At 36.0% G+C, this 72089-nt stretch overlaps 1 long non-coding RNA gene across 1 annotated transcript; it reads left to right on the forward strand.

Annotated features, from left to right (window-relative positions):
* Positions 1 to 8324: 8324 nt before the first annotated feature.
* LOC145683441 (uncharacterized) lies at positions 8325 to 56955 on the forward strand. The gene is made up of 3 exons (XR_014131097.1): positions 8325 to 8429; positions 47581 to 47655; positions 56860 to 56955. It is a non-coding gene; the product is annotated as an uncharacterized LOC145683441 (long non-coding RNA).
* The last annotated feature ends 15134 nt before the right edge of the window (positions 56956 to 72089 follow it).

A 72089-nucleotide genomic window follows, 5' to 3' on the forward strand; every position in this document is an offset into this window, starting at 1 on the left:
TGAGTAAACCATGAACTTTCTTCGAGGAGTGTGAAGGAATAGTATATATAAATAATCGGAAACAACCTATATTATGGTCAATTTCATAATTTTCAGGCCTCCTGACAAACAGTCACACTACCCCTTAAGCTCATGTGCCAATTCCAGGGGAATAAATTACTCCTACCATTTTTACCGGTTAGAAAGAATCTGACGTTTGAGAATAGTCGATAACGATTGTTCTAGTATCAAATCCAAAGCTTTTGTGATCGTTGAGATGAATAGTCGCACTCTCGATGTGTTTTAAGTCCAAATTGATCCCTTCGGCGTAAGAATATTCTTTCTTAATGTATCTGTGAATATTCAGAAATAAAAGTAATAAATTGAGCTTATAAAACCAATTCTTTTATTTTATTAAAAAAATCTATGATTTAAATAATACATTGTTAGCCATTAAAAATGCCACACCAAGAAGAAGGATCAAAGTTTGCTTCCAGTATTGCCAGTAGCGAATGTAGCGAATGACTAAATCTAGCACTTTGTGTAATGTTTAACTACCTAGCTACAGTCTGGAAGAATTGGCTACAGTCAATATCCTGTGAGACCATCACAAACGATAACAACGGCTGCAGCACTTCAAGACTTCGAAAGAATAAGCGAGGGCATGTCTTCCTTAGAAATACTGCTCATGAACTGCAGCTGGAGGACTGCAAGTTTGAGAAGAGTTGTGCAAGTGTTGACCAGGTACATTTCATAGGCGAGAGATAGTAGGTATGCGCTGACCAAGAAATCTGAGGTAACGTAGATAGTAGTGCAATATGAGGGTTTGAGTTTTACCGTCTAGAATGTAATCCACAGCATATCCTGCAATAAAGAGACCATAATCGGATCGAGTGCCTGCTCAACATACTGTTAACTGATCAAATGTCCGTCAATTCTTAGAAGACGCTAACAGACGAGGAACCATTTCAGATCCCACATCATAACATCCGATGGCAGACTGATGTGACAATACAAAATGCAGACGTTCCCCATCGTATTGCCACCCGATTTAAATTCTCCAATCTTCATACTGGAGAAAAGATTAGTATTTGTCTGGATGGCGGATGTCCTGCAATTGTTTCTTCCTCATTCACGACGTTCACGATATCATTGTAGTCTCTCATATTTCTGCTCTACAATCAGTGGAAGACACAGCAACTGACGTCGTGCAAAAATGCTCCGCTAATCAGGCGTCTTGGAACTTTACATGAAGATATTGAGAGGTAAGAAATACAATCCAGAGTTTGTGCCAGGGATGTATCAATCTGATACGCTAGAACCATGTACACAAGGCATCTGTCCTTTCGGTTCGCGGTATGCCGTTAACATTCGCTGCCTCGCTGCATAGTGGTTTAGTGATACCAGAGAGTCTTATTTGCGTACTGTAACCGCATGAAATTCATTACGGGCATAAACGTTGACGAGGGATAAAAACACGATACGTCGCTTTCCTTCTGGATTAAGGGTCAAAACCTACTGGAAGTACTTCTACATTCGACGATGAGGCACATTTTGACAATATTTACACACTCACGTTACACAAACTTTTGTCTACTAGTGAACTCGAATTCTCTGGACGGATTTCGCTTGCTACATGACATCCGGCACTTCCTCGGTTCCACCTTCTCGTGCAAATCTCTTGTTTATCTGTAGTAAATATTCTTCAATTTTCAAGTTCCTGTAACGTATTACTCCTGATGTTCCATATTAAATGGTGAGGAATGTAGTTTCTACTATAATAATTGTAAATATATAATTTCTAGAATTTCGGAGATTTATATGGGGATGAAAAAGTTGAGGATGACTATGAGCCCCTCGGGTCAGTTAACACCATAAGTCAAAGAGAGGTGCAGTTGTTACCAACGTTTAAAAAATATGACTTAAATTATGCTTTGACATAAATTTGCAGCTCAATGTAGAGACTAAAACAACTATATAATCTGTGTTTATTCTCCCCCGCTCCCTTTGAAATTGCTCTAGCAATAATTTCTAAACCGTTCGTCTGACGAGAATGGTTTACAACCTTTTGTAGCTTAATTGAATATTTTTAAATGGTATATGAAAAGATTGAGATATCTTACCTGTAAGAATTTTTTTGAATTGTTGCAAGTATTGAATTTTCCCTTAAGTAATTGAAGGGGAGTCAGGGAAGAATGATATGCAGGATCAATGATGTATTGAGCTCATTCCTAGAAGCAAGTCTTGCTATTGTTGATTTTGTTGCCTAATATTGCCATCTTGAATTTTGGGCACTTTGTAAAAAAAAAAAAAAAAAAAAAAAAAAAAAAAAAAAAAAAGAACTTACACTCTAAAATCAAGTATTTTTATTTCTCGTCGAATTTGGTTACCGTCTTAGCTTTCATGCTGAGTTGATCCATTTCTGGTTGTCAGATTGTAATTTAGATGTCACGAATAGATTTCTTGACCCCGAAACATATAAATTGAAGTATCATAGGGTAATATTGTAGCTATTAAAAAGTATATATTTGTGTATAATACATGTAACCGTCATTTTGCTGTCGGAACTACGGAACCTAATTTCGACAGAACAATCAATCATGTTATGTTGGGTTTCATTATCATTATATGTGCATGTTGCTCAAATGTTGCAAACATGGCATTGAAATTCGTTCAGAGAACGCTTTTGAGTGAAATATTTACCAATATACATTAGCATGTAATTCCACTTATTACATATGACCTCTAAATCACTCGTGTTAAAAAAAGTTAATGAAACTTTCTTTAGATTAATTCAAATGTTTCAAATGGGGTATTTAAACATCACATTAATATGAATGTTACTTGAGATATGATGATTTAGACACTTCCATGTATCTCGATAGGTTGGCCATTTGGAGGTGTAATCTCAGGAATTCACGGCCTTTGATCAAGTGTATCGCGGTAGTTCTTTTATTCCTCCATACACTACTGCGCAAAATGTCACAGCGGTGTCCAGAAGAGAAATATTTCGGTGATATTTGCACGACTGCATGGACAATTGTAACGGTTCAAAAGAAAGGATAGAAAAATGCTAATGAAGAAAGAGCTAACTATGGCTGTTGTTGGTTCAGAAAAAATTTTTTCAGACAGGTCGCTTTTATTCTCACTTTATCCAAAATATTGTAAATGATAACAAAACATTCTTTTTAGCCTCTTTTTGAGTATGTAAAAATATTTCATGATTTTAGTTTTTTTGTTTGCTTTTCTAGTCCCCACTATCAAGAAATGTATTTTCAGATCAATTAAAATTTTAATCTTAGATGACAAACGAGACAAGAACTGAGACCAACTGAATTTTAAATAGAAATATAGTCTTGTGACATATCCCTTTGTGGTAGGTTTTTACTAGAAACAGACATCTGTCTTTATTTTCAACTCATCTGATCGTGTAATAGTTATTAAATTTGTAGTAGCAGTTTAATATCCACCAATGTTGTCTATTTTCATAGTTTACAGAAGTATTTTAAAAAGGTATATAAAAGTAACAATAAAGCAACTATATATTTATTATATAATAGCACATTCCATCCCAATGCACACTAACGTATCTTGAAATTATTTACATGAAATGCCTAAAATATATAATTAACATAATGAAGGTTTCAAATGATAATAATAATAAAAGCTGAATTCTGTGAATAACTAGCCAAATTTTACCTCCTGATTAAACCAATTTTTGTAGTCGGATACTTTTTCCTGTGTTCACTGATGATCTGCAGTATGTATTGTTTTCCTTTCTCGTTCTTGGTTAGAATGTTCCTGTATTCTTGCATCAACTTCGCCTCTCTGTCTGCGACATTTTCACTAACATAACGCCTTTCAATACCTCCAACCCACGTTGAAAGTTGGCACCATTTTTCCAAGTAGAAGGGCATGATTTTCTTATTAGAAAATTTGTATCTGTAGAGAATCTTGGGAAACTTGTCTTCAAATCTGCGGAAACGAAGTCAAAGAATTCTTTTTCTTTGATACTGTTGACTCGTGCGCTATCTATAGAGTATCGCTTTACTTGGTTTTGTACATCATATACTTCCGTACTCCCCGTTTTATTAGAAATCATTTTCTCGTCACGTGTTTCGGCATTTCACCATCAAAGAATGCGAATGCCACAATTTATGTGGACAGATACCATAAATGGTTAGTGAATTTTTTTCACAGCACAGTTACTAATTTCTAAACATACTTCCTTGAATTCGATTTATTTCTGTAAAACCTTGTAATCGTGATACACAACTTTCACAGCCAATGGTGCAAGGAATCAAGCTTAAGAATAGATTCGGACAAGGGAAATTCATAATTTCTTTTTTGAAATCTTCCGTTTTCTCGTCAATTCAAACTCATCTTGGAACAAATATATTTTGAACGAATATATAGCCTTTGCTATCCATTGAGCGTTGCTGACATCTCCAGAAATGCGAAACTAATTCCTTGTGCAAAGGTGCGGCTTAGGAATATCATATCCACCTCAGAGATCAACAACAGATACACCAGAAACACCAGAAAGAAGCATCACAGCCATCTTTATGGCGTTTCTGATGTACCTGTTGTATACATTTCAGCATACTGACACTGACATCTTCCGTAATATCATCTGTCCCAGTTCCGTAATTGCTTTTACCGATGGACGACCAGGATTGCCTAAATCTTTCAAACAAAAGCACATCAGGAACGTAATTTTACTGACACCTGTAGCATCATCCATTAATGCGTTAAAACTACTTTGAAGAGCTAATTCGAATATGTAATGTCGGCACGGTAAGGGACAGTATCATGATCAAACTACTCAACGTTCATACATGCGCCGTTAAGTCTGCCGGTGTTGCTTGCAGTTGTATCGAAGCATAACGCTTGTATTTTATTTTCTGGCCCAATTTTTCCACTGCTTCGTAAACAGCTGTACCTTGTGCTTCTCCTGTAGGCCTAATAATTGTTCTCTTCAGAATGCCTAATAATTGTTCTTTGCCGTCAAAAGTTACAAATATCGTTAGTCTATCAACTTTCTCTATGCTACTTCCCACTGCTCTGGGATACCCGCACCTTAGAACTTTCGACAAGCACATTCCAGTATCATTACAGAAAATGACCCAAATGTATATTTATATTCCAAAGATGTTAATCATTACATAATCAAAGATAAGTGGAAAATAAAGGATGATATGTGTTTGTGGTAAAAAGCTACCCCAAAACAATATGTCATATTACAACATTTCTATTTCAAATTTTGCGTCCGAATCAAAGACGGCGAACTTCGAAATAGTCGCCATCATGACACTTCTCAGTTTCAGGTGTAGATCTATCTCCATTACCTGTATCCAACATATGCTCCCTTTCCCTTCAGCCGTTTCAACGTTACAAGGATGTATTCCAAACTTTTGCCGTATGCTATATATTGTAAACGTAATCAAAAGTTTAGGTCTCTTGAGGGTCGGTTAAATATTTCGCGATTGAGCCCATTTTTTCATATATATCGGGTATTCTAAAAATGGCGCCTACGGACACAGAGCACTATTTTACAAGTCAAAACAAAGCAAGAAAATATGCATTTGTATACCTTTGTTGTCTTCGTCTGGAGACACAAATTGCATTATGTGGCAAAGACGCAAGAGATCCACAGAGTAGATCTACCAACCTATCAAATAGTTATACCAATTAATTTCAGAAGACAGCTAAAGTCGATATGAATTTACACTAGCATGATTATTAGTGTAATAATCGATTTAATTGTTTGATGTATTTATAGAGTAATGCTAATTGTTACAAGTTAATCTGCGACGCTGGCACATTATAAAATACTGATTCACCGTAGCAGCTGAAGGAGGTCCCGGAGAGCATACCATCATATAACATTGTAGAATAATGCTCTGTGGTATGTGGTAGCCATTTTTGGAACACCCGATATATATTCATTCAAATGTGATAAAATGTAGGCGCTCGTATGTACACATATGTTTGTTATTAAAAAATACGTGATGATGCTAATCAGTTTGCATAATTGTTTTACAATGAAAGAAAACTACTGCATCTGACAATTAATCACATAATAGACATTTCTTAATATTAATTAGTTAAATGTACAGAGATTTTACCTACATGTGATCGTGTCCCTAAACTTTTGAGGGTAGTCCAAATTCTTACTCTGTTGCCATAGCAAGTTCTTGAACCGGAACGAACCTTTGTAGAAGTTCAGGAATTCTTTTCTCACAGCATTAGTAGATTTATTCAATCCATTGTATTACTATACTATATGGTTGCAAGTACAATTGAGAACACGCAAGTGCACAAGTATATTACTTGTCGATTGAGATATAGGAGCCACGGTGGCTCAGTGGTAGAGCGTTCACCTCTGGTGCTAGGGGTCTCGGGTTCAAACCCTGCTCCCGCCAAGTGAACTTTGTGGTGGACAAACACCGTGTGCGTGGGTTTTCTCGGGGTTCTCCCGTTTCCTCCCACTTTCTTCATTCCACCATTTCATTCATCTCTCATCATCATCGTCTCCTTTAGCCTAACCGGCATAATCGTGGGACGTAAAACTCAAAAATTTCATTTTCATTTCGATTGAGATATAGAAGGCCATAGACAACAATGAGTTCCATTGAATTCCAAGGGAAAATTCCAACTGCTATCCTGTTATTGAAACTGGAATTGGTAGATTGAACTGCTTCCGGTTTTCTCACTGAATTTCTATACGTAAAAAGAAAGAAAGAAAGGTCTTTTGCTATTATATCGCTTCTATTTCACATATTGACATATCTTTAAAATCTGGGAAAATGCTTTCACAAACTGGAGATGAAACAAAATTACAAGTGTTTGTATGATTAAAGTACTTTTCTACTAAGTGATCTTTCGTGACGTAAGTCAAGAAGGTAATGCTGTTAACCAGAGCCGCGAAGAGTATAATCTGAAGTAATTTTCAGATCGCCAGTCTTGGTATACAACTGAAGATGAAATCCGAACCAGAGTAAGCGATATAATAATTCCGACCGGCTGCAAAGGGAAGATTCCAAACTCTTTAATTTGATAATGATGAAATGAGAACTAGTACTGATATAAATATTGAAGCTCAGTTATTGATGGCACGCTCACACACACACACAACATAAAACCATGAGTGTTCTTAGTATCCGATTACAAACTGTAGGAAACAATAATTTTAGTTTCAAGTTTTAAATAAGTCGATAGCACCAAATTCTGTAGTAAATTACACAAAGCAATTTTTGGAAATATTATAGATAGTATTGTGCGAACGTTTCTTTTAAAATTTCTTTAATTTATGTCTCCTGTGAAAACTTTTCTTGAAGAATTCAAGTAGCGAACAAGTTTCTTCTGCACTAATAGAAAGAATATCAGATTATGTTTTACATTTCTATACTAAAGAGATTGCTGTAACGGAAGAATGCAAAAACCATGATGGTTCTACAGTCCAATCTAATAACACATTTACTTGATATATTAAAGTTTTATTTAACTTCAAAACAGTGTCAAATCAATTCAATGAATTAAACCATTATACAACGTTGCATGCGATTCAATCTTCAATTCCTATGAAACATATACGCCATTTATAAAACCATCATATTTTATGATATGTAAAGATGAAGAAATAATGTCTCTATAGATGCTGTAATGTTTGTAGCTTCGGTAAACTAGCTAAGAAATCACACCAGAAAACATTGACGTCAAAAAGAGTACCGGTTATATTCCATAAAAATAAGTTATATTGGAATGATTGGACAGATGGTTTAATAATGAAAGGTTGAATAAGAATGAATATAGATAATAATGAAAGTACTTAATATAAATACATTTTAATTTATTTGAAACAAGGAATACTGATATCAGAATTTTAAGTAGGTTATATCAAAGGAAATCATCTTAAATATAACATTTAAATACGTGTATGCATAAAAAGTAGACATTTATTTTAGAAAGTAACAATTGATATTAAAAGTGAAGTCGTAAGAAAACGAGATGTGTTCTCTGGAACTACAATGCTAGATAACTTTCCATTTTATAAGTAATTTTATTAATTTTTTACTTCACTAGTAAATCTCTGTGTTAAACATAAAATGCGAAAAGCATCGTAGGTATAACTGCTAAAACAAACACAGTATTTATATGAACTGCGTAAATTTCATTTACATAGTTATTTTTTAAAACCTTTTTCTCGCAGTTCTATTCTTCAACTTGCCACACTAGTAATATATTCTTTTGTCTGGAAACTTTAAACTGATGGAATAGCTAATAAATATGTTAAATTTTTGTACGCAACCATATCTGTTACATGATGTACATACAGTGTACAACCGTTACTCAGATTTTGCTAAAGCTAAAAACATTTCTGGGGATTATTAGAATACGTACGCTTCTGTAAACCACGTCCATAATTAGTGTTTTCATTAGTTACGCAGGTACATAATAATTATTATATATATGAATATGTGTGTGTCTATCAGACGATTGTTTACTTGATTTCGTGCTTAATTTCTTTCTCAACACCGATGTTACATGTAACGTAGATCTACAGCTTAACGTGGTATTCGAACCACATAAAATACCATCACAATCCAACCTTTATATTCCGTGCTGAAAACGCGTACGTTAACCGTACAGGCTCGAAAGTCGTGTATATTTTTGAGTGATTTGCGTTCTATATACTATTGTCATTTAAATACCCAATTATGCCTACATTGTAGTAATTCATATGTTCGATGTCACATTTTGGTGGAATCAGAGTGCAATCATACAATATACAATTCTTTGAAATCGAAATCATGTGCCGAGGAGAAACAATCAATTCGAAACCTTCCATAATAGTAATTGTTATTCTTAAGGCCCAATCTTATATTAAGAGTAGAATTGTAGTTAGAGATTTGCTGTGTCAATTATGCATAAGAGCGTATTGCTAAAGATCATTCATTTATTTACATTATACTGTATACTTTCTTTTATTTTAAGTAGTCACACATTTTTATTAAGAATTATATGTGCCGAGGTTCATCTTTCTATGACGAAAGGTTCCTGAGATACTCTATTTTTCAGGGCACATTTTCAATCTTTCTTTCCTGCTTATGCATTTTAATGAAAGTAACGTGATGAAAGCCCGGAACGAACTAAGAATAAGTCAGGTATTGCCAGCTGGCAAACTTGAACAATATTTAGTATGCTTAAATTTAATCAGATCAAAGTGCACACGAAGAAAGTTATGAGTGTTGTGAAGCTTAGCAGTGAAAGTCAATAAGAAGCACATTTTGATGCAGTCAAATTGATCACCATCAATTTGGACGCACTAAACAATTTATGTATTTATTTATTTATTTCATAAGGCCAACACAACAGGTTTCATGCCCAGTTATAGTGTCCCTTACTGTACATAATTAGCTAACATACACACAATATTCTACATACATTATACATACTGAAATATACGTTGTTTAATTATGCAGAAGTTATTGCCTTGACAGTTGTTTTGAACTCTTTTTTGGACATACTAAATACATCTGCTACATGAAATCTAATCATTTCGTTATATGAAGCACACAATCTCCACAGATAAGATTTTCGTAATACAGTAGAGCGTCGATTATCCGAAGTAATTGGGGGACATGGGTGTTTCGGAAAACTGGTTTGTTCGGATAATCGAACTGTACATGTTTATTTGCAAAACGAAGTACTGTACAGTAAATTTATTCATAAAAACAGGCATCTCTTTAAGTATTACAAAGTAACGTACAAAGGCAACTTTAGTAGGAATATATAGTATGTGGTACAGTCCCTCATAGAAAGGACAACACGTTTACGTTTAAGCATTTTGTATCGTCAAGTTCACTTCCTCACGCAGCAGCACATAAGTGGTCGTAACAGAGAACAGAAGGTTACTGTTTGCACCGTGAGAAGCTCTTCTTGGGGGCGCGCAATCGTTGAAACTGCGCGGAGCGGCACGTTTCAACTCTAAGCTGGCGCAGCTGTTGCTGTGAACAGCTTTGATACTGCCGCTACTTCTACAGCCAGTGCCAAACCGACAGAAGTGTGCTGAATGTTGAAACACAGCGACTGGCGGCTTGGCCGGTCAGCAACGCCTTATGAAGGCCCCATTAGAAGCAATGTTACGCCAGCGGTGGCTCAGTGCGGCGACTACTGTGGGAAACTTGATTTGGGAGTGAGAGGGATGATGAACGGTAGGGTGGGAGAATAACAGGTGCGAGCGAGTACACAGTTCGGTTAAGCGGTCGTTCGGTTGACCGACGTTCTGATAATCGACGCTCTACTGTATGTTAGTTCTTTCTTTTTTATATAGAATGCCCAGTTTTTACTGTTCTAGTCTTACCTGTCGGGTCACGTAATAGTATTTTTGAAACTAATTATGGACAATGAATTTTACCGTTTAATAATTTATGAAGGAACAACAAATCAGAAATCCATCTCCTTTATTCCATTGTTTGAAAACTAAAATTCGTTACTCAGTCTTCATTGGTGACATGCTTTGGATAGAAACCTGTTTTCTTGTATGCTAGCATTTTTAAGAATTTGAAATGTATATTTTCTACTATATCAGAGAATTTAATGACATTTGATATCAAAGTAATAAAACAGTATTTAATTTTGACCTCACATATGAAAAATATAACCTTATAAATGTTGATTCTTTGTAGAAATCCTGTCCACTTCTATAAATTAAACGCATGTTTCTATATACACATGCTCAATTAGCTATCAAATGTAACTCCTAGATCTTTGGTAATACTTGGGGTAGAGAAGAACGTGCCACTCATTGTATAGGCAAAGTTAATTGGATTTTCATTCCTCGTGAAAGGTACAGATTTACACTTGGACAATTCACAACTAATTTATTATTATCCCATCATATTTGAATTCTCTGTACATCCTGTTCAAATTTCAAGCAGACATCAATTGGACTTATTTATTTATTTAACAGTCACCAGATACAGCTTAAAATCCATTTTACACTGGATGTCTAACAACAATAACAATGGAAAGGATTAGGGAAGGTATCTGCCAGGGCCTATTTAGTAGGTACTATTCCAGCATTTGCCTGTTAGGACTAAGGAAAACCCTGGAAATATCCAGTCAGGACAGTAGGCAACAGGAATCGAACCCACGACCTACCGAATGCGAACCCAACACTAAGACTTGAGCAACTTAACAGTATAATTTGAGATCGTCGGCAAAAACAAGAACTTGAGAAATTTTACTACACAGAGGAATATTGAAAACAAGAAGAAACAAGAGGGGACTTAGATTTGAACCTTTGGGGACTCCCGATAGAGTATTGAACTTTTCAATAACAAATCCTCTGAATGAAACATATTGTTTTCGGTCATGCAAATGAGATACAAGATAGTCCATTGCTTGTTTCGAAAAATTCGGAGTTGCTACTTTTAGTAGCAAGATACCATAATCAACGATGTCAAACGCATTGCTAAAAATCAGTATAAACTGCATATAATTGACCCTCTACATTCACAAAGTAGATCTATTACCTAAGAATTCGTGTTGATAAGGTGAAAGAACGGGTTTTACATGATTTAAAATTCGCGTATATATTATACTTTCAAGAATTTTGGCAAAGGGCGACAGAAGAGCTATTGGCCTGAAATTTTCTATTTCCCTCTTGTTTTATTTCAGCTGAATTATCAGCAATTCACTTCTTTGCTTCTTCCTGTGCTTCTTGCCATATACTCTTTCGTCTTTTGGGAAGTGAGTAAAAAATGAAGATTGATATTTTTTGTGTGTGTGAGAGAAAGAATATAGATTCATCCCTAGCCTGGTAATCACCAAACAAACCAAGTTAATATTTTACATCCTTCTTTGATTTCGCCGTGCTTTCTTCGGCTTCACCAATTGAGTAAATGGGACTGTTGGAATGATTTATACTAAACGAAATCAAAGGGAAAAAAGAAAAATAGTTAAATTATGGAGAGTGTTGCAAAATTATAAATAAATTATTCCATTCTTTTACTGCCAATCGGAGTTCATGAATTTTTTTGTAACTATTTGTTCATTCCAAAGAATTTGTTGTCATTATGCGGCCCATACACTAACGTATTTTTCCGACATAACCATAAAATTTCATACGGTAGTCTTGTTGGCAGCAATCAATATGTTAGTATATGGGATCCAGGGACGGCGTTAAGTGTGGGCGGGGGTGGGCAACCGCCCATCCATCCGCCCACCCCAACAGAAGTAGAATAATGAAGGTGAAATCCTGTGCTTCAAAAGCAATAGGTATTACTTTCGATTGTAATGTAATAGGTTCTAGGACTCTGTTTAACTCTGCAATGAACTATCATTTTAAGACAGATACTTGTAGTAATATAATGATGCCAAAAGTTGTGATAAATGAATTAAAGTTTAACACACACACACACAAAACCGTGCTATTGAAACCCCGATGTTTGTATGTGATGCGCTGAAAAAAAAAAGCAGTGCTTTTTAAAAAGTCGACTAAATAATAGACAGGACTGGGTAGTATTGTCTATTGTCTCATTTCAGAAAGAGAGGGAGGGGAGTAGTGCTTTGTGTCGGTGCGATTGCTTCTTAAAAAGAGGTTGCAACTTGCAATTGTTTACAGCAATGTACCGCATGTCTTACCCGTGTGGCAATTAAACAGGTTTGTAAAAACCCTTATTATAACATTGTTGAGTTGATCTCTGTTGCGTTCAAAAGTCTCTTGCTCAGCTAATGTAAAAAAAAAAAAAAAAAAGAAAAAAAGAAAAAAAAGAAAAGAAAATTCTTCTCACGCTCACTGTCTTCCTCGTGTTCAAAGAAGAATGATTTTCAATCCGTTGACGTGAGTGATAATCCTTCTTCTTCAATGGAGAAACACACAAAAAATACGAATAGATCTACATGTGACACCTAGTGCTGTCGAATTTTTGTGACATTTGAGGCTTTCGGTTTTTGAGGAAACCGTTTTTTTGAAAACCGAAAACGCGGTTTTCAAAACCGACATTTCGGTTTTATGAAATTTCACTTTTTCAAAAACCGGTTTTCGTTTTTTTCAAAAACCGATTTCGACAGCACCAGTGACAACCAGGATTCGCAATTTAAAGTGTTCGATTTCGAAGAAAGTGAAAATGAATTAGATGATGGAGAGAGCGAAGACGACAGCATTGCTTTTAAAGATACTACTAAGGACTTGTGAGTGGAAACAGAGGGATCTTTTTGCAAAACCAAAAGCCCTAGTTGTATTAATCGTGTCAACGATTTGATTTCTTCCTGTTTGACCTACTAGCTTCACAGCAATATTTATCAACATTTCAACGCTATCAAGATTGTAGGCAAAACAGGAATTCCTGTTTTGCCTATTCCTGTTTCACCTACTATTAAGACAAAGGGAAATTTTTGAGATGGAAATTTTAGCTTTAAATGAATCCAGAATATTGATTTAATGCAAGTCACCAAAAGGAATTAAAAACGTTTTAGCATGAAATAAAACTAAGTGTTCAGGATTAAAGGAAATGGAAACTAGAAAAGAACTATGTTATTTACAAATACATTTTTGTACAAATGTACATTTTTCCTGTCGTACACTCATACCCACTTTTCTAAATGTATGCAATAGGATACAGTATTCTGCACTTTTGGCCGCTCCCTATTTCCAGTAAAACATTAGACTTTCATTCTTCTGCTGTCCTTGAGAAAATTTTCTATTCAGTTTTGAATGCTATCCCTCAACACTGTCAGTCGTTTACAATACAATAAAAATTAATGGGTCAGTAGGGCTGCCGTGTCGCGACAAAACGCTGTAACTTTGGCGGAGCAGTTTTGAGAAAAAGAGGCGTAAAGTTTTCATCCGAAAATGTGATTTGTATCGTGTAGAACCAGTGTATCTTGACTTTGGAAACACGTGGTTACATGTAATGTTACGTAAATGCATGTTGTGTGATTAAATTTGGTGAAAATTGATTGGTTGACATTTTTGCCTAGTTACATCGTTTTGTCGCTATAGCGCTGGGCTTGTATTTTGGCTTACATCAGTCTGTGGCTATAGCATCTAATATGTATCTGCAGTTATATCATTTTGTGGCTACAGCGTACACGATTTACCAGTATTATTTGAAATTGAATTCCCTTTAATAGCAAATAGTAACTATCTAATAAATGAAATAACTGAAATACCCAGGCGTTAGGAGTACGTAATTGTAATTTAGGCATAGGGACATGTTAAGAATCCCACTTTTCCAGGCCGGAAAAGTCGTTCGGTATAGAGGCAATTCTGTATTAAATAATAGCGAGCTCACACAGATTCTTTGTTTCGTCTATTGTAATAGGTCTAATCGAATTTGCCCCTGATATATACAACATATTTTCTGTTCAATTGGTTGGTCATTTTCCATCCACCAAGTATAACAAAAGCGGCTTTCTATACACAACTTAAGGTACCCATGAATATCACATATGTTTTCCTTCGTACTTATTGGCAGCTCATGGCATACACAAAATTCACTGTTAAATGGTAATTGAATGTTTATTGCAAAACTGTGGGAAAAACTGATAACAACCAAAGAAAGTCCATAACTAGACACACAAAATAAAAATTGCTGAAGGATTGAGTATGGTATATTTGCTAATACGTAATTTGAACGACCGGGCATGTTGATTTAGTTTTGTACCCCTTTCTAATATTTCGGCCGGTGTGAACGTTTTTTCGTTACATTTCTTTAACATTATTAAAGAAAACATTTAAGGTTCTTCGCTACATCGAAATTTAACTGCCACTAATTTCACATTTTTTTTGTAATGTCTTCAAAACAAATAGCAGTACAGGAAAATGGATCAGCAGTTTACTACACAATATTATTTTACAAGTCATATCGTTGTCGTGGCTTACCTGTCTGCTTTCGCTGTGCAGCTAGTCAGAAAATCGCAATTAAATGACAAATCTATTAATAGCTACAAAACGAAAGCAGAGAGGAGAGTCGCGACAACGGCATCACATGCAAAATAACATTGTCTAGCAAACTGCGGATGCATTTTTTGTACTGTTATTTGTTTTGAAGATATTACAAAAAACTCTGAAATTAGCGCTAGTTAAATTTCGATGTAGTGAAGAACCTTAAGGAGAATATAAAACGAAAACAGAAGCTGTTATTTGAAAAATGTAATTATCGATCACATACTAATCCTTCACATAACAGCGAAAAAGAAATCAAGGGAAAAAGTCATACAAGGGACCAAATTATCTGTCACAAATTAGCCTGTACTTTGAAAAACTTATTTATCAGAACTTACACACTAGACCGTTCTTTGATGCATCAACGTCAAATGTCACTTCAAAAATCGACGTCAACGACCCTGTTGAGACCGAAAACTCCGCTCGTGACAGGAAGCTTCTGAAAAAACCCTCGTCTGGTTTGAGGCATACTCTGTCAGAGCTTGAGAAGATGCTCCTTCTTCTCCGCACTGATACCTCCTGGGGATCCCTGCCTCGGCAGCGCTGACAGCAGTTCTGGGCTCTGTTTTTCCAACTCCTTAACAAGGACTCTTTCCGTAGCTTGCTTAAGAATTGAAATCTCACGAAAATCTTCTGCATCGTAGTCCTTTCTCACATAGATTGCCAAACTACCTCTACGAAATCCCACAACGTAGGAGGCTTTCGATTTCATGTTGGTGTAGGAGGCTTTCGATTTATCCCGGAACAATATCATCTCTCTGTGGGACAGCGTTATTGTCTTGAGGTTCTTCCGACTGGCCTCTATCGTCGACACAAAGTCATCCATGTCGTACAGGACTTTTAGTCGAATTTTGTTGCTGATGCACGCATGCACGCTGTCCGCACTTATGTAGGTGTGATCTGCCTCCAGATATTCCAGTCGGATCCTGGAACAGGATACAGTGTAATCGTTGACGACTCGTAACAACGCCCGGAGAGGATTCGGTTCTTATTTTGGGCGCTGGAGTTGTCTGCAAACAGGTAGATGATTTCCAAATCCCGGGCATGACCTTGGATGAAAGCCACGTAGGCAGACGCAATGTTGCTTGCCCATCACCCGCCTTCCGCTTCGTGCCACAGCACGCAAACTGCCTCCGTGCCTTGGCCAACCTCAGCAAACGTCTCATTGAACAGTACAGGTTTTCGCAAGAAGAAGCTGTCTTTGGTAGACAGTTTTGGCATCGAGAGCACTTTCTGCATATCGACAGTGTAGACTGACGCACGAGTTTCTATATTGCTTTGAAAGTCGTGCATGAGCCCCCGGGCCAGATCACGGTTCTTCAGGTGGAAAATCTGTTCACAGGCTTCGCAGGAGTGCTCCTGCTGCGGCCCGTCGTTGTCGTTGTGAACGGCCAAACGATGCTGCTCGCATCTGGAACAGGTATCCTGGGTGGTCTTGAAGTGGAGATGTGGAGATCTTTCATCACCTCGTGGAAAACTGGCCAGCTGCATTTCTTCTTCCTTTTTCCTTGCAATCTTCGAGGTACTTTTCGTACACTTTCGACGCAGTGTAACCGCAGGGGAGATATCTCCTGTTTGTGGCATGCTCTAAATTGTAATGTAACACCAGCGGATTCATCATCTCGAGGAAATCTCTGATCTGCTGCTTATACCCGTCAGGCAGTGCATGGGCAGGTTTGTGCTTCCCACGCCTGTCTGGTTCAGCCTTCACAAGTGACGTAGAGGCTGAAGCTCCATTGTCCGCCTCAGTATTACAGGTTTGCAAGCTGACACCACGGCATGATCGTTTGTGTAACCGAGGGTGTTGAGAAAGAACTGCTTGCATACAATGTGGTTGTCCATTCTGTATGTCAGCGTGTACTCCCTGCGCCATTTTGGAAACATCGTCTTGCTTGCAGTTTTCTGTCTGGTCACACTCCTTGCCAGGTAATCTCGTCTTTTTTGGATACCCATACTCCAGTAATTCTCTTGGATCTGTACATGGGTTGCCTACAGGATTTTCTCACTGTACCCCTTCTTGCATTTACTGGCAGATTGGAGTGGGTATTTCTTTCTGTCTCTTGCAATCCTCTCCTCTACACTTCTCACGTCTTTCTTTTTCTTCTTTCAAGGCGGAGTGTTATCTTCTCGACCTTGCCCTCGATCTCCCTTGTGATCTTCCCCTTCATCTGCCACTGAATTCTCTTCCTGATCTTGCAGTCGCCTCGCTCTCGTAGCTTCAAACGATTCTATGCCTGTTGATTTTTCACTGCTTTCTTCTTTTAGCCGGGTGGGATCTTCTCTGTATCCTCCACGTTCACGTTGGCGTGACAATGATCCAAATCCGGAATGATCCAATGATCCAAATGAATAAATACCATTAATCACAGCGACTCATTTACGTGGCAAACAAACTAATCAGATTTACGCTATTCTACTTTATTTGTACTTTCATTTGTCACATCCATCTCCAGTATCAATTTCAAGATATTCTAGATATGTTCGCATCTGCATCATAATCCGTGTCTCGTTATCCTTCCACACCGTCTGGAACATGGCAGAAACTCCCGTGTTCTGGCTGGTTTTGACTGTTGATTCCCACCGTCCAGCCCAAAGATCCACATAGAGTGGATTTGGTTTGTTCTGGAATATAATGAATTGTCCTACATATAGGTTATAAAGTCATAACATTGGTGCACTGTTCAATCTGAGTCATACCTCTTTCTTCAATCCCACTGAGTATATTCCCGCTGCAGCAAATCTCAGTCTGAGGCATATTTAAGTTATATATATAATTTCTCAACATGGTTAGGAACTTAGGGATCTATCTCGATTTATACCGTATGCGTTGCTCAGCGGCTAATCTGGGGATTGGAAGCATTATCAACCCTTGTTTATAATAATTGGACATGCATGTAAGGACAAGAACTGACAGTCTACAACTAGTGAGTTAGTCTAATCCCGCTTGTAAACGTTAATCATTTCAACTCAGGCACGTCTCCCAAGGGGTGTATGTGCATGAAAAGTACATTAAATATGTATAATTACGCCTGAAGTTATACTATTTTTCCACAAAACTCTGAATTTTTAGGGGATTCGGGCCAACTGGACTCCCCTTAAATACGTGCCTTTTTCAACTTCAAATCTCTGACCAACTCTCTCACTACTTAACATAATTCATGCATTTGAGCTGCAGTGGTATTGCTATCTTATTCTTACCTTGACTAGAATTATAATGCAGCCGCGCCAGTTCAACTATATTTTTCCCTCTTGAAGTCATCTTCTTCGAATCAATGACACTCCCTCCATCGTATTAACAAAACAAACACACCAGCCGGCGTCAGGTCGACTCAGCGGCGCTTTCTCCCACTAAACAATTACCAGCTATTTGGCCCGTTTGTTCCCATGATTCGGGGCGCTGGTCCCGCCAATTTGATTCAGATTCAACCATTGATTGATTTATACAACGGTGACGTCACTGTCAGACACGCGTAAAAACAGAACATCCGAAAATCCTACATTCATTTTTCAACAAAACAATGTAATTCGCGTCACATCGTTTTGTCGCTACAAAATGCACACTTACTACTTACAATGACATTGACAGAACAATGTAATTTCAGTTACGTAGCCGTTCAGTAGCGCAAAACAATGTAACTCGATTTGCGTCGTTCTGTCGCTACAGACAGGCTAATTTCCTACTTACATCGAAATTCTCTTTGCTATATTTTCAAAAGTATTTGACCCAGCTCAATGCTGGGCCTGGTAAACATAAATATCGGTGGCGGGAAATTCAAAAATGCTTATAGCGACAAAACAATGTAACTCAAGTTACAGCGTTTTGTCGTGACACGGCAGAGGGTGACTATGAAATTTTCTTCACTCTTCCACTTGGCTATTCCACGGTTCATTGGTGAAATTTGACAAACCAACTCCGTGCTTATTATACTACGAAAGTCTGTGGCTTGCACTACGATAGGTATAACCTCCCCTGAAATTAAAAATAAAATAAAATAAAATAAAATAAAATAGATGGCACTGTGTTGTACCATACGCCAAACAAATGAATGTACCTGTAAATCTTTGGAAGTGATTGAATTGGATCCTCGATTACCGTGTTCGACATTTTATCCACTCAACGTCTGGCTTCAATTGACGTTCCTTGCGGCTCATGCGATGTATATCTGACGGGTTTATGGGCTCATCTCCACGAAGAACTACAGTGGCTTTGCGTTGAGTTGATTTTCAATTTAACGTCCCTTTCAGCAGCGAGGCTATATGAGACGTATATCTACTGATTAACATGGAATCCGAACCACATGAGCTCCCGCCGAGAATCGAACCCGTGTCTCCCACGCCAAAGGCGCGTCTGCTAACCGCTTAGCCCTCACCATTACGCCTGCTAATCAGATATAAATAATATTTATATTCCAACAGTTAACGTGCACGCTTAATGTTAACAAAGTTCGACATATCTATGAAGATAAAGACACTTGTTACAAAAATATTCTCACAAAACATTCAGAATACAATTGTATCTCTAATTTTAAAACATGTGCGGCACGAGCCTAGGAAATTTTTGAGCTTCCACAATTCTGAGCTTTTATGCGTATCTTGGTTACATATCTAAATTAATTCTGGCCGGAAAAGGTTAAGAAAACTACCATATGTGGGAAAAAATGCATTGAAATAATTTTTATTTGGTACACGCCACATCTTAAATTACAACAGGATAGAGTAATCATGTTGCATGATATTACCAACACTACAAAATCACCGACTGATAAAGAAAACTATAAAACTGCTAACAAGATATACAGAAAAGACATAACCAGCAAAAATTACTACAAATGAAAAATTGATAAATAATTCAAAGAATAAATGTCCAGCAGCTTGGTCTACAATTAATAAGAAAATTGGAAAAAGCGCTGTTCGAGATTCCATACCAATATCCGTAAACGAGTGAAATTACTATTTTGTGAATAATATAACAGAACTAAATGATAAATCAAAATATGAAAACTGTTTCTCCGAAAATCAAGATTTTGACTTTAGAAGTTTATTAGCACAGCAAAATGTACGTAACATTGAGTCAATTTTTTCATGGACTGCAATTAATACCATAACAGTTTTATCAATCGTTAGTAAGTAGAAAACTTCAAACAGTGAGAATTTCAGTGGATTTTCTAACAATTGTTTTTTAAAAGTATTTAACTGGATGCTTTTTAGAGAGAATCTTCCCTGACTACCTTAAATTGACAATCACTTTAGCCATACATAAGAAAGACAATAAAAGCAAAACTTAATAACAACCGTCCTATATTCTTAGTACCAATTATATCCAAAGTCTTTGACCAGTGTATTAAAAATCAATTATTAAACTATCACCACACTTCAGAATTTGGATTCAAACTGAGGGTTTCCCGACTAAGGCTGCGGAAAATATAGTAACACATATATTAGAATATTTTGAAAGTAATTTATAAACGTGTGCAACGCTGCTAGATCTGAGTAAAGCTTTCGATACAGTGTCACACGAGGTATTGATGAAAAATTACATTATCATGCTACCCTGGAAATCGAGTTGTCATTAATGAAGTCTTATCTTAGTAATAGACGACAGGCAGTCCGTATTGCAAATGAAAGGTCAAGTTTTTTGAATGTAACATCAGGGGTGCCTTAGGGGTAGTGCTCTCAACGGGTCGGGTCGGGTCGGGTTGAAGACCGACCCGACCCGATCCGTGACCCGAATTGACTGACCCGACCCGAACCGTGATCCGATCTGATTGACCTGACCCGATAACCCGACCCGAGCTGACCCAACCCGACAACAAGACCCGAATAGCCCGACCCGAGTTGACCCGATTGACCCGACCCGACAACCCGACCCGAGTTGACCCGACCCGACCCGTTTGAGAGCACTATGGTCACGACACTGGGTGAACGCCAAAATGCACTCACATTGGGAAACTAGTTTTAAAAGCATAATTTTAGAAAATAAAGCTTAAAGCATAATTTAAAATATATAGCACAATTCTTGGAAAATTCTCTTTAACTGTAAGTTTAACATACTGTGTTAATATTTTTTAAAGCCAATATTTACAATGCAAAATCATTGAGAACATAACAATGCAACAATGAAAAGCTTATTTTCATTTCTGTAAACTTTTCGGTGAAATCCTTTGATGTGGAGAAAAGAAAAAGTAAAAGAAGACATTTTTTCCGCCAACAATGAATAGTATGCAAGAACTCCATACTATATTGTTACAGTGACGACGCCAGCTTTAAGTTCTTAGGGGGGCAAAGGAGGGGCAGATACATTTTCGGGGGGCGGCTATTTGCCATACCAAAAATGACATATTTATTACGTTTGACTTATTTTACATTACATTGTGTATTTCGTTGCTGTTTTTATGTTAGATCTATATGATTATAAATTAAACTTATTTCAAATAAAATTTGTAACTAACAAATAAGTAACGTCTGCACATGAAATATTTTTCAATGAAACTTTTGAAGCCTAAAATATAAATTGAATTACTTTCGCGTATGCTACAAGTAACACATTCGTCTATATGCTACGTATCTCTCTCTCTCTCTCTCTCTCTCTCTATATATATATATATATATATATATATATATATATATATATATATATATATATAGACAGAGAGAGAATTTACGAGGAGCTGCTGAAAATGTCGTAGTCCAATCCAGAAGGAGTGTAGGTACTAGGTAGAAAAATGAAACCGTAGTTTAGAAAAACATATCTCTGTATGTACAAATATAAATTTTCATATTAATAATGAAATTCTTATTGATTCTCAGGCCTCTGAAGTGATTATATGTGCCCAAACAGATAATTTCACGAACATCCAGATCCTTACTGTTATAACATTTTTGTTCCACCAAGGAAAGTCACCGAAGTAAAGTAATTAGGAAATCAGTGAAACACCACGGGACTCTCCTCCGTTATATATGGTGGTGAAGAAGTAAGTGGCTTAGTATAAACGTAGCAATTTCTCAACAAATTATGCTTTACATCCAGGATGATTAAAAGCAATGACTCTTCCTGGAATCATGGATGCAATTTGTGACATTATTCTTGAAAATTGCAGCATTTCAGCCAGTGGTGGATATAGCCCGGAGCCGGAGGGCCTAGGCCACCCCAGTTTTTGTGTGACAAAAATAATTTAAGCTATTATTTATATAGTTTTTAAAGTATATAGTAAACTCACGATATATTTATTATAGTCTGAGGTCTGCTCCCCGCTTTCCAGGTTTTTACCTTCTCAGCGAAACTTGTGTCAGAGATTCTGGGAATTTCTTTGGAACTCGTCGGTAGCATAATTCAGAATGGCTTGGGTATGCGCAAGTTCTCGGCATAATGGGTTCCCAAAAAATCTGTCAGGAGAATAAAAGGGTAACGGCATTAAGAGAAGTCTTCTTCCAATTTGACCGTAATGCTGATCAATTTCGCTGACGAATAGTAACCATAGATGAAATATGGTTGTACCACTATGATCCTGAATCGGAACAACAGTCAATGGAGTAGTAGCACTCATTTCTCCATCGCCCCAAGAAGTTCAAGACACAGAAGTACGTTGAGAAACTGTTTGGAACATTCTTCTGGTATAAGTATGGAGTGGTAGACTACCTCCTCAATGGTCAGATATTTAATCCAGAATCTCTACATTACTTACAAAACTGAAAGAAATATTCAAAGTTCAACGCTGCGGAAAATGAAAAGAAAGGAATTCTGTTCCTTCAGGAGAATACACCTGTCCATCAAGCCCCTGCGAACATAACTGACATTGCATAATCTGGGATTTCAATGTCTAGATCATCATTCTTATTCCGCAGATTTAGCTCCGTCTAACTATTACGTGTACTTATTTCCCAAACTTAAATAACACTTGAAAGACGCCATTTTAGATCTGATAGGGGTAGTGCTACGAACAGTGGTGCGAGGAAATCTAGATTTTTTTTTCTAACTTTTCTGCAAAAGCTGGAGCACTGTACAAGGTAGTATATTGACTCTCGGGGGAAGAGAAGAAGAAGTAAAATTTCACCAATCCACGTGCACTCCTTCTGGGTTGGGCTACGAATTTTTCAGGAATTCCTAGTCAATATGGTAGACGTCACGTCAGTACTTTGAAACAAAATAAGTAAAGGAGCACTAGTATAAACCAATTACTAACTAAAGATCAGCACTGACAATACATTTTATTGGGAATCAATTTCATTCCATAATTTTATTATTATCATTTGCAGGAAGGGAAAATACAACTCTTTTTATCTCCTTCAAAAAATTAAGCTCTGGTAGTTGCAAACTAAGCTGTTATAAGCACATCCTCTGAATATTGGAAGCCGAGAATAATGTTTCAGAAAAAAGAAGTTTTAAATAAAACAAAATATGAAACTGAAAACTTCAAACCTGGATAAATACAAACAAGTTACGTAACTGGTTTTACCTTTCTTTTGTTTCCAATCGAAGTTGATCCAATGAGAAGAATACAAGTCGACCAAATCTACTATTGTTCGCTAGGCACAATTATTAAAAATCATAAGAAAGAAGTATAACTAAAATTTACCTCAAAAGGGGCTAAATTAGAAAACAGAAATATGCGTGCATACCCAGACGCTCAAAGAAGAAAGCTTGAGGATTAATCTGCCACATAGTAAATTCATGGAAAGTAGACTACAATTTGTCAATGAGATTAGTTATGATACTGATATAAAATACTACATGAAGAATGTTTAAAGATTGTACGAGTCTGGGGGGGCAGTCTAGGTGGCAGAAGTAGTTACTAGGGGGCGCTCGCCCCCTTGCCCCCTTCTGGCGTCGTCACTGTATTGTTATGTTTACTTTTTGAACTTAAGCACTTTCTGTACTTTTTGGTGGCATCTTTTACTTTCCCTTTCTGTATATATGTACCTGTAAGGCGCACACAGATGATAGAAAAAATTTATTCGAGCAAAGCACATCTCTTTACAATGAATTAAGTAGAAAGTTCATTAAATATGAGAGAAACTAGTTGCAAAAAATATCAATAAATAGATCAAGATATTTAGAACATTTAATGTATAATAAATATACATTATACACGATTAATGTAAAATAATCATTGAAATTAACAATAAAGCATAATTTAAAAAAGCATAATTAAACAAGAAATAAAGCATAATGTGGGTTGCTCTAACAATTAAGTTGAATGAAGACGAGAAGAAAACGAAAGCTGATTCGTTAACGAATTTCGTTGATCTTCTTTGTGTCTCCAAAAACGCATTCCTAGAAACCTGCAAGCTAGGTATCATCTCTGTGATTATATCAGTTTCTAGTGTTGCATGTGAAAGGTCATTCTCTTCTTTGAAAAGATTAAAGACTTGTATACGCAATTCAATGACTCATGATAGGTTGAAAAACTTAGTGTTACTTTATTTTGAGAAGGAAATTGCTAAATCGTTAGATCTTTAACAAGTTGTGGATATGTTTGCTGCTGCCCACACGAATAGAAAGATCCTCTTCAAGTAGAGGCATGAACCTATAAGTTATTTTCTTTACCTGTAAAAGTGTATTTGCTTCCACTTAAGTCAACCAGCTACACATATTTTAAACGCCATGATTAAACAACTATTTACTTATATTAGAAATCAATTGCATTAATGAATCCTAGTTGTTTGAGGTACTAAATTCTTATATTTTCACTGTTTTCCAAAGAGTAAAATCATGAACAATAAAGATGGAAACATTCACCTTGAATACACACACACACACACACACACACACATATATATATATATATATATATATATATATATATATATATATATATTGGAGATGTCCCCCTCAAAATCCTCTTGGGCCCTTCATTGGCCCCCCCTGAAAAAAACTCTAGCTACGCTACTGGACACCATGCACCAGAGATGAATTCTCTACCACTGAGCCACCGCGGCCCTGCTTGGGCTTGGTCGTCCATATCCAATATCTCTTTTGGCGTTGCTTAAACAACTTCTAGTTTTGTTCTAAATCCAGACTCCATATTGGCGCAGATATTAATATTACAGTCGATTGGTAAAATCAATCTTCCACATTTAAAAATTAAAGTACACACAAGTAGAAAAATAAGCATTTATCATAAAAACACTAGCTGCAAGTGTTCAAAATAGATTTATGGTTTCTATAAAATCAATTGAAAATTGCTATTTTTAATTAGGCAGCTAGTGAAAAACAGCAGCTTTCGACTCCAGCCGAGTTTAAACTCAACCTAAACTCAGTTGACCAAAGTGAAGTGACCCGACAACCCGACCCGAAACCCGACCCGAGCTGACCCGACTGACCCGACCCGATAAGCCGACCCGAGTGACCCGACCTGACCCGATTGACCCGACCCGACAACCCGACCCGAGCTGACCCGATTGACCCGACCCGACAACCCGACCCGAATAACCCGACCCGACAACCCGACCCGAGTAGCCTGACCCGACAACCCGACCCGAGCTGACCCGACTGACCCGACCCGACCCGTTTGAGAGCACTACTTAGGGGAGTGTCTTAGGACCTCTACTTTTTCTTATCTAAGGAAATGACTTCCCAAGTTTTCAACCTTGTAAATCTGTTTTATCTGCTGACGATACAACACTTCTAAGTACAGATAAGACCTTAATGGGAGAAAATTGAACCACTTGCGCATCATTATGAATGTGATGTCAATAGTGTAGAGGTGGAACTGAAACTTCTCCCGAAAGGTTTGAAATGTTATGAGGAGGAAAAGCAATGCACATTACCTCCGTTTCTCAGTTTACTGAAGTGATAAATCGCTTCAAAATTGCTTTTCATGAAATTCACAAATTAGCCGTAATTGTTGTCACCATTACTGTAACTAGTTCACCATGTAAGCGTTCTTTCTCGTGTCTTACACGGGTTAAAACATATCTAAGAAATCAAATGGTAAACGGTCACCTAAGCGATCTTTGTTTCCTTTCGGTAGAAGTAAAACTTGTAATGAATATTGCTGTAGAGGATGTAGTAAACGCATTCGATGCTGGACATAAAAATAGACGCATTGCACTTCATTAAAGTGCAGGTATAAGAGTTTATTGTAAGCTTCTTCGTACCATGTGATCAGCCCTTCATAGTTTAAAATACATTGTTGTTTCTGTGGATCATGATGAAGTTTTGTTAATTGCTATTTACTTCTTTATTTTTTATTTTTTATTTTTATTTTTTTTATTTTTTATTTTTATTTATTTTATTTATTTTTTTTTTTTTGCTAACTTGCTTCAATTTCAACGATTTCTGTATAAAGTATGATCAAACAATCATGCTGTCGAATTTCTCTATTCTTTTAGTAACATAGGTCTTTGCTGTTGAATATAGAGATCACGTCAAAAAATGTGCACAAATTAAGAATATATTAGAGAAAATATGAATGATTTATATTTCTTTTGTCTCTTGTTTTCTTATAATAAATCCTTCAAAGATACAAATGTTTGCAGTAGCCTATTTTATCCTTGTTTTACTTTACCTACTTATTGTGTATTTTATGTTATTAACGAAAGGTAGAGTATTATCTGTTAGTCTGTGTTGTTTGAAACTTCTTTTATTTCTATGCATTCATGTACATTCTTGAAGAGAAAGGAGGTAAAGGTGTCTTGAACTTTATCGACTACACAGTACATACCGTTATTATTGTTTTAAAAGAATTGGAAGTAGAGGTACAGGGTTTGTCCGGGAAGTAATAGGACTGATTTTATTCCGCCATGACTCTACTTCGGAGCGTGCGCGCACCGACTGGATCCGGTAGAGGGCGTTCCTAGGTAACGAACGAGCGGCTGGTCAGTTGTCTCTGAGCACACGAAGAGTCAGGACAGAATTTTTCGCGCGACGTGTTTCTGTGAGTGGTGCAAGCCGAAAATGCAGCGTTCGTTAGAGTAAAGGTACGCGATTAACTTCTGTGTTAAACTCGGTAAATCTGCGACAGAGACGTTTGATAGGTGTATGATCAAGCAGGCTTACCCAGATGATACTTTAGCAAGAAGTGGTGTGTTTCGGTGGCACAAGGCCTTTCCGGAGGGCCGGGAAGAGGTCGCCGATGAAGACCGTGCTGGAAGACTTTCGACTTCGACAAACACCGACAATGTGACTCGTGTGGGCGAAGTTTTGAACTCAGACCGTCGACTAAGTATTCGTTTAATTGCCCAGATGTTAAATTTACCAAAAACTGTGGTTCATGAATTTGTGACGGAGCATTTGATCATGCGCAAGGTGTGCGCGAAGATTGTCCCAAAAGTGTTCACTGAGGACCAGAAATTGCGGCGAGTGGAATTGTGCCAAGAAAATTTGAACATATGTGAAAGTGACCCCAAATTTTTGAATAACGTAATCACAGGTGACGAATCATGGATCTTTGAGTATGATCCCGAGACAAAGAGGCAATCTTCCGAGTGGCATACGCGGGCGTCTCCTCGCCCAAAAAAGGGAAGAATGAGCAAATCCAAAGTGAAAACGATGCTCATTGTCTTTTTTGACATCAAAGGCACCATCCACCATGAATTTGTTCCTCCTGGATAAACCGTCAACGCCAAGTTTTACGTGGAAGTGCTCAAGAGACTCAAACGAAGGGTCAATCGGGTCCGACCAGACATCGGAGCCGATTGGAAGCTGCACCACATCAACGCCCCGGCTCACACCGCCTTTCTTGTGAACAGCTACCTGACCAAGGCCGGCATCCCAACGCTTCCGCAGCCGCCCTACAGCCCAGATGTGGACCCCCGGACTTCTTTATGTTTCCTCGCCTGAAACGCCCGATGAAAGGCAAGCATTTTGAGACGACAGAGGGGATCCAAGCAGCTTGCACCGCGGCTCTCAAGGCTATTCCGGAGAATGACTTCCGTGACGCCTTCAATGCTTGGAAATCGCGCTGGCAGCGCTGCGTCGATGCAGAAGGAGCCTATTTTGAAAGTTTTTAAAGAATTGTAACGATTGGCTCAATAATTTTTTTTTAAAATCGACTTAGTCCTATTACTTTCCGGACAAACCCTGTAGTGTGTCTTCTACGCGAAATTCGGTAGGTCGAGCATATAGCTACGAACTCCCTCAGCCCATCCGAAATCCTGCATTTATTCAGCCCACCAGGCGAATGCCGGAATTGTACCTTCTACAAGACCAAAACAGCTTTTTCCACATCCTTGTTCCTCCATATTTCGGTCTGAGCCTTAGCTAACTAAAGAGTATAAAAAACTTAATTGTCAAGAAATATCTACATTGCCAAGTTCTCATTTTCATTGTCCGCCCACCCAGCAATTAAGTCCGCCTCTTTCCGCCCACCCCATCAAGTGTTTCTGGCGCCGTCCCTGATGGGATCTGTCGTACGTTTACGTACCGAATTTTTATACGATGGAAAAGTCTGGCTGATTTTAACTTCCAGCGTAAATACGGTCCTTAAAAACGGCTCAGATGAAAGAGTTTTCGAGTAGCAGGTGGTCTCATACTCTTTCCGCGGCCTTCTTCCCGGTCTGGTCTTATTGTTTTCAGAAGAGAAAGCCTGTTCTTGAGTTGATCTCGCGAATCGTTGCTGAGGTTTGCTGGTACACTCACCAGGAATCATCATTCCAATCTAGTTTCAGTCTTTCTATACAATACATGATCTCGGCTAAATTAATAGTTCCTATTGCACAAAACGACACATTATTTCCTAATTAAAATCTATAATTTATTTTCATTAAATGGAGAAAAAATATTTAAATCCCATGTTCCCTAATCTGAATTTTCAAATGATAAGAGCTCCTCCATAGCTATATAGTCAGCGTACACGTCCTCGGTGCGGGATACCCTGTTCGATTCTCGGCGTGAGCTGATGCTGTTCGGATTCTACTTCTCATATAGGATCGCTAAACTTAAACCCAATCCAATCGAACCTAATGCCTTTCGACTAAGAATGTAATATGAATGGTACCGAGACCCGAGACGGACTTTTATATATCGAGACGAGAAGGAGACCGAGACCGACGTTTGTATAACCGAGACGAGACCGAGGAAAAGATAGATCTCTATAAATCAACACAGCTTTAAACCGGTATACGGACAAAATCTCGCGGCCGAAACCTCGCCGCCCAAAATCTCGCCGGCCAAAACCTCGCGGGACAAAATCTCGCCGGGCCAAAACCTCGCGTGGCCAAAACCTCGCTTCCCAAAACCTCGCGGGACAAAATCTCGCCGGGCCAAAACCTCGCGTGGCCAAAACCTCGCCGCCCAAAACCTCGCGGGACAAAATCTCGCCGGGCCAAAACCTCGCGTGGCCAAAACCCCGCCTCCCAAAACCTCGCGTGGCCAAAACCTCGCCGCGAATGAAACTTTTCTTTAAAATTTACCCAATGTGTTTCCTAATATGCAATTCCACATTACAAATAATAATAATAATAATAATAATAATAATAATAATAATAATAATAATAATAATAATAAGATACAAAACATCGTGTGCGTGGGCTTTCTCGGGTTATTCCCGTTTCCTCCCACTTTCTTTATTCGATCATTTCCTTCATCCTGGTCATCTACGTCTCCTTTAACCTATAGGACATAATCAAGGGACGTCGTAAAAACTCATATATTGTTTCATATTTTCATAAGTATTATTAGATTTTTGTTAAAATTTTAAGTTTTTGGATGTTCCAAAGTTCACGAAACTAACCTCGTTAGTTGTCATTACTTTCCTTATGCAGACTTTCTTTCCTTATAACCAGTTTAAAAACATCCTGTCGCCCTACCTTCACATTGAAATCCTCTAATACAGAAATAGAATTTTCATATGGTATCGCGGGACTTGGTCAAATACCCGTGATACTTCTTCTGAAACAGCGTCTTTTATACCGTCATCCTTATCATCTGTTGGAACATGTACATTTTGGTCAGGCGAGATTTTGGGTATGGCGATATTTTGGGGCGCGAGGTTTTGGCCCGGCGAGATTTTGGCCCGCGAGGTTTTGGGTGGCGAGGTTTTGGCCAGGCGAGGTTTTGGCCCCGCGAGATTCTGGCCCGCGACGTTTTGGGCGGCGAGGTTTTGGCCAGGCGGGGTTTTGGCCCGGCGAGATTTTGTCCCGCGAGGTTTTGGGCGGCGAGGTTTTGGCCTGGCGAGGTTTCGGCCTGGCGAGATTTTGGGCCGCGAGGTTTTGGGAGGCGAGGTTTTGGCCAGGCGAGGTTTTGGTCCGCGAGGTTGTCGCCGCGAGGTTCTGGCCGCGAGGTTTTGTACCCAAACCCTTTAAACCTGGTGTACAATTTAGATTCAAACCGCGCTTAATTAAAAGTTCTAATTACATCCTAATTACATTTCGCTTGTTAAATTTGACCACCGACCACCTCAAACTTGATCCGTACCATATAAATATATGCAATTATTCAAGGACTTACAGTTAGCAATATACATTGTGTTGATTTTTGGTTTAGTTTGTTTTAGTTTAACGTCCCGCGGTCATGGTAGGGTGACTAAAGGAGACTTGAAACTACTGATTATAGCGGAATCCGAACCACTTCGGTACGGATCGAACCGGTATCGGATAGCACGGGCGCACACTGGTCACTAAATTACAAGAGATTTGCTCTGTTGAACATAGGCCACGTAATGAGCGCCCAAAGAGTGTTACCACTCAAGAAACAGCAATGGCGATAATACCATCGTTTGTGAAAAGTCCTAAATGTAGTACCCCAAGTGTGTCATTGGAATATGGAGTAAGCCAATATTTCGTAACTAGGAGTACCCTGATCGCCGGTTGTTGTTTTGCATCTGGACTACCGAACAACAGGAACGTGATCCCTGTTTTCCAAGGGCATACTGTTCAACGATGAGGAATACTTCACTTTGAACTGGGTGGTTATTCAGCATAACTTTCCATACTAGTGTGACGCAAATACGCACTGAGTTGATCCGAGTAGAGAAATTAGTCCGGAAAAAAGTAATGTTGTGGTGTGGTATATGGGACATCCATATCATTATACCTTTTTCATTACCAATAACCTAACGAAGCAAAAGTACCTGATGTTGCTGCAGGACCTTTGCTACTTTCCATACTGAACGCAGGCTACAGCTTCTCATTTTATTTTCAGCACGATTGAGCCACACAAACACTATGGAGTTGGTGTGAGCGAATGGTTAGATCCACAACTTCCAGAGAAGTGAATTGGTCGCCGTGATCCCAGATGCCCTGAATTAGCGTGCCTTGATTTTTATCTGTAGAGACATCATAAACAGATTGTGGATGCTGAGAGAATCTGATGCTGATTGTGTATTGTAAATGAAACACCTTGAGAAACGCATTGAGCACGCCTGGACCAAATTTCATCCTATATACTCCTCCATGTGCAGTCAGAGTTCTTGCGGTGACTATAGTTATGCCTTGTACGTGAAAAAGAGTACATAGAACATGTGTTGGAGCATGCACTTGAGATAATTTGCCAAATTTGGGCCTTCAGAACTCCCAAAGCCGCCAACATTGACATAAAGCAATTACACCACATTTGCGAGTTGGAGCTAGTGTTATTTGATATACTACGTACCCCTTCTCATTTAAAATATTTCACTTGAATCCAAGATGGCGGCCATGATCGACGTACACCTAGAAAGAGTTGCGGCCCTTCACCCAATATTTGTGTCCATATTCATTTCCATGCCCAAGGATATTTTACTCTCTCCGTATATATATAAAGAGACTTAACAAGAGTTATATTATACAATATATTAATTTATGGCCATTAATTATAAACAATACGTCAATCTAAACATCTATACAGATACTGTATATCTTTTAATTCCTTTGGCTGGCTAAACCCGAAGTTCGTTTTCAATATAATGAATGTTAGATACAGTGGAATAATGGAGACATTTAGTTATTGATATTTAGCTATAATTATTAACTTCCTGAAGCAAGAAATATAATTAAAAGAAATTAATTGAAATTATAAAGTTAGAGTTCTTTTCCATTTCTTGCAATTGATTTGCTAGTGAATTGCTTCTTTTCCATGTACAGATAAGTCGTTTCCAGATCCTTCATTTTAAAATAGCAATTTTTATTCGTTTATTGAAGTTTGACACGTCTCTTCAGCACCGTCTTTATTTGAGTTGGAATCCAATGTGTAAATTATTATTGCTATTATTGCTTCGGTCTAATCAGATGAAAGTATCTCTTATAGCACTTTCGACCACAAGACCATACATTCATAACGCCCATGCATTAAGTTCTTAAATTCAAAGTGTAAACCGAAACAGAAACCTAGTAAAATTTCAATACCCTCTATATCTTATAAGACATTTTCTAAATTTTCTTTTTTTATTTTTACTTTTAAAAAAATCTTTTCGTTTCTCTTTATCTCCTTATCTTGAAAGTCATTTCCTTCATTAATAAATGCAATACATTCCTTTCAATGTGTGAATATACTTCAGTTGAATGAAACTCAAATTGTGGCTACTTGTTGTACTGTTTTTGCTTGTCCTCCTATTTGATAAAGTATAATTTTAACAAGTGCAGTGTATCAGATAATATACTACTACACTGTTAAAAATGCTTACTCAAAAATGAGTAAAAGTGACTCAAATTTGAGAACATTTTGTTCTCAGAATAGCTCCGAATACGTTGTTCTCAAAAGTGAGAAAGTGTGGGTGTTCCAAATTTGAGAACATTATGTACTCAAATTTGAGTAAATTTTACTCAGTTTTGAGTAAAAATTCTCTAAAAGCGAGATAAAATATTCTTAAATAAAATGAGAAACTGCTATTTCTAAAAAATAACGAGAACATATCTTCTGAAAAGTGACAAATTTAACCGTAAAATGAGATGAATGCAATCAACATAGAGAAACTCTCTGCTCAAAAACTAGTAATGCTCTGCTCAGAATTGAGAACATAAATTTTTAAAAGTGAGTAGAAAAGTATTCGAAATGATCACATAGACGCAAAATTGAGAAACATACTATCTCAAAAATTGAGAATATTTAACCTCAAATTTAAGAAAAAACCTCAAAAATGAGAAGGGTTGTTTTTAACAAATGAGTAAAAAAAAGTACTCAAAAATGAGATTACATTAGTATTCAAAAATGAGAAAGGAACTATTTATTCTACTGCCTTACTGGCACAGGGAAAATTCCCTGGAATTAGAAAGGTGGATTACTCTCACACCGCACTAGACAATTTATAGTAAGCACACATTAATATAGAAGTTAAACAATTTTCCTCTTAAAAGGTGGAAAATAGAAATCGTTCTTGAAAAATACGAGTACTTCAATGAAAATGTCGAACATCAATATTAATGTGTAGAAGGCGTACTTACTATAAATTTTCTAGTGCAGTGTGAAATTCATCTACCTTTGTAATTCTGGGGAATTTTCCCTGTGCAGCAGAATAAATACTTTCTTTCCTATTTTCGAATACTAATATAATCTAATTGTTAAAGTACTTTTTTACTCAATTTTGAATCTGCGAGGTTCCATTTTTATGCTTAGGATCTGTTTGTTTCCATAAATAGCACAGATGACAATTTTAATTCAATCAACACACAAGCTCCTTGTAACTTCAAGTTTTCATTATGTTGGTTTGCGTTAGTTTTAAACAAGTGAGTCTGCTGTGGTGGACAAACTTCAGGTGCATTGGTTTTCTCGATGTATTATCGTTTCCTCCTACAGTCTTCATTGCATTATTTGCAATTGTCTCATCCTTTAGCCCCGAAACATAATCGTGCTATGTTACACTGAAAACATTTAAATGTATATATATATTTGTTTCATTTTGATGAAAAGACGTATGTTTGTACATTGTATTTTTTATTTGTCAAACAATAAAGTAAGTCTATACATTATATACTTCACACATATAAATACAATCGAATATTTACATTCTTTGGATAATTCCTATCTCTTATCAAGTATTCAGTTATAAAGTTTCTGTGACTTCGTAACAAATGTCTTTGATAATTAAATGATTTGCTAAATACTTGACCATAATTTTTATAACAACATACATAAGACAAAATATAACGAACATATCTGACAAAATATCTTATACTACAGGAATAAAACTATATACTCATTACCGTGAAAGTTATTAGCCTTGCAAATTTGTGAAAAAAATGAATTTGAATCCTTCAGTAATCCTGCATTTACAAGATATTTGTGCTGTAGTGTAAATTTAAAAAAAAAAAATTCGTTGGGAAACACTGTGTATCGATTGCCAATGGACAATATAAACGGCTATGTTCGAGATCCTCCCAGAAGCTTTTCATTTTCTATAAATGTGTCTATGCCTTCATCGTGCTGGAAACAAAGAGATTATGTAATTAATAACAACAGAAATAAAAATCAAATGAAAGACTTGTAAATCTCATTCTGTATGGCGATGTCTCGAATAATATTAGTGTGGCTACGTTCTAATTCGAATTAGTATCAATTGAAATAAGACGTTATAAACTCTAGTAAAGACAGTAAAAAAAATCATGCAATATTTCTTCAATTAATATTGAAACCAGATGTTGTAGCAGATCTACCATTTAGTGTTTTAGCAGAGTGATTAGAGTGGAGATGGAATATATTCTAGGAACGCTTAATCAATAAAAAGTATACAATGTGAGATTACTGCTATTTCTCTATAGTGATCAACGTTAAAACCGGAAATAGTTTATTTCTATCACTTCAAGTAGGTAGATCACATCCATTAAGGAACTCCGAGATAATTATCTAGCTATTGATTACAGAAAACAATTTTAAAATTATTTTTTGTTGAAGCGTTATCGTGTTGAGTAACGGACGTACTAAGCCAGAGGTGTTTACCCGCGCGAGGGCATTCTTACCCTCAAATTCTCTCGCCCATAATGACGCGAGGGCGATGACAAGCTTCGATAGCGAGGGCGAAGGTAAAAAAAGGCGAGGGCCAACTGTCACTGCCAGGGCGACAGCGAGGACAAATTCCCAACACGAAGGCGAGGGCGATGGACAACTCTCTTCGCGAGGGTGAGGGTGAACGAGGGCGAGGGGTAATCCACTACGAGGATGAGGGTGTGTGTGGTCGGAGCAAAATGAACATCTATAGTACTAGCATTACAATATTATATATCTAAACTCCATTTCACCTAACTAACAAACGACAGTGCATAATGCACAGAATAATTGGAAAGTCACATATCAATAACGGAACAAATTTGTCTAATACATAGAATATCCAAACGTATAGAGTGAGGATGTATTGGTGCCTAGAAGCAAACATTATTCATGATTTTCGAAGGAAATTAACCGTCAATCGATTACAATGATCGTATACAAACAAAGTTGAGTTTACACGTAAAACTACACACATATTTCATGATACAGACATTAAACTCATATTGCAGGTAGTACTGATTTGCTGAATACGCAGCCAAAAACTAATGTGCGTGGAGAAAAGGAGATACACACCGCAGAACCGTATATTCCAGAACCCAATCGAATAGAAGTGGAAGCCGCTATAAAGAAATTAAAGAAACACAAATCTCCGGGTGTAGATGAAATTCCGGCTGAGTTAATTTTAGCTGGAGGCGAAAAATTGTGGAACAAGATACACAAACTCATTCTCCTTATCTGGAACAAGGAAGAATTGCCACAAGAGTGGAAAGAGTCAATCATTGTTCCAATTCACAAGAAAGGCGACAAAACTGACTGTAATAATTATCGAGGCATTTCTCTTCTGTCAACATCCTATAAAATCCTTTCAAATATTCTGTTAGCAAGATTGACCCCATACGCAGATGAAATTATTGGAGATTATCAGTGCGGATTTAGACGAAATCGATCAACTATCGACCAAATATTTACCATTCGCCAAATACCCGAAAAGAAGTGGGGATACAATACCCCGGTACATCAACTATTTATTGATTTTAGAAAGGCTTACGACTCGGTTAGGAGAGAAACATTATACAACGTTCTTACAGAACTTGGAATACCGAGAAAGCTAATTAGATTAATTAAGATATGTTTAAGTGAATCCCAAAGTAAAGTCCGGGTAGGAAAATTTTTGTCCACGAGCTTCCACGTCGAAAATGGCCTGAAACAAGGAGATGCGTTGTCGCCATTATTATTTAACTCTGTGCTGGAATACGCCATAAGGAAAATCAAAGATAGCAACCAGGGCCTAGAGTTGAACGGCATTCACCAGGTTATGGCATATGCTGATGATGTAAATTTAATAGGGGATGATAGGAGAACAGTAGAAATAAATGCAGAGATCTTATTAAACCCTTGCAGGGACATGGGTTTAGAAGTAAATGCAGAGAAAACTTAATACATGGAAGTGCGTCGGGACCGTAATACGGCAAATTGTGGAGGCATTAAAATATTAAATAATGCTTTTGATAAAGTGGATACTTTCAAATATTTAGGATCAATATTAACAGACGAAAATCATATTCACGAAGAAATTAAATGTCGACTAAAAGCAGGGAATTCGTGTTACTACTCGGTTCAAAATCTCTTGTCGTCGCGAATTCTGTCGAGGAATTTGAAGCTTAAAATATACAAAACGATAATCATGCCTGTTGTTCTGTATGGTTGCGAAACATGGTCGCTTACTCTGAGGGAAGAACATAGACTGAAAGTATTTGAGAACAGGATCCTGAGAAGAATATTCGGACCCAAGAGGAACGAGAATGGGGAATGGCGGAAGCTTCATAACGAGGAACTACATAGTTTATACGGTTTACCCAACATTGTTAGGGTCGTCAAGTCTAGGAGGCTTAGGTGGGCAGGTCATGTAGCTAGAATGGAAGAAAGTAGAAAAGCTTTCAAAGTCTTGACTGGTAGACCCATAGGAAAACGACCATTAGGCAGACATAGGCGCAGATGGGAGGACAATATTAAGATGGATCTCGCAGAGATAGGAATACAAAGTAGAAACTGGATGCAATTAGCTAAGGATAGAAGTCAGTGGAGAGCTTTTGTGAACGCGGCACTGAACCTCCGGGTTCCATAGGCCATAGAGTTAGTTAGTTATTGCAGGTAGTACTTACTTCAGAAAACTTCCCGATTTCTTCTTATTTTTATTATATATTAAACCCATAATAAACATTATAACTAGGGCAACCCAAAAGCATAAAAATCATAAAAGCATAACAGAATTCATACATATGGTTGGTACCTTAAACATGGTTGTGGTTGTCTAAGTGTCCAGAAGAAACTAATTTTAACCCTGGAATACACAGACAAGAAAAAAGCTTATGTGAAAACACAAGGGGGTGCCAGCTCACACCATATAATTAAACGCTACTAAAATTATAATACATGAACTTAAATATATTTATTTTACTTTATCAGTTACAAGAATACACAATAGGAGCTTGTATGTATTTTTCAACAGACACAGCTATACCTTACTGCACGAAATACAGACTTCCTTTCTGGGTTAGCACAAACAGCCTCTTTGGATCTGAAACAAAAAGATTTAGTTTTTCTGTCCTTATTCCTAGGGCACATATGACATCGTGCTTGCTTTGGAAGACTAGATATTGAATCAATTACAGGTGACAATTCTTTTTTAATTCCAAGGATATTTTTGATTCCAATAGACAAATTAGTCCGAAGATTCTCCTTGAGGCGCTCTAGCATGTAGGGTCTAGCTAACTGCTACCCGAGTTTTTTTTTGTTTTTTTGTTTTGTTTTGTTTTGTTTTAGAAGCTCCGAATGGAGGGTTAAGAATTCCATTTATGACCGTTTCTTCCTAATATAGAGGCTCCCCTTATAACTGGATCATTTTCGATGTTACCCTCAGTTTCTCTCGTGTCACTTCCACTAATTTCATCATCGACTTCCGATTATACTTCAATATTGTCATCGGACTCACTAAAATTACCTTCAGAATGATAACCATATTCTAATTTGTTCAGTACAAAGTCTGTAAACTTGCTTGAACCTGTACACACTTTCGTCATCATGCAATTAAACAAATATGCACGCAAAGTATCTAAAACGAATTTCGTCAAAAATTAAATTTCACATACGTAAATGCACAGGTGAGGTGCTGGAGAACCCCACCCCTTGAATATATTCTCTTCTAAAACGAGACAATTTGCTTCACACCCACCACCGTGAATGTCATGCACCAAAATGAGAATACACGAAAGCACCAACCAATGTGAATGAGAACAGAGCCACAATGGCGATGAGTATGGCTCCAGCACCCCCCTGTTTATTCCAGGGTTAAAAGCATAATAAAGCATAATTTTAGAAAATAGAGCATAAAGCAAAATTGAAAATATATAGCACAATTCTTGAAATAACCCGTTTAACTGCAAGTTTAACATACAGTATTAATATTTTTTAAACCAATATTTACAATGGAAAATGATTGAAACGTAACAATGCCAACAATGAAAAGCTTATTTTTTTTATTTCGGTGTAATCCTTTCATGTAGAGAAAAGAAAAGAGGAAAAGAAGAAAACTTTCCGTACACAAGAACTACACTTTGCATTGCTATATGTACCTCTTGAACTTGAGCATTTTCTGTACGTTTTGGTGGCATCTTTTACAGGTCTGTGAAGTTGGCCTACCCAAATTATCTTACCCACTTTTATCTACATGAGCCGTTAGTTCCTCGTTAGTTCCCGTTAGTTCTTACAAAAGTATCGTTAGTTCCGCAATTTTAAAGAAATTATACACGAAAGCCAATGGGTAGGCCAACTTCACATGTGAAGTTGGCGTACCCAACAAGCTTTCCCACATTTTCCCCGTTGAATCGTTAGCTCATCGTTAGTCCCGTTAGTTCTTACAAAAGTTCCGTTAGTTCCGCTTCCGCGATTTTAAAGAAATTATACGCAGAAAACAATGGGTAGGCCAACTTCACATGTGAAGTTGACGTACCCAACAACCTTTCATACATTTTTCAACATAAATCGTTAGTTCCTCGTTAGTTCCCGTTAGTTCTTACAAAAGTTCCATTAGTTCCACGATTTTATACAATCTAGAGCATAAAAAAATGTATAGGTAGGCTAACTTCACATGTGAAGTTGGCGTACCCAACAACCTTCTCCAAATTTTTCGACATGAATCGTTAGTTCCTCGTTAGTTTCCGTTAGTTCTTACAAACGTTCCGTTAGTTCCACGATTTTATACAATCTAGAGCATAAACAACAATGTGTGGGTAGGCTAACTTCACATATGAAGTTTTCGTACCCAACAAGCTTTCCCAAATTTTTCGACATGAATCGTTAGTTCCTCGTTAGTTCCCGTTAGTTCTTACAAACGTTCCGTTAGTTTCACGATTTTATACAAATTAGAGCATAAACAAAAATGTATGGGTAGGCTAACTTCACATGGGAAGTTGGCGTACCCAACAAACTTTCTCACATTTTTCGACATGAATCGTTAGTTCCTCGTTAGTTCCCGTTAGTTCTTACAGAAGTTCCGTTAGTTCCGCGATTTTATACAAATTATAGCATAAAAGAATGTGTGGGTAGGCTCACTTCACATGTGAAGTTGGCGCACCCAGCAGCCTTTCCCACATTTTTCGACATGAATCGTTAGTTCCTCGTTAGTTCCCGTTAGTTCTTACAAAAGTTCCGTTAGTTCCACGATTTTACACAAATTAGAGCATAAACAAAAATATGTGGGTAGGCTAACTTCACAATGACGTTGGCATACCCAACAACCTTTCCACATTTTTCGACATGAATCATTAGTTCCTCGTTAGTTCCCGTTAGTTCTTACAAAAGTTCGGTTAGTTCCGCGATTTTATACAAATTACACCATAAAGAAAAATTGTGGGTAGGCTAACTTCACATGTGAAGTTGGCGTACCCAACAACCTTTCCCACATTTTTTGACATGAATCGTTAGTTCCTCGTTAGTTCCTGTTAGTTCTTACAAAAGTTCCGTTACTTCCGCGATTTTAAAGAAATTCTACGCGGAAAACAATGGGTAGGCCAACTTCACGTACCCAACATGTTTTACCACATTTTTCGAACCGAATCAGTAGTTCCTCGTTAGTTCTTGTTAGTTCATAGAAAAGTTTCGTTAGTTCCGCGATTTTATACAAATTAGTGCATAAACAAAAATATGTGGGTAGGTTAACTTCACATGTGAAGTTGGCATACGCAACAAGATTTTGAACATTTTTGACACGAGTCATTAGTTCCTCGTTAGTTCTCGTTAGTTCTTAAAAAAAATCCGTTTGTTCCGCGATTGTATTCATATTAGAGTATAAATAAACATTGGTGGGTACGCTAACTTCGCATGTTGGCATACCAAAGAAACTTACTCAGGTTTCTCAATATGAGTCGCTAGTTCTTCGTTAGTTCTTATTATAGGAGAGAGGGAGGTACATTTGAACAACAGGGGGTACCTTTGAACATTTAAGAAAACAGGCTAGAAATAATAGCATATCTGGTGGTTTCAAAATTTTTAGTTTGGCAAAACTGCGTTGCGTAACGGTCAACTGTTATCTGCCATTTTAGTGTAACTGTTGATGAACAGCAGTATTTTGTTACATTTGTGGGGTGGAAAGTTGGAATTTTTGTGAAGTTTTGTAAGATTTTTGACAGAAGCCTGTGTTTTGATATTATCTGCCATTCATTGCAGAAGCAAGTACATTAATTTACTTATCTAATGTTGCCCTTTGTATTTCACAATAGTTTGTACCAGTAGCGTAGAGTGCTATGAGACACTGAGACACTGTCTACCCTTTCAAATTAAAAGAACATAGTTTTAGAATGTCTTAATTAATAAGAATCAATATACATTTCATGTTGTAGAAAAATATAGAAATAATAGGGTCCGTGATAGGTTGGTTAATAGCAATAGTGGTAGAATCTTATTTGTGAATAATTTTAATATTCAAAACTGGGAAATTAAAGTCCTGTCTCCGTCAAACAGGCCACAGAGAGACATCAAGAAATCTGTCTCAACGCTGCCGAAAAGGTCAGTGGAGCTCCTACTTGAAAGTTGCGCGCGCATGTGGCTGTGTTGGGTTCTCGCTCGCTGAAAGAACCTGGCAATGAGACATGTTTCAGCTGCAGTGATACCACACTCAGCGCAATTGTACTATTGTAAATCCAACACACTTTTTCCTCTTATTTTTAGATATTCAATCATATTTCAGATAAAATTTCAAGAAATAGAAGAAAAAACCAAATGAATAACTACCGGAACAATTACTGAAAGTTTTATGAATACCAGTAATTGATATAAATCTTCCACGATTTAGCTTCGGCTTCTTTTTAATCGCAATATCAGTGTATCAACACTGCGAAAGGCAAAAGCGAGCGCAAGATGTTTTATAGTATGCTATTGTGTTGTTGCTTTTAAAATCGTTAGCTAACTTTGTGTGAATTTGGATACGTGTGTTAATTATGTATTATATGAAAACTAAATGATTAGATATAGATTTATTGCACCAGTTGTTATTAAATGGCATGCTAAGTTGTCGTATGAAAATTAGTATCAAGTTTAAAACATAGCCAATTTCTGAGCTTACTTTTTGAATCAGAGATCACACTTTACAAAGGCTAAGCAAATAAGAAGATATTACATAGGAAGTAAATTATTAATTCAATTTAACGTATCCAGTGTATATACTGAGATTCTTCAGAACGAATTAATATCGGTATGGTTGTTTAGTTTGAACGTTGAGGGCTTTGTTGATCAAAATTAAGTCTCCATATGTTATATACAGTAGTGCAATCTCGCAAAAATCAGTTACTCAATTTGGTTAGAAGTTTCATATTCCTTTTCATCACCGAAGCTGTATGAGACATGGCCCTACAACTTAATGTTGCTTCCGAACTCGAGAAGAAATAATAATAATATCTACCAGGCACGCACCCAATTTTTTGTTGGGGGGCGGAGTTGCCCCCAACTTTTTGACAAAAAATAAAATGCCACCTATATGCTAACTCCACATTTGTGTAGAAAGTGTTCCACAGGTCCGATACTGACCAAAAGGTCTGCCCGAGCAGACAATTCCTAACTCCATTCATGGCGGAGGGTGCTTGGTTTGGGGGGATCCAAGCAGCGCCCCCTAACTTAGATTTTTCTGGGGGGCAAGCATTAATACACATATTTGATTCCCCTACAAAAGTTGTTTTTCTAATTCTTGGACCCCTTCTTTCCATCTTTCTCTTATTCTTTATGACCCCCCTGGAGCCTGTGGGCCCTCAAGTACGACAAGGTCTGCGGGGCCGTTAGTTACACCTTTGGGCTCGTTCCATACATGACAAATTAATTAAGGGGACAATATTGACAAATCTCAAAGCCATACGAATAAATATTATCTATAGGGCCCCTAATAGCAGACATTTTTTTACTAAAATGGGCCCACGACTCTTTTGTTTTATTTCCTTTTGTGTGCTGTTTCATTTATGTAATGTAGTGAATCTGTTTGATGCTTCATTTATAATTTCATGTTCGTATCGTATATGGAGTACGGAAATTTTGTCTTAAAATGGGTACCCCTCGAACGGCGGGGAGCTTCTCTTGGGGGCGATTGCCCCCTACCCCCCACAAGTTACGGCCCTGGATCGAAGCCACTACGTCTATGTAGTATTGAACGGATATCATTCTGCATTCGACAAGACAAGTAACTGTAAATTACTTTCAACTATATTTTCAGAAAAAAATATGTAAATACATTGTTTTTATAAGAGAAATAGTACAGATATGTAAGATCAAATTTTCATTCTACATCAATAATTTCTCTACTAAACAAGCATTGTTTTATTAAGAAAATTAATAAAAGTATATTGACTTAAGAAGTTTTTGGGATGTCGGAACCCGGTTGACTCCCCCCCCCCCCCGTCGTGGGTGCGCTTGTGCTGTCTCCCCTTTGTGAAAGTTAACGCTACGCTACTGGTTTGTACTATCTGGGTATTACCAAATTCCGCTTGGTCATGCCGGTTGCGGCAGTTTTGAACAAAAATTAGGGGGCACATTTGAACATTGTTCTACCTCTACTTTTCTGAAACTTATAAGTACAGTAGAGCGTCGATTATCCGAACGTCGGTCAACCGAACGACCGCTTAACCGAACTGTGTACTCGCTCGCACCTGTTACTCTCCCATCCTACCGTCCATCATCCCTCTCACTCCCAAATCAAGTTTCCCACAGTAGTCGCCGCACTGAGCCACCGCTGGCGTAACATTGCTTCTAATGGGGCCTTCATAAGGCGCTGCTGACCGGCCAAGCCGCCAGTCGCTGTGTTTCAACAGTCAGCACACTTCTGTAGGTTTGGCACTGGCTGTAGAAGTAGCGGCAGTATCAAAGCTGTTCACAGCAATAGCTGCGCCAGCTTAGAGTTGAGGCGTGCCGCTCCGCGAATGGCAAATAAACATGTACAGTTCGATTATCCGAACAAACCAGTTTTCCGAACACCCATGTCCCCCAATTACTTCGGATAATCGACGCTCTACTGTACCACCAACATGTTTGTGTTGTCAGACAAGGAAGACAAATATTCAGTGCCAACTGCTGATATTGTGTAAGAAGTAAGAAGTAACGAGAACTATCGAGGAACTAACGATTGATGTCGAAAAATGTGGAAAAGGTTGTTGGGTACGCCAACTTCACATGTGAAGTTAGCCTGCCCACACATTTTTGTTTATGCTCTAATTTCTATAAAATCGTGAAACTAACGGAACTTCTGTAAGAACTAACGGGAACTAACGAGGAACTAACGATTTATGTCGAAAAATGTGGGAAAGGCTGCTGGGTACGCCAACTTCACATGTGAAGTGAGCCTACCCACACATTCTTTTTTGCTATAATTTGTATAAAATCGTGGAACTAACGGAATTTTTGTAAGAACTAACGGAAACTAACGAGGAACTAACGATTCATGTCAAAAAATGTTGGAAAGCTTGTTGGGTACGCCAACTTCACATGTGAAGTGAGCCTACCCACACATTTTTGTTTATGGTCTAGATTGTATAAAATCGTGGAACTAACGGGAACTAACGGTTCATGTCGAAAAATTTGGGGAAGGTTGTTGGGTACGCCAACTTCACATGTGAAGTTAGCCTACCTACACATTCTCTTTATGCTCTAGATTGTGTAAAACCGTGGAACTAATGGAACTTTTGTAAGAACTAACGGGAACTAACGAGGAACTAACGATTTATGTTGAAAAATGTATGAAAGGTTGTTGGGTACGCAAACTTCACATGTGAAGTTGGCCTACCCATTGTTTTCTGCGTATAATTTCTTTAAAATCGCGGACCTAACGGAACTTGGGTAAGAACTAACGGGAACTAACGAGGAGCTAACGATTCAACGGGGAAAATGTGGGAAAGCTTGTTGGGTACGTACTTCACATGTGAAGTTGGCCTACCCATTGGCTTTCGTGTATAATTTCTTTAGAATCGCGGAACTAACGATACTTTTGTAACAACTAACGGGAACTAACGATTAACTAACGGCTCATGTAGATAAAAGTGGGTAAGCTAATTTGGGTAGGCCAACTTCACAGACCTATATATATATATATATATATATATATATATATATATATATATATCATAAAACAATATGTTTCACGAATACAGTGTTACTCATTTTTGAGAACCATTCTCTGACTAAAATATGTAGCTAAATTTTCTCATTCTCATTTTTTGGGTTATTTTTTCTCAAAATTGAGACAAATTTACTCAATTTTATGTGAGTAGAATAATTTATTCATTTTTGAATAAATCATTTTTAACAGTGTAGTTTTCAACGAATAATAACATATAAATTTAGGATTAAATTAGTATATATGTAATATTTGGGTTCAGAGAGAAATGTCTATGAAATGTTATTACACATGTTTAATCTTGAGCTATTGCGTACTTAAACCTTTTTGAATGAAGTGTCGTAAAAAATTCTCTCAATAATCCCTACCAGTCTTCTTAAATAGTATTGTTGTTAATGGAAATAATTCTTGTATGCATGTTTACGCTGATTTCAAGATTTATTCTAGAAGGGAACTCAGTTTCATAGGTTTTATTTTCTTATCATATAACTTGTAAGGACACAATTAGTTAATACAGATACAAATTTTATGTCGGAAAAATGCACATAGCTCACTTACTGTAGATCACCGCTTAAGTAATAATAGATGTTCTTGTTGTCGTTCTGTTTTGCATATATTAAAGATCAAATCATGAGTTTTTTCCCTTGCTACTGAAGTAGAGATTTACGTTCAAAATTGAAATGCTCTTCAGAATGTAAAAGAGGTTTTTTTTTTTTTGTTTTTTTTTTGCAATTTTTATTGGACAATTATTGTATTGCATTGTACGAATTGATCTGAGTGACGTGTGAGTACATTTTTTCCATATTGCGGATTTGCCACCTAAGAAATTTTAAGGTTGTAGACATTATTTGAATCCTAATACATCGCTATTCAAACAATACCACATTTGTATAGCATTCAACAATTTTATATATATACATGTCGGTTTAACCTTATACTTTATGACAATTTGCATGAAGAGTTGATTAGAATTAGGTAGTCTAATGTTTTCATCTTCACTTTCATTTTTCTTGCATTAAGTGTGTGGTGAATCATATGAAAGAAGTCAAAAATGAAATGAAATAAAATCTTTAGTTTTTATGTTCCACGCTTATGCCGGTTAGACTAAAGGAGACGCTGATTATGAGAAATGAATAAAATGATGGAATGAACAAAGTGGGAGGAAACGGGACAACCCCAAGAAAACCCACGAGCCCGGGGTTTGTCCGCCACAAGGTCCACACGGCACGAGCTGGGATCGAACCAGGGACCCCAAGCACCGAAGGTGAACGCTGTACCAGTGAGCCCCCGCGCCCCGAAGAAAGAAGTCACGTAAAGCTGCAAGTCTTTGTGTAAAATAATGTATATAATACAAAGTGTAGTATTGTCGTTGAAAACTGCGAAAATAGAACCGATAACACTGCCGTAACATGCTCTATTATTGCTGAAGGACCGCTGTAACAGCATGTGTTGACTTTCATGGTTACTTCAAGCACGTCGAGAGTACGTTGATAACTATCCACAAGTAAAATGCAATACTTATCTTGAATTTTGTTTCTCAGCTACATATTTTATTAGCGAAGTCTATAAAGTAGTAGTAAGTACTCCGCTTGTAATATTAATGAAATTCACCAGGAGGATTAAACTAACTCATTAGTATGTAGACGAATGAATTTAATATGTCAGTGCTCACTATCGATCGTCATATGGGCTAAGATTCAAGTCTGATGGTAAAAGATGCTATTAAGTAAAACATGTAATCTCAGCTCTTATGAATTGGAACAAATCTCACCAGTTATTAGACATTGATCTGTAGAAACACGGACATACATTTAAATCAGAAAGGTTCGCTCATAACATTTCAGGTCTACAAGTATGTCCTTCTTTAAGGGACGATTATGTGAGGTATATTGTGAAACAAAATGAGTAACAAAATGAGTAAAAATATATATACCTAGGTAACAATTCCATAATTCTTGAATGTCCTTTGATGCACTATGAACCCAAGACAAGTTTGTGAACAGTAAAGGACGGAAGGGAGCAATTACTTTCAATTTCTACATTCTAAAAGACTAGCTTTTGCTGTGGTAATGAAAAAGAATCATGAAATACCTTGAATGCAATAAAAAAGAGATCGAAGGGGATTTACGTAGAAATAAATAACAATCACAAGACACTTTTGGATAAGAATTATGTAAACCAATATTTTTGTTTGCCATTTGTTCTAAACCCTTCCTTCCTATATGGAACAGGTATTCGCCCTGGTTTCCAGTTTTTGCTAGTTTTCTTCAAATATATTCTCATCATCTGACGACATTTCACATGTTGTTATTTTATAATATGAATCAAAAACCTTTAATCTTACAGGCCATCATATTTCTACACCGAGTATCATGTACTAAAATTAACAAATACGTATCCCTTACAGGTACTTCCTTCGCTCAGAAACTAAAATTAGACGTTCTTCTAGAAACAGTTATGTTCTACTTTTCCTACTACAGTGACTTCATTGGCTTTTTATTTGGGATTTCCGCTAAACATCTATATTTGTAAACCTATGTGTTATTTATCTCTACCATCGTTTAAGATTATATTGTTTCAAGAGCAGTTCCTCTTGTTTTCCTGTTATGCAAATTGTCATGATTACTTGAGAGACGAAACCAGAATTTATAACATTTCAGAGCTTAAACGTATGTTTATCATTGTGAGCATAAGCATTCTTAACTTACCCTAGAAAATAGGTATTGGATGATATGCACATGTTCAGTGCACTCTATATTCGGAATCATTGTACAGGTTTGATTGTAAATTTCGAATACATATTTTTTATCATATGACATATTTCCGAGTTAGGTAGTAAAATTATTTTATAAAACTTGAAATAATTTTTACTCTGAACCATACTCTAATGATTCAAGTTCCGCTAATGTAATTTTACTGACCACTTTTGATGGCAAGGTACAGAAATGCTTTCATGATGTTGTCTTCGATTAAGTACTCTCTTTTTAGCTTAAGTGACAATGAAGTGGAATTCTTTAAAGTAGTAATTATAATACAACTAAAAAAAGAAGTATCTCCCTTGCGTATCCGATTTATTTACTAATATTGAAATATGACAATGTTTGATTTCATGTTCGTTGCTACTCAAATGGATTATATATAAATTTTCAATTTACATTTCAGGATTCATAAATGAGGAATACCATTTCTAGAGAATAGCGTACCATGATTGTGGTACTACAATTAATCTTATTCCAGGTACATTTATATAAGTTTCTAATTTCTCAATATGTTTGCTGTACATTGTGTAATTGAAGTTCGTTTTGAAAGTAATAATCACAATTTACATAGTTCATTTAAGTTCTGTTTTTATACAGTCTACGTGAAATTGGATATACTACAAACAATCTTTAATGTGACAACAAATAGCAAAGAATTCTTACAGGCCCGGCAATAGTATTGTTTCGTTTTATCTTTAATATTCAGTATCTTCCTGGCCCTAACAGTACGTAATTTTGAATCAGTATATATTCTTTAAGACGTAGAATAAAATCAAGTTTCGTTATATTTAAGTTGAAGTGATTTCGTTTTTGGTAGCAGTATTTATTGGTAAAGCCTATGCCAGGCGTTTACCAATCGAGGGATGCACTAGAAGCTTTTGGCATGTCCCGAACTACCTGACTAACGGAAGTCCACTATAATAAAATATTCGAAGATTTTCAATATTTTAAAGGAGAAATTATTGTAAAGTGCTTAAAGTTAAAATAACATTTATAATGTAATAGAAAACTACTTTTCTTCATATTTGAGATGGGGAAGGTATTATACAATTTTCTAGATACTCATTTAAATTTTTACGTTTGAATTTCATTTTTCGCTTCAAGGTGTGACTCTGCATTGACAGAGTATTACTTAGATTTTGAATATATTTTTATAGTGTTTCTTGCCAAGGTAACTGTGGAGTAAATAGTCGATCAAACCTTACTTTTTAGTTTAATGGCTTACTCATCTTGCTAATGGTGAAATAAATAAGACATGTCCCCATAAAATTTTAATTAGTTTTGCTTTTCCCATAAGTATCAAGTTTTCGTATAAAACTGCTCAAATACTGAGGGTATCTCTTACCATAGTCAATAAAGTCTACTTATACTAATAAACAAGAAAGATAAATATGTAAAAATGGATTATTTTGGATCATGAGTTTAGCATCAGAATTGTTAATGTGCCCCTACTCACGCTAAATTTATTTTAATTAAAACAGAAGTGTAATTCAACTGCTATATAGTTTCACATTTTCACAAAACACCCAACTTTTCAAAAGATATTTTCTAGATCATTCTTGAATTTTGAGAACTCTACTGCTTTTTTAAAAATTTTCTTTGTTAGATATACTGCAGAATTATTACGACATAAATACCAGATATATAATGCACAACTATAGAAAACTATTAAAATGACAATGTAAAGAAGTTAGATTTAATCTTTCTCTACACAAACGTATTTTCAAAGTTCTAAAGAAAATTAGCTCAGTAGATTAGTACAGCTTTATTCTACTAACTATTGCTACACACAAATTTAACATTCTTGCAATTTTCTCACATAAACAACAAAGACATTTCTATATTTCTTTAGTTAGATGTTTACAATAACTTTGTATAAAATAGAGGTTATTGCTAGTGCATGCATACTTAAGACCATAACAGAATCAGGACCATTATGCTGCCGTTCATGTGTTATAATATATCACCTTGCATACGCAATACTACTAATATAATTGAATCTTATATTAATAATATATATTGTGCTACTCGTTTTCCAAACACATTTTTGAACACAATTATCTCGATGACTTCTGGAGACTAAACTAAAATATAATTTATTCAGCACAATTACTGCTAAACTTTTTCTAACCAACGTTACATGCAACTATTGCATCAAAACAGGAATGCATACAAAAATTGAAATATATGTAATGATTAAGTAAATTTTAAATTAAATATTAATGAATAAGTAAATTAACTGTGCAAGTAGCGTACAAAGTGGAAAGATTAAATTGTAGATTGTTATTTACGAATAATAGTAACAAAATAAATGTACATTAGTTTGCTATGGTAATAAACCAATTAACTACAGTAACAATAGAACTGGATTTGGAACAAAGTCACTGTAGAAACTCAAACATTACCAGTGTCTTATCGAAAATTATTTTACTTAATAATAAACTTCGATACTAATTCATGTGCTTGTTACTTGACTTATATTAGGCTTCTTCTCAATCATATCATTGTCCTTTGTGGTTCATTTTAAAGTTAATTAGAATTATTTCTTTATTTCGGTGCAACCAAACATTTTAAGATTAGAAAATTCTAGGTTTCCAACGTCTTTTCCATATATGTCTTATAATACAGCCGTTTTCCTTAACACTTTGGATATAACGAGTGGACAGTAATAACAATGTACTATATGTAGTTATATGTATCTATAACCCCCGAGTATTGATGATGTGTTCTAATACTAAATCATGCTTATTTTAAAATATTTGTTTTCCAAGTTGGTTACTTCTATTTTCTTCTTCTATATTTGGTTCATTAAATTCTTCTTTAAAATGCCAATTTTCAATTTCTGTTGATTGGAAACTTTCTGAATATAGATACAGCGTGGTCCGGACGCGAGCGTACCCCTTATTGGTGTTTTCTGACTATTTTAGGTTTTACCAACATTTGTTTGATAACATTGCTTGACATTGTCTGGTAACATTGCTTGGCATTGTTCGGCAACATTGCTATCCATGTTAATTTGTTTTCTGATGTTTTCTGCCTGGTAACAGTAATTTGCAGTGGAGTTGGAGTAATCAACAATGTGTGATCAAGGTTGTGCATCTTCACCAGCTACCTTTGCCTGGCCTCTAAGTCCCGATCTGCGACACCAGACAATGCTCTGTAAGGTTCCACAAAGCAACAAGTAAGAACCACCCGATATCACACAACGCAGGAATTACGATCAGCTGTGGAACACGCCTTCATCCTTGTGACTCCGGAGTATCTCCGCAAAACATCTGCGAGAACTTGGCGCAGAATTTAGCTGTGTTACCACATGGATGGTGATCATACCAATGTTATAACTCTTAAGAGTTCAAGGTAACTGTGTACAAACATTCTATCATAACTAACACTATACTGTTAAAACTATACTGTTGAAACTAAAAGGGGATATGCCCACTTCCGGAAAACCCTGTACATTCGGCGAAAAGGGTACATTAACAAAATATTACAAACTAACTCCAGGGGATATTTACCAATGGATTCAGATACATAATAGTTTAAAGCAACATGTATTGACAATAATTGTATCCATTTAGTGTGGTCATTAGAACAATTCGGCCGTATCAAGTGATTTTCATCTTATGGGTTCTTTCTATCATGCCATTCAAAAGGGTGATTTAACTGGAAATTATGAAATGTTTAATATTTTGGCTATCACAAAACTGTTTCTAACCTTTAAAAGTGAACTGCGCTGAACATATGACGAAAGTTAAAAGTATGTGTTTCATATGATATTGGTTATTTCTATTGAATTATCTTTCGCTAATAATAAGACATTATAATTTTAGATTACCCATAAATGATTGATAACTTGTAATTCATTGTATCCACTAGTGTTTGATAACTCCTCTACAATATCTACACACATTTTGTAATAAGACAAAAATATAATTGGGTCGTTAAAATCATTACTCTTGGAGGCGTGTACTAAATAGTTAGAAAGAATAAAAAGAAATGAAATTGTTGCTATTAAACAAATAAATTAAAATCATTGATTTTAGTCTATAGCTATATTTCGTTGCACAGTAAGATAAAATCACTATTTGCTTTGCCTGACTACCGAAGAATTATATTTAATTTAGATTGAAAGACCGTGTATTGTAGTACACGACTGTAACGACTCAATTACATCTGTTTTTACTTTAGAGACTGAGAATAGATAATAAAGTTAGGATGAAGGTAGAAGAGGGAGGAGTAGAGGGAGAAAAGAAGAGAAAGACGAAAGAGAATGACTTCTCGAAGAGTAGTCTATTGCTAAAGAATACTAAATAAAGAAAATGTTGCAAAAGATTACAAGTAGGATATAGGAGAAATAGAATAATAGAAGAGCATAAGGAGGAAGAGAAAGGAGAGGAAAGTATGAGATAATTATTGAAATATTCTTGAATGCCTAATAATGCATTACATATGTGGTATAATCCTATTGATCTTCAAGTGAGAATAATAATAATAAAAAAAACACTTCAATGTTTAACCTGTTGCAGTCAGACTCATACAACACTGACCTGGATTCAAGTAAATACTCAATGTGGATTTACTCAAACCCAGCCCAACTCATGAGAACGATTATATTAGTTTCCAATCAAATTTGGTGCGTGTACTGCATTTGCACTTCTTGTTTTCAACCGGATAACTATCGGAAATTAAGCAGAACGAAATACAAAAAATCCAAACTGAATGACGTAACATTAATATGCAATTGAAGTTCTCAGGACTCCCTGGCCATTGTCAGTGGTTTTCTATTCACTCACCCTCGTTAATATCGAAGAGCTACAATTGAATAACCACAGAAAGATTAAAATTCAGCATATTCATATTATTCATAGACTATAGCTTGAAGTGATATCTGCAAGTTATTCATCAATGTTTGCATAGTAAATAATTACGACTTATTAACACTATCGTAAGTTCCCTTGCTTAAAACTATGTCACACTCACACTACCACTCACTCCACACGAAGATAAGCATTTAGATATATAAGGTTAGTAATAGTTTAAAAGAAAATTCGCTAATTACGGATTTATAAAATTTTAATACAATGAATGAAGGGAAAAAAGAAAATGTAAGAAAACACACACACACACACACACATATATATATATATATATATATATATATATATATATATATATATATGCAACAATATTATTATCATTAAGTATTATATCATGTTGTATAGGTATTTTTTCACATTAACCACTTAAGTTATTTGAATATATCTCAATATTCAAAATTGACGAATTAGAATCTTTACTTTTGACTTTGTTAGAATCAGATTTAAATATAGCAACATAGGAGTATTCTCCGAAGGCAGCTGAACGTTTAACATTAATAATTTAATGTGGAAAGACATATTCTCATTTAGACCTCCAAAAAACCATGACACACGGCTGAATTATCATTGAAACAAAATTTCGTGTGAGTCTCTCACGCTCATGGTTTAATGATACGTACTATTTTTCACTCTCGCGCTACTTTTAGCATCCACTCACTACTTGTATTCAAAAAATTATGAACACCCGATACTTGGTTCCAATGTGATATAGTCACAAAATTTACGACAATACTTGGATACAAACGAAATGGCATGAAAGCTAGTACAGTAACAAGTTGACTAACAATTTCTCATCTTCCAAGCATTCCACTTCCGAGATGTTTAAAGTACTTATTTCATTATGGTTAAATAATTCTATTTGTGGGGGTAACTTGTCACCTTCGTTAAAAATTTCCAAATAATAGTTTTCAAACTGATTTTATTGAGAGACGAACATTTCTCCAATAAAATGCTAGTAGGAAGCGAATATTATTCCGAAGCTGCATCCAACTGATTAAGTAATAGCTATGTTTTTGAAACCAATTCACTCAAATTTTCTGATTGCCTTCTGCTCTTAATTTGCACCGAAGAAAAACCAATACAGTAATTATGTAATCACTGAGGAGAAGATGGGAGGGGTTAATAGGATAGTTCTGAGAATCAGGATTTTACTGTATACTTCATAACTATATCTCGGTAATCTACTAATCTACTTAGTCTCACGTCAGACATGATTTTTAATAGGTGTTAATACGACAAAGTTTAAAACACAAATATTGCATTACAAAAAGAAAACCACATTCATCGATCTTGGCTATATATTTTTTATGTTTAATAGAAACAAAATCCAAAAAACAAATATGGCAAAAAATACTCTAGTCTGGTAGATAGATACTAGAAAGGAAAAAACCACAACCAAGCAGGTCGTTTCATCGGCCGATATCTTAAACAAAACATATCATACATTATCACATACACATCAATAGGGTATTATCATCTTTGTAAATATAACTATATTTCATCGCTTCGCCGTCGCATGCTCATTTTACACAAGTTTCAAATCTATTAAACAAGCATTAACTACATAATTGCCAACCAGAAAACGAACAACCGCGTTGGATCGAGACAGAATATTTTAAAGCATTTTGAGCTATCAGATAATAAAAAAGCAGGTCTATATATACACAGGGAATATAAAAAATAAATCCATTTGAAACAATCAATATTCCAAATAGTATATTACAGTTTTCCAGACCAACATTTCCGAAATATTGTATATACATTAATATACACTATTACTAACATTTTGTGGTTTCACAATTGACAAGAAAGATTTTCAGCTTTGAAGTAAACTATCGAAATTTAAAGGTTATAAACAATATCATCAATGGGACCCGAAAAGACCAATAGCTGAAACTTGTTACTTCCAAAAAAAAAAAAAAAAAAAAAAAAAAGAATCTGTAATTTAGATTATCAAGGTTACTGGTTGTAATGAGAAGAGGCCCGAAACTCTCAGCTCGGTTATACGATCACGAATACTACCGATCGAGAAAAGGAAAAACTATTGACTATGAAAATGAAGGTCTTCAAGACATATCGTGAATGTGTCTGACCCACAGAAATATCACTCTCTATATTCAGTATTGTAAAACGATTTTTAACACTTTCCCGGAAATCAAAAATATAAATCGAAGATAGATTAGTATTTAAAACTTCAAATGGGGAGAACTAAAGATTAAAAAAATAGAAGGAAGGTTGAAGAAACAGCACATAGACGTAGAAAAGGACGATAAGAAGAAAAAAGACGCTACCCAAGATGGTATTCGGACCTAACAAAAACTCGCGAAAAGTGTCAATTTTAAAGCCAAACTTTATCTTCTTCGGCCGAATCATTTGGTTCTCAAAATATATACGGCCACCTGCAGGTACCCTTGGCACCATGGAGTAAGTCCATACTCTTATTTGAAGACCTCACAAAGGAATAAGCTTTATGGAATCTGACATATCTGACCAAAACCGCGAAGGTCTCGCTATACTATGATGAAGTATACATAGCAGTCTTAATTTTGAAATTTCAATAACAACAAAAATTGTCCGATGCCACAAAACAGTGAAGAGGAAAGAATTTTGATTGAGATAAAGCAAATAGTTCAGAGGGAAGAAAGAAAAGAATGAAAAAATTTTAATGGGGTAGCCGAAATTTAAAAAAAAAATAAGTAAAAATAAAATTACGAACTACCAAACTTGATGTGTGCCGAAATCTTGCTAGCCACTAACAATCGCAGAGGTCATGGCTCCCGTGGAGCGCCAATAATTTGAACTATTTTCTATAATTAGAAATAGAAATAATAGTAAAATGGGAGATTAGCGCTCTGGTACGCGAAAGGTATCGAAATAAATAAAAGTATGTGTTTACTGTCGTCTGTCCTACGCCAATCTCCCCTAAAATCTCAGTTGTGTACAATACTCGTAAAGGAAACTCAAAACAGAATTTAAAAAATAATTCAGAATAGAGTTAACGACCAAAAATTCATGTCTCGTAAGTCATTTGTTTATCATACACAATTATCCGAACTATTTAATAATTAATCAACAACGTGTAATGTTCTGAATTTAATTCATCGTTATTAAAAGGATATGCGTCATATCAATATACTAATTTCTTTTCCTATCTGTAAGATATTTTTCGATGAGTAAATTTTTAGACAGTGAAAACTCCACCATAGACTAGTTGCTGTCAGACATTTCAGCGAGTTGTATTTTAAATAGCATTTTCTTCTTCCGATGTAGTTTGATTTTCAGTCACATTTTGGTGTTGCTAATCTGCCATATTTGAAAAATTTTTGAAAATCGGACGATATGCTGTTTCTGGTATTGGATGAGAAGCACAATAATATGTAGGCTGTGCTGACTACAAAAAAAAAAAAAAAAAAAAAAAAAAAAAATGGGAAAAATCTTCTTTAGTCGTTTTCTCCTCAATTATAATAATTATTATAATTCGTTTGATACATTATAACGGTATTGGGGTTCGATTCTGTATGTCCTTTATCAGGAAGACCTTTTTTTGTTACTATTGGATTCGTTCACCATTCGTAGGCAAATTTTTATAGCATGTCTGGGGTTTGTTTCTGTTCGCGTGTTAATTTTATGACATGCTGGGTTCGAGCTCTGCTGTCCCTATTCAAGAAAGGAATTGTGTTTATGACATATGGGTTCGATCCTCGATTAAGGCGTCCTTTTGTGACAGAGATGAGTTCATTCTCTGTTCGGACATTATTTTCATAACGGTCTTGGGTTCGATCCTATACGTCACCAGATATAACAAAATGATCTCTGATACAAGGAACCTCTGTTAAGTAAATATCAGGATTCGAATCTTCGAACTGGCTTTCCTTACCGTAGTGGACCAACACCTTGATCGTGGTTAAATTTCCTTTCTCTAGTTACTAAACTTATTAACACCAGTGACAACAAGTATAGATATCTTACCAATCGTCGAAGTATCTCTTGATGTGATATCGGACATTTAACTTACGGATTACATATTGGGTCTGTACTCGATTATCAGGGATCATTTATATTAAGTGTTCAAGCATTGTAGTACATTTCCTTTTGTCTTACATCAGCGTTGTAAAAGAAGCTATTGTGAGATTATGTTTTTTTAATAACGCAAATTAACGACTATTTGATATTGACTGACACCCTAGGGAAGGAAGGAGAGCAATGTGACCAGGTATAGCAATGTGCGAATTGCTATGGATATTTATCGTTGTTCTACCACGATTTATAGTTCAATAATTTCCGACAATCTGAATTTATGGATCTTCTGTAAACAAATGTTGTTAATTCAATTATCTTAATATTTCAAACATGGAGAATTTTTTCAACGTAATAAAATAATATGTCGGTTGTGTCTTTGTCCTTGGACTTAAATACATTATGGACTTAAGCACATTTGAAATATTTTATAACAAAAAACATATAGACACACTGATTTTGCACTAAGCATCCCTTTGCACACAGAAGCAATGAAGGTATTGTCGATGCTGTCCATATATTTCCAGATAGACTAAACTGATTCAATATCAAGACAAGCGTACATACATACATACATATTATTATTATTCTCAGCCGATAAATTTTAATCAGTATAAACGTCACACTGATTTGGTAACAGGAAAAATAAAGTCGACACAGATGGAATGCAATCTATATTACCTGGTAATGGTAGAAGGGTCGATGTTTATTAGTTTATGTAAAACTGATTATTCTTGAAATAATTAATTAAAACTTAATAAATAACATACATGAATTATTTATTTCAGGCACCTACTATATTGTCCTTCTTAAATAAAGGAAGTGACGACTACATTTATCGTAAAGAAGAAATGATAGACCACAACGATATTGAGGACGAGATTGATCCTGGTAATGATAACGAAAGTGACGATGATTAAGAAAACAAATATATATTAAGACTATTAAAAGCAGTATGATAGTATTATACAAGTGCTCACATTAAAATTGCAATATTCAAAAGGAGACATCATAGGAAGCCCAAATTTGCGGAATGTGTAGACAATGAAAGAATAAACAATTAATTGAAACGACTATGCCGTGATAGCTCCCTTGTGTCTAAGCGGTTAGCGTACATGCCTTTGGCGTGTTAGGTCCTCGTTCGATTCACAGCGGGAGCTCATGTGATTCGGAGCCTACGTTAAACTATAGGTCCACGTCTCACATAGCCTCGCTGCTGAACAGGATGCTAAACTAAAATCAAATCAACGACAATGCCGTGAATCAGCAGAAAAACCCAATATGCCATCTAGTGACAGAAATCGGGCAACGGTCAGAGTTACAAGTGAGTGGTGTAGAACATCAGTTTGACTTCAGCGTATGCATACGGTCAAACGACATGTTCTTGCAGCTGGTTACGGCCTTTGAGAGAGAACGAATAGTCGCTAATCAAGAATATAGCATAACCTTCTGCTACATTGGTGTGGTAATGAATGCAAAGCGGTGACAGCGAAGACACTGCGCAACAACATGCAGGATTCCAATCTACGCTCCATACCAAGGGCGGCGAAGACATACGGTTTGTGCGTATAACTGACGAACTGAAAAGCCACATCCCACGCAGTAGCACACTGAATACAGTTCCACGACCAGTTGTACATCATCTGCCAAAGAATGGTATTTTTGCAGGATATTCTCTGAAGCGGCTAAAGTTGATTCTACAGCGTAGTTATGGGAGATAACACTGGGATTTCGAACGTCGATCACGCAGAGACAAAGGGTGACATATCTTATTTTTACATTAGTTCCACTACTGTATGCTACACCATGATGGCTTCATCTAGCACTACCGTAGCACGAGGTGGGGCGACACCTGTATTTTCCATTCTCACGTCCATCTGGTACCGGATGTTATACTGTGAGGTGCTATTGGATATCGAGCACCTCCTACAAACTAACGGAAATTTGACTAACTAGTGATACATGGACGCAATGATGCACCCAGTTATGGTCCTTTAGTGCGGGTTCAGTCAGATGTTACACTCTAGTAGGATAATACGGGATCTTGTCTTGTAGATGCTGTCCATGGTGTGACTGGGCTCAATATTTCCCTGCTTCTTTTACAAGCCCGTCTTTTCAAGCTCTCACGGATTAAGCACGTTTGGGGAAAGGTCGCCCAACGCTTCACCCACCTACAAACTCCGTCTATTACATTTTATTACATCTATGATCGGTATGAGACACACGGTTTGCAATAAAATAGGAGGTCATGCAAAGTCTAATCCTCTTGATGCCGTGCTGAGTTGAAGACCTTTTGACCGCTTAAGGTAGGCTCACATTGCTGTCACTAAGTTGTCACGCGTTTCAGGGAGTGGCCTGTTTAATCTTTTCTGCTTGTGTCGTCAGGTCTTCGCTTCCAACTCACTGCTATCTTGTCTCCGTGTTGGTATTGCACTTTTGCTGGCGAGCAGTATATATAAAACTCAGGAATTATGAGTAATATTTTTTAATTGTAAAGAAATCGTCTTTACTACGATGATTTCTTTTAAGTAGAAACTATAGTTACTTCGGCGCAGTTAGAAGAATGTGATACGGGGCACACCTTATGAATATCATTAGAAGGAATAAGAGAATATATTATTAAGACGAACTGGTGTTTTGTTTTAATTCTGAAACCATTGTAAGAGTACCATGGTTCAGCCGAAATATCCGATGGAGACCATAGTCATAATTGGTAATATTTTTTTTTCATTATCACTGAATAGTTAGCTATAGCTTCTTTACTATCAGAAATTTATTTTACAAAATTATTATATCTCTCCTGATATTAACATCTTGTTACTACAAGCAGTTTTGGTTAATAGTATACAGACTGCACTTCCATAGCCGATAACTTGTTCAAACGGGTTACAACAGAGGTGAACTGGCTTAATAAAAAGAGCGATGTGCAGGGAGTACGCATGGGTTGAATGCTTCCGCCTTTTCTGTAAATGTAGTTTAATTTTAGTTTTAATTTTCAATTGTTAGTATAATTTATCCTCATGTTGTACTTGGACTCCTTCGGAAACTAGCAAGGATAGGCTAACTAGGCCAATACTTATATTGAATTTTGTTTCTCAGCTACATATTTTATTAGCGAAGTCTATAAATTAGTAGTAAGTACTCCGCTTGTAATATTAATGAAATTCACCAGGAGGATTAAACTAACTCATTAGTATGTAGACGAATGAATTTAATATGTCAGTGCTCACTATCGATCGTCATATGGGCTAAGATTCAGGTCTGATGGTAAAAGATGCTATTAAGTAAAACATGTAATCTCAGCTCTTATGAATTGGAACAAATCTCACCAGTTATTAGACATTAATCTGTAGAAACACGGACATACATTTAAATCAGAAAGGTTCGCTCATAACATTTCAGGTCTACAAGTATGTCCTTCTTTAAGGGACGATTAATGTGACACGTTACGAAGAGCAAGTCTTCTGAAATGTAGAACTCAAGTATGTGAGGTATATTGTGAAACAAAATGAGTAACAAAATGAGTAAAAATATATATACCTAGGTAACAATTCCATAATTCTTGAATGTCCTTTGATGCACTATGAACCCAAGACAAGTTTGTGAACAGTAAAGGACGGAAGGGAGCAATTACTTTCAATTTCTACATTCTAAAAGACTAGCTTTTGCTGTGGTAATGAAAAAGAATCATGAAATACCTTGAATGCAATAAAAAAGAGATCGAAGGGGATTTACGTAGAAATAAATAACAATCACAAGACACTTTTGGATAAGAATTATGTAAACCAATATTTTTGTTTGCCATTTGTTCTAAACCCTTCCTTCCTATATGGAACAGGTATTCGCCCTGGTTTCCAGTTTTTGCTAGTTTTCTTCAAATATATTCTCATCATCTGACGACATTTCACATGTTGTTATTTTATAATATGAATCAAAAACCTTTAATCTTACAGGCCATCATATTTCTACACCGAGTATCATGTACTAAAATTAACAAATACGTATCCCTTACAGGTACTTCCTTCGCTCAGAAACTAAAATTAGACGTTCTTCTAGAAACAGTTATGTTCTACTTTTCCTACTACAGTGACTTCATTGGCTTTTTATTTGGGATTTCCGCTAAACATCTATATTTGTAAACCTATGTGTTATTTATCTCTACCATCGTTTAAGATTATATTGTTTCAAGAGCAGTTCCTCTTGTTTTCCTGTTATGCAAATTGTCATGATTACTTGAGAGACGAAACCAGAATTTATAACATTTCAGAGCTTAAACGTATGTTTATCATTGTGAGCATAAGCATTCTTAACTTACCCTAGAAAATAGGTATTGGATGATATGCACATGTTCAGTGCACTCTATATTCGGAATCATTGTACAGGTTTGATTGTAAATTTCGAATACATATTTTTTATCATATGACATATTTCCGAGTTAGGTAGTAAAATTATTTTATAAAACTTGAAATAATTTTTACTCTGAACCATACTCTAATGATTCAAGTTCCGCTAATGTAATTTTACTGACCACTTTTGATGGCAAGGTACAGAAATGCTTTCATGATGTTGTCTTCGATTAAGTACTCTCTTTTTAGCTTAAGTGACAATGAAGTGGAATTCTTTAAAGTAGTAATTATAATACAACTAAAAAAAGAAGTATCTCCCTTGCGTATCCGATTTATTTACTAATATTGAAATATGACAATGTTTGATTTCATGTTCGTTGCTACTCAAATGGATTATATATAAATTTTCAATTTACATTTCAGGATTCATAAATGAGGAATACCATTTCCTCATTTATGAAGAAACTCCTTCTTACGAAATATAACTTGCTTTCAAGACAATGACTTTCATATCCATTACAAACAAAGTTTTCCTTCTACTTATTCGTTTATTTTACTACGCAGGCGAGAATTATGTTAGATGTCTTTAATTTTTCTTTTACATATGAAAAGGCTCCTTTACATATCTAAATGCTCTTTACGTATGGAAAGTAAATGATGAACAAGCGTGGGCGCGCGTACATGAATACATGGTTTCAAAATATTGTATCATTAAGTATTTCAATCAATTTTACTTTTTCTACAAGTAACTATAATAAGAGTTAATAACAAGTCTTATTATAGCTAAAAATTTACATTTTACATTTTTCCGAAGATACCCGAAGTTGGATATAGAAAATTTTAGCATAAAAAGCAATAAAGAATGCGTTTAAGCTTTTTGGAACAAGGTGTACAACGATTTTCTCATAGGAGTAGAATGATATTGCAGAAATTCCGTTTGGAAGATGTGATCCTTTTGGCTTGAAAACAGCTATCGAGGATGGCAGTGGTATAACGTGTGATAAAAATGCTGAAAGGTTCCGTATTTTCACTGCGAAATTCAGACTTCACCTGCATGAAGTAGAGAAGTCAAACAAGTTAAGAAAGTGGTAACCCATACGTTATCAGCAGCTAACAAGGAACGAGTGACAACTCTTCTGGTTTGCTCACTCGACACTTGAACACGCCCACCTTTTATCGCTTGGTCACTGTTGACGAAAAGTGGTTCCTATATGAAACTCTCAAGCGTACCAGACAATGATTGTCTCACGTGACTTTTTCTTAAACCTCAACATCACCCTGCACACACGAAAGTTATGCTCAGTGTGTTGTGAAATTGACGGTAATTAGTACATTACGAACTCCTTCCATCTGGTCAAACCATCACTGCTCACTTCTACTCTCAGCAGTTGCGAAGATTGCATCGTGCAGTGCACGAGAAGATAACGTTGTGGGCCTCAGCGGTGTGTTGTTTCTGCACGATAATGCCAAGCCACATGTGATAAAGAGGACTCAGATTGTAGTATGCACCACAGTCATTGGATCTTGCGCTAACAGATTACCACCGGTTTCATTTCCTCGACAACCACCTCCGTGTGAGATGATTCGCAAATGAGGAATACCAAACAAAACGCACTCACAGGCTTCTTTGCATCTCAGACCACAAAATTTTATTACCAGAGTCTTGTACAGCTGAAAGAACGTTGGAAAAATACTTTGGATTCTGCTGAATATTATTTCAAATCCAAAAGGTACGTATCCACTTTATTGTTCTTTATCATTGCTCTAGAACGGCAAGAACTTTTTTCGATTATCTTGTAGTTAATTTCTATTACTAGCTTTGAATTGAATATTAACTTAGAACTTAATAGATCTTCTTGAGATGGTAAATAGATTTCAGAAGACCACATATGGCTATTCTTTTAATATTTATTATTCTATGAAAATGAACAATAAAGCATGAAGAAGTAGGAAATTTCTGTCACTTCTGTCTTCAGTTGAGTGATTGGAATAACGCGATATTTTCTCAAGACACTGAATCGATTCCGAAAACATAATATTGCTTTGTAGTGTCGTTCTTTTTCAATGGAGATCAACGTCGGGAATGGAAATGGGTTGTTTGTACCGTTTCCAGTTTGAAGACGGGGTAGCGACGTTTATTGAACCCATTTTTGGGACGGTAAACCAATGGGAAATGATGACTTCTAGATAAGTGTTACTGTTCATGCTCTCTCTAATACTTGTCCACAGACGGACATAGTTGTTCTACACGACTTCCGATATGTATGCACAGTATAGTTTGGATTTCTAATACTTACAATTCGTTATTGATGTTAAACAAAATTTACCACGTTCGTTCTTCGTTGACGTAAAGCCACTAAGTTATTTCAATCTTACGTTCACATCGCGCTATATAGATAAGAAAAAGAAGTGTACACAATGAAACTTTTAGCCTCAGGTTAGGATGACACCATACGAACACGAACCACAAGCTTAATTCTATTGTTTAAAATTATTAAGGAGTTTAATTTACTAACAAGAATTTTGTATATACACAGGAATGCAAAACGTAAGGACAAGATAACATAAGATAAATTAACATACGATGTTGGGTAACAATGGATATGAATGTAAACCGGGCAATATGTTGTCATATGTCTTTCGTATGTGCACAAGACCAAGCAGTTGCACAGCGTGACGCCAGAATTACCCTAGCGTCAAAGGGTATCACAAAGTAAATGAATAAAAGTAGCGAGACCCCGCGTGTTAGTTACAGAGCCCTTAAAGTGCTTTACAGTGCCTTATTCGCAACAAAATAACTCGGAGACCACATTTGGGTAACTTAACACAAGGAAGGATCGTCAGGAAGCAGGAACGACGACAAAGTGTGACGAATGTGTTCCCGAAGTTTTGTATCGTCTACATGTTTCTTTCATGTGGAAGAGAAACAATTCAAATCAGAGACAATACTGTGCGAAGAAAAATATGAAGGACTATCATTGTCATCAATAGCAAGGGAAGAATGCTAAATTGTGGAACACTCAAGAGAAACTGACATGAAACAATGGGTGTAATTGCAAACGCTACTAAGAGAACTGCTAGTCGCAGAATGCTAGCCTGCATCGAACATCACAGTTGGCGGAAATGTTTTCACGAGAAGATATTCGGCGTATGGACTGGCCCACCTCTTATCCCACTTCAATCCTATGGAGTAAATTTGGGAGATGTCTGGTATGGAGAAACATCTTGCAGCACGTCCAGATGCAGCAGGGATCATCCAACAATTATCAACATCGCTGCTGAAATAATGAAACTGCATACTGCAACAAGTCGGTACCAACTTTGGAAGCAACGTAGGTGCATGTTGAAGAGATTGCATTGCTATACGTAGTGAAATCACATCCTTTTGAAAACCTTGTCACTCCTTTTAATGTAATAGTATATTAGTGGCTTCAGTGTAAGTTATTGCCTGATTATAAAAGTTTCATTTATGTTCTTTCAATCATGTGTTTCTTTGTATAAATTACTTGAGCGCTAGCTATTTTCTATGAATGATTCAAGTTTCTCCAATGTATGCTATTTGGGAGTAGCACAGCATCCTAAACCTACTTTCTTCTTTAATATTTGTACACCAGTTACTTACAATGTCTGTCCGTGCGTCAGTGAGTTCCGGAGAGAAAATTCGCAACACCTATTTAGTGGATAACCAACAATTATGATAACTACATAGAAGGTCAACGTTTGGACTCTAGTTTGTTGATTAAAGTGGCATTCAAAAACGAAGTTGTAGAAATCAACCAATTCCGTTCATACATTTATTGCTATAGAGGAAAAGCAATAATAATTAGTGAGATGCTGTTCCTTCGAATAGATTTATCGTTCAAAGAATAAATACAAATTTGTCTCTTAACCCCATATTTAAACCACAATTGGAGCAAATCAACCACACCCGGTTATGACGTTGACGGTTATTACGAGCAGCCGATTTCCTGAATCAATGGACTCCGAAAATATATTCCTTTTAAATTGTTATCTCTACGAAAACTTGGGGATACGGACAAAATCTCGCGGCCGAAACATCGCCGCCCAAAATCTCGCCGGCCAAAACCTTGCGGGACAAAATCTCGCCGGGCCAAAACCTCGCGTGGCCAAAACCTCGCCGCCCAAAACCTCGCGGGACAAAATCTCGTCGGGCCAAAACCTCGCCACCCAAAATCTCGCCGGGCCAAAACCTCGCCGCGAATGAAACTTTATTTTAAAATTTATCCAATGTGTTTCTTAATATGCAATTCCACATTAATAATAATAATAATAATAATTATTATTATTATTATTATTATTATTATTAATAATAATAATAATAAGAAGAAGAAGAAGAAGAAGAAGAAAAGATACAAAACATCGTTTGCGTGGGCTTTCTCGGGTTATTCCCGTTTCCTCCCACTTTCTTTATTCGATCATTTCCTTCATCCTAGTCATCTACGTCTCCTTTAACCTATAGGGCATAATCAAGGGACGTCGTAAAAACTCATATATTATTTCATACTTTCATAAATATTATTAGATTTTTGTTAAAATTGTAAGTTTTTGGATGTTCCAAAGTTCACGAAACTAACCTCGTTAGTTGTCATTACTTTCCTTATGCAGACTTTCTTTCCCTATAACCAGTTTAAAAACATCCTGTCGCCCTACCTTCACATTGAAATCCTCTAATACAGAAATAGAATTTTCATATGGTGTCGCGGGACTTGGTCAAATACCCGTGATACTTCTTCTGAAACAGCGTCTTTTATACCGTCATCATTATCATCTGTTGGAACATTTACATTTTGGTCAGGCGAGATTTCGGGTATGGCGATATTTTGGGGCGCGAGGTTTTGGCCCGGCGAGATTTTGGCCCGCGACGTTTTGGGCGGCGAGGTTTTGGCCAGGCGGGGTTTTGGCCCGGCGAGATTTTGTCCGACGAGGTTTTGGGCGGCGAGGTTTTGGCCAGGCAAAGTTTCGGCCTGGCGAGATTTTGGGCCGCGAGGTTTTGGGAGGCGAGGTTTTGGCCAGGCGAGATTTTGGTTCGCGAGGTTGTCGCCGCGAGGTTTTGTACCCAAACCGAAAACTTGAAGTGGTAGAAATAACACTAGTGCTTCCGGTTTCAATATTAGTTGCGAAAATATCATGCACAATATGAAGCCGAGGTCCTTCACATGGTGCACTCTTTGTATTTGCACTACTTGTTTATATGAAACACTATAATGAAGCAAACAGCTACCATAGGCATTGAACTTTAACCAACTTCAAATCCATTTCAGTAATATATGTTTCTTTTTTACTTTCAACAATTATTATGTATGCCATTTTCCTAATTTCAGCTGAAATACGAATAAGTTTAACTAGGAAAGTCCATACCAAGTTTTATTAAAATCAAGTAAATTTCAAAACCAAGCATTCTTAGTTCAGTTCGGTAAATGAACGTGCCCAAGCGCACATCTGCTGGAGAAATGTCACATTTAGAAATTTCATCCATACGTAGTAACGATAATTCAAATTGTGAATCCTTTATATAACAGTTTATTTAATAACACTTTTGCAAATACTTTAACCAATTCGAATTAAAACAATAGGGTGTATATAGAGATGGAATTTTCGTTAATGTGGTGTGTGCGAAACGTAAAGAAAAATGCGTAGGATATATGTTTCAGGAAACCTCAAACTTTCCAAGCCAGAACTCACGTTTATATTATCGCGAATTTTTGCGAAATTCTGCATTGCATGCGACAAATACAAATGAAAACGAGCAAGTGGAATTCTTGTTAATTATTACTAGTAATAATTAAAAGCGCATTTCCAATATTACGGAGTTACCTTAAAGAAACGCTGCAAGTATTTAAAAGCTTTGCGAGTTATTTCATCCAGAAATTGTTTCACTTCATAAGGATGTAGACATCGACAAAACTGAACTGCTGTTTAAATCCTTGACTGTTTTGTGGTGGAAATGTTCATGATCTGTTGGTTGCTTACTGTGAATTTAAAAGTAAGGTCGGTTATTAAAGTTCTCAACAGTGAAGATAGGGAAGTAGGCATTGTATCATTGCTAAACAGTTTAAAACTTTACCAATGGTCTTTTGCTGTCAGTTTCTTTACGTTCTACATGGTTGCCCGTCTCGAGTGTTGATGACAAGGGATTATTTTCCAAGTATAACATGATTGTTGCTGACAGGAAAACAAACTTGAAAGAAGAATTGGTAATGTCTTGTTTCATGTTATCCTTTAACTAAGGATGAGGTTAGAGAAAGTGTGTAAATTTTTATATTAATTTCTATATTTCAGTGAATACATTAGTTAGAATGTGCACCTAATCAAGTATCCTCATTTTTGTATTAGATATACACCTTAGTACCAAAAATATACTGATTGAAAGTTCCATATTAAAGAAAAAACTTGTGCTCCATTTAAAACAATAAATGCGACAAAAATGTGAAAATTGTGATAATTGATGCTACAAAATATCAAACTTGTTGCGAAAAAGTTTCGTCTCTGGGCATATACCATTTTAAAGGGTTATTGTACTAACTTCAAGTACGCTACGTGAAACAGCTAATTCTTGCTTTCTAGAAGAATGCTCATTGTGAAACAAAACAAAGCAATCAAACATTCTTGATTTCAAATTATTTCAATCAAAATTTTGCATTCTGTTACAGTTTTGGAAGAAAAGACTTTCCCATAGAATGATTATATTTCAAACCCAATTTATGATTAGCCCTACTTGTGATTTTACTTTGTACCACTCTATATAATTTAATAAAGAAAATAAATAATAATAACTGTGGATATATTTTAGGTCTCACGAGAAGAGAGGAAAAATCATCATCTGGAAAATGTATAAATCATATGAATAAAGGTAAGTATTATGTTGTAAATACGAACAGATAACAATTAAATAGTCAGAAGTGAATGTACTAGCAACGAATTACAGATGTATATGTATATTTAAATTCAAAACTAAATTTCAAACTACTGTACTAAATGACCGTAATAATTGGATCATCTGAATAAAATGTTCATGTTTCACTAACTCTAGGATGCTTCAAAAATAATCATATCTATAATGCGCGACGAAGTTATTTAACTACCTGGATAATTCACTGATTACGTATGGTAGTTTTCCTTGATAGCTTTTAGCAAACATATGCACGTGAAGTTCCTACAATCATGGTGTTTAATAGCATTTAGAGATAAGTTTTGAACTTTAAATTTTTGATTTGACACTTTTACTAAAAGGAATGGTGAATAAAAGTATGAAATACTGATCTTTTCTCTTTGTTCAAACATATAATAAAAAATGAACTTAAAACAGCCGTACATATTATTAATCATTACGGTATGTTTGAGATAGAAATGAAGTGTTTTGCAGAGTGTCTTGTATCAACAAACAAGAATAATAATGAAAGTAACAAACCAAATCTCTGAAAAAAATTCTTTTATACGAGTACAAACGATGCTTTTACATGCAGAAATAAAATTGCATCTACTGACGAGCCACTGCGGCTTAGTGGTAAAGAGCTCATCTTAGTACATGGAGTTCCTAGTCCAATTCACAAGTGGGCTTTGTGATGAGTAAACAACATGTTCATACGTTCTTGGAGTTCCTCCAACTTCTTCATTCCACTATATTATTTATCATTATCACAGTCTCCCTTAGATTCAGAGCTTAATAGTAGGACAGTAAACTAGAAATTTCGTTTTATTCTATTTTCTCACTTACTCTGTCAAGACGTTAAGTAACTTTACACAGAACTGTGCATTGCAAATTCAAAACCTAACACTCAATAAGATTATGAATAATATTATTAGCAACTTATTTCTTCGTCTATTTCTGATAAGAGATTCCACACAAGTGTTGAATGTTTGAAATGCGTTTTCTGGATACTGACTTTCTGTACCATCTAAAAATCCAGTGTAATTATTAGTCTTCTTCTGACAGTATTTGAAGTGATTCTCTTCTATTTTTGTTGCGCAATTACTTTTTGTTCCTCAGTTACTTTACATACCTTATTTATTTAGATAAATTACTGGCTTTTAGTATTTAAAAAAATCCTTGTATAAAACCGAAACGTTATGACAACTATATCTGGAGTGCCCTAAAGTGAATAAATGTTCATTTTGTAGAGCATGTTAGTACTAAATATTTTCGTATCATCTGGTCCACAAAATCACGCCATACATTTCTGGAATTCTTCTTTCCGTTGTTTGAAATGTTAACGTGTAAATATTTTTTGCTGAAGACGAGCATGTATATTCTTCTTCACTTTATTTATATGATATCAACGTTACTACAGCAAGTTTGTAATCCACATTGAAACACAATATACTTTTATTACTTTCTGGTTAATACGAACTTCTTTTTTGTACTAATTCACTGTACCCAAAAGGCTGGCACATTTCCTTCTAAATGCCCCTGAAAGATTAGCACAAGTTGAGTTTAACGTCCCTTTCAGCAGCGAGGCTATGTGAGATGGGAGATAGGACAAGAAAAAATCTCGTCAGGAGTCAAATGTCATCCGTCGCTACATCTTAGCGTGTGGTGACCTTCAACTACCTTATGGTTAGCTTTTTCCTATATAAGAAAATTGATTCACTACATATTTTAATGCCTCGTCTACTTCAATAAAGCTTTTTACCTACTAATCGGCTTTAAAAACATATTTGGACCTTTTCCCTTGCTTGGTAAAAGTTGTCTATCAATTCCCGAGAACAGCCCAGGCCAGTAAGAGAAAGTTCAGTTTTTAATAAGCTTGTTCAAAATAGGCGAGAACAAGGCAAATGTGTCAAGTTGCAACTGCCCTTAAAAATTATACATCCTGTCAAAACTTAGGTTTCTCTGAATTTCACAAAATCGATTTAGGAACACTGCAACTTTACCAAACGGTGCTCCAGACAAAATCAGTCCATAAGCTTTATAATTAGAGTAATTGTAAAGTTTCACCGAATACACAACACTTGATCACATTTGCCATGATAATAAGAGAACAGAGGTCTTGAAAAGTAGGCTGTAACGATTATTTGCATTTTTCAGTCGGCTTCAGTGATTCTGAAATTCTGAAGATTTTTCAATAAATGATAGTCGATAAACAAATGTCTTGCACTAACAAGTCTGCCATGCTCGACATGTATCTTTGCATGTCTCTCGTTTGGAACAATACGTCAGGTTCCATTAAGTTCAACCTAAAGTAACTAAGTACTTCGACCCCTATCATTATTATCATCATAAATATGAAATTAGTCAAAACAACCTCCTTGAACATTTAAGGTAAATCAATCGAAAATATTTTATGACATATTTGGAAGTAAAAATGAATATAAGTCATGAAAAATTATTATCGTCTTTGTAATACAAACAAAATTATGTTAATTAACTTACCAACAAAGAGTCAAAATAATTCTGGCATTCTTGTGTTGAATGGAAATTTCTCTTCTACTGCAAATTATTTCTCGGAAAATTTTATATTAAAGCTGCATTGATCTGTTGGCTAATCAGACAGGTAAATAAGGGAAATCAATTTTCCCGGAACAAGTAACATTAGAGTTTGCTAATACTGTAGATAGATTCAGATCTTTGATAATAACTTACCCGTGTTGATCAAAAAAGAATATCTGATCTAACTAACTCGCCTTCGGTGCGAGCGGTTCCGGGTTCGATTCCCAATGGGGACACTCGGTCGAAAAAATGTAAAATGCTTTTTCAGGCCAGCCACCCTGAATAAGGTTTTCCAGGGTTTTCCTCATTCACACCAGGCTACTGCCGGAGTGGTACCAAATTTATAGGTTCCAGGCCGCTTTCTTCCTTCCGCAATCCTTTCTTCCTTTTCCCCGAATAGTGTGCTAGCCGAGGGACATCATCCCTCAAAGGTGAGGGACTAAATGGCTTTAGATGCCGACAGAGCAGAAATCTAAATTCTCCCATGATCTAACTAAGTATTGACATAGTCTGCAGTATTGATAATCTAAGTATTGAAATAAAAAAAAAAACAATTAAAACAGTTTTAAACAAATGAACTTCCAATAGAAAAAGTTAAACTTTTGGATTATTGAAAAGGTTTTCCAAACTAAACAATTCAAACGAAACTTTTTATAAACAGTAAAAGGAATGTTTTGTATTAAAAATAAAAATAAGGAAATTTCAAATGTAATTTGTATAAAAAGCAGATAGTGACAAAAATGTCCCTAATATGAAATTTAAAAGAATTTCTGTAAATCTTTTAAAAAGGAAAAATGAACAAATATTTTATACTGAACAGATAGTAAGACTGCTCAAAAGATTGTTTTCCATCAATGGCCTAGACATGAGTTGTTCCTAAGCTTTAAAGTGTAAAATCGTTGACATATATTAATAAGTTTCAATAATTATCTATCAGGTATCAAGTCTAAAATTTGGAGTTAATCAGAGAGAAAATCAAACAATAATATTTCATCAAATATAACCTTCCACAAAAGGCGGACTATGTATAAATTATACCTCTAAATTTTAAAATTCAAAGTTGACATTGTTGTAACATATAAATAGGTTCCAATAATTACCTAGCAGATTTTATGTTGATAATTTCATTTTCACGTGCGAAATTTGGAGCTAGAGTCAGCGATCAATCAATCAGATTCCACGAAAGATCACTTTCTAAAAATGATTTCAGACTATAAATGATCTCTTTTCAAATTGGGAAATTCTTCTTGTACATTATTCTCTTTTAACAATTACCTAGTGGGTTTTAACTACAGAATTTCCATTATTCCATAATAGTGTCCCATAAGTAAAATTACAAAAGCACACCTCGGCAAGATATTTCAATTCATAAAACTGTCTTAAGTTTTCCTTTTAATAGAAGAGATATGTGAATTAGACTTCAAACATTTCCTGTTTTTTCAAATGAATTATATATATATATATATATATATATATATATATATATATATATATATATATATATATATATATATATATATATATATATATATATATGACGTCAGAACATTTTCCTGACACGACACATTTTATCTCCGTCGTTTCGTAATTAAGAGTGGTCGTCTGCAATTTCTTTTTTTAAGAATGTGTATTTCATACACTGATTTTTAACAAGAATTGTTGTAAAGTAAAAGTTTTGAGACGGATGAAATTACACCTGCAAAGAAAATATTTGAACAAGAAACATTTTCAAATTTATCCAGTTCTCAAATACAGAAAATCTCATTTTGGAATTCCATAAGTTTTGGTTTCTATATTTTAAGAAACATCGTGAACTTGGTACATTTTATGATTTATTAATTTTCAAATGATTTAAGGACATTACATTGACTAAATCTTCTGTATCAATCCATGAGATCATATGTTGTGATGAAGCTTCATCAAAGAGGATAAAGTAGTCAATACCGTATTACTTCGAAATACGTATTAAATACGTAAATATCTGGCAGATTGTTACCCATTAAGACGAACAAAGTTGGACCAATCAACTTATAAAAATATGTATTTGTGTCGTTCAGTGTTTACCAACATTTATTTTTGACAATTTTCAAATTTAAAGAGATTTTTACATATCCTTCTCAGAATTTAAGATAATGAATCTATGTATCCATATCCATATCCCAACTATGTTCCCATTTAACCACATCATACAATAAGTCTCATAATTGAGGAGAAAGTGGGTAAT

This window comes from Thermobia domestica, chromosome 4 (genome assembly GCF_964235325.1).
Source record: "Thermobia domestica chromosome 4, izTheDome1.hap1.1, whole genome shotgun sequence".
NCBI classification, from domain to species: Eukaryota; Metazoa; Arthropoda; class Insecta; order Zygentoma; family Lepismatidae; genus Thermobia; species Thermobia domestica.